Source organism: Anguilla anguilla, chromosome 6 (genome assembly GCF_013347855.1).
Source record: "Anguilla anguilla isolate fAngAng1 chromosome 6, fAngAng1.pri, whole genome shotgun sequence".
NCBI classification, from domain to species: Eukaryota; Metazoa; Chordata; class Actinopteri; order Anguilliformes; family Anguillidae; genus Anguilla; species Anguilla anguilla.
Window position 1 is genome coordinate 4,278,770 of NC_049206.1, and position 70,282 is coordinate 4,349,051.

Genomic DNA, 70,282 nt, shown 5'->3' on the forward strand with positions numbered 1-70,282 from the left:
GCCTGCGGCGGGAGTGAGGGACGCTGACTTGAACGGCTGCTTCATGACCCAAAAAACTGTCAGTCTTTCCCTGGAATAAATTGTGGAATGTTCCATTTTTAGAAGAGAGGTACACGCGCCGCACCAAACGTCGCCAGTGGGCGAGGGACGACGTTAAGCACGCGCTGTTTCACCAGGTAAAACGTAAGCTCCCTAAAATACAATTAACCGGTGTTCTTTCTGTGCCATTCTCGCAGATTTATAGAACGCGTGTACAGGATCCCCCAATATTAATCCCCCGCGTCTCCAAGCTCCCGTTCGAGCGGGTCCATAGTAGAATCAATTCACAGAAGGGGTAGCTTGAAACCGTCAACTCATGCTCGCGAGCTGAGTTAGGAGAGTGGCGTGTTGGGCAGTTTGGATGTTAATAGTGTGGGATCTGTCTGATGTGGCCCTTCTCTCACATAATATGTATCTCATTATATTTTTAACATTAAGAATACGTATTCAAAGTTTCAAGAACCCTTTCCCCTTGCAGGAACCTTTGTTTCACGACTCCTAACAGCCACGAATATATACAACTGAGGGTATGTTTAGACATGTAACGTTATTGGTATTGCAGGAGCACGCAACATACGTCGACATGGACAATGAAATAACTAAAAAGATGTGACGGGTGGACGGTGAACAAGCTCATGGAAACACGCGTAAGGGGGCAGCAAAACGTGCACGCAAAATATCCGCCACGGTTCCATCTCGTACGCCCTGCGTTCACATATCCCGAACCCGGACGGTAGCTTGGCTGTGCTCGCGCTCCAGTCGGTCGCTGATAACGGCTATAAACGTAGCACAGCCACCAGGTCTCCGGCAACACTTGATCGAAGTTTCAAACGAGACAGCTTCAGTGAATCCGTGCACCAAAGGATACGCGGCCGTTGTGGAGGTATTATGCTAATGGTCATTACAACTGACGCTTTCCCGAATCCCAACTAACACCCCCGGAAAAAGAGCATTCATCCCATTTTGATTTCTTTAACGGCGAGCGGGTTCGTGCATAAACTGCACCCACGCCCTCGAGACAATGTGGCAGTTATGAAAGCAGGACACGAGAAAAGTTAACCTCCCGTTGTGTGACTTTAAAACATTTTTGACCGTAAGAAATAGTGGTGACATGTCGTCGACATTCCGAGAAATCATCCCTTTGTTCTTCAGAAAGGGATTTCAGTTAAATCACTGCAACAGTTTGGGAAATCCGCGGTTTAACATTTAGCAAGGCATTTAATACTCGGAAGAGTTTTAAAACAAGCAGCTCCTGGCAGTTGCTGCGCCGAACAGGTTCAGGCTTGCTCCCAAAGTTTAAGCATTTTAAGTATCCCCGATTGGCCAATGGGGAGTGTGTCGGCTTTATGGCATAAATTTAATATCTTTGCTTCTTATGGCAGAGCAGAATCTAATGGTTTTACTTCCTGTACAGATGGCACATTCTGCAGTATTTCATGGAGATAGCCTACTGGATAAAATTTGGTAGTCCTGAACTACAATGAAATGTATTATTATTATTATTAGTAGTAGTGTAGTTTTTGGTTGATATATGATCTAACCTATGGAAGTTAAACCGTTTTTAGTAGTTTTTTTTCTTCTTTTTTTTGTAATCCAACTTTCAGAGTTCTTTGTGTGTGACTTGTGGTTGAAAACATTCACGTTCTCACGCTTTCACTAGTTCTCTTTCCACATTTAATCAAAATCATCTGCTGGGCCCGTTTTCTGGGCCCCCATTGGGCAGCGGAGAAGGGGGGGGGGGGTTACAGTGAGGGCTCAGGTCAAAAGAATGCATCCACAGGGGCTGTCCCATTTTACCTGAAAAGGGTCGGTGTGGGTGCAGGGCTTTAAAAAAAAAAAAATGTTTTAAATCAGTGGTCTCCAACTCTGGTCCTGGAGAGCTACAGGGTCTGCTGGTTTTCACAGTGGCTCTGCACTTCATGAATCAATTGGAGCTCTCCAGGACCAGGGTTGGGGACCCGCTGTTTCAAATGGTTTAAGCCGAGCACCAATTCACCTGATTCTACTCACGAAGGTCTTAATTGAAGTCCATGATTAGTGAACTAGTTGCATCAGGTATCTGTAATGTCTAACTGGGTTGTCCAGTCTACTGGGCCGAAACAAAATCCTGCATCCACATTGGCCCTTTTCGGATAGGACGCCCCTTGTCAAGTACAGGGGTTTCGCAACCCTGGTCTCAGAAGGTCACGGGGTCTGTTGGTTTTTCTCCGTTACTTGGCCTACAGCTGTACAGATAAGTTAATTGATCAAATTAAGCAGATGAGTCAACTCCCCCCTCCCCCCTCCCCCCTCCTCTCCCCTCCCCTCCAACTTACCTGGTTACCTGTGTCTGAACTGGCTGCCAATTTTAGGATCAGAACAACGAGGCAGCAGACATCCTTGAGTCTCCGGGACCAGGTGGTAGAGCCTTGTTCTAGAACAGGGGGCTACAGTGTCTTCTGTGTCAACCGGTGTTTTGGGACTTGAGTGATTAATTAAAGTCATTGATTGGCAGAGAGTCCAAACACCTGGTTAACAAAGCCAAAACTGGCTGTGAATTGAAAGGAAACCACAAAAACCTACAGCCAAGGAGGCTGATAAACTCCATTTTGGACCCCAACTGTGCATGTGAATGATGACCATGGTCCCGTCAAGATTTTGTCTTGGAATTTGGAAAAATCAATACATTTAAATGGAAATTTCACTGCTTTTTTAAAAAACTCGCAGCGCCAACACCACCCCGAGCCAATGAGTTTACCGAGAAGAGAAGTTTAAGACGGACAACCAAAGCTATACGCAATCATGCTATCCCACGCGTACAATCATAGCCGCGTGAATGTTGTCCGCTCCCCCCACCTCCCCTTCATTATTCTTCCCATTGGAAGACGAGCTGTTCCATGCAGCGGGCTGCACGCGGAGCCAGCTCGCGACTCTGGCGGTTTAACACTCCCCCCAGGTTCACTTCGACAGCGGCAGGTTGCGCCAGATAATAAAAGTGGCGCGGTGGCGTCGTCGCGCGGAAGAACCACAACAGCCGAGGCGCTGCTTTCTGCCCAAGGGAAGAGTTCGCTCGAGCGATCGCGGCGGCGCTGAAATTTAGAGCCAGAGCTCCCCCTGCGTGCCGCCTACGGTACTGCACCTGCTCTCCCGTCTTCTGAAAATCGGCTCCGTATCCACTGCAAAGTATCCAGTCTGTGATTTCCACACTCTCCGAGGGTTGTGCGACGTAAACGCTGATAAATGCAGGTGAACTAAACGACTTTCATGTCTTTGCCCTTGCACGCCCTTGCACACACCTGCACCTTTGAGAAAATCACCTATAGAAAACTACCCAGAACCAGTAGCGAGGGTAAAATTTCGCATGACGGTGCTGGGTGCCTGTCCTGGTTGTAGCTAGAATAGTCCGGAAGCTGACAAAAAAATACACAATAAATTAAGTGATGCGAGAGCATTAAGGACGATGTCGCAACTGATTTAGATAGAGGCCTTGTATGTTGCTCTGGACAAGAGCATCAGGCAAATAAACATGATGCCAAAAGCATCATCAACAACAACAACAACAATAACGACTTCTCCCCACGAGACCAGACACTCCGCGGCATTTTCAGCGGTTGAAGTGGGCGCGAGGCATTAATGACGAACAGCTCTTCGCGGCCGACTGACTCATCTAGGCACGGTCGTTATCAATGGGCGCTCTTGCCGCAGGCGGCCCCCCATTCATCCCGGTGTTGTTCACGTGTCATGGCGCGACAACAACGGAGGGAGGTGTTTTTTTTTTTTTTTTTCAAGCGGTCGGCCGGGAGATAATCGGCAGCAACGAGGATATGTACACATGATCTGATACGCACGAGAGCATTTTGCTAAAGCAGTACAAGGAATAAGCGTCGTTGGACAGGTCGTGGCCCGGAGCTGAAGCTTCCAAGACAGCGAGCCAAGATCTACCAGTGGGTGGCGGGTTAAGTGGAAAAACATGCATTTCTCAAAGACGTTCAGACTAATCCGGGGGTGTCAGATTCCATTCCTGAAGGCACAGGCAACGTCTGCCGTCTTTCTCGCGTGTGTGTTTAAACGTGTTTAAGTCATTAATGAAAGTCATCGGTGGCCTAATGAGCTCACGCGTATTATATCTGCGGCCTACATCAGCATCTCGTGGAAGGGAAACCTGCCGACTCTGCGGCCCTCCAGGACTTGAAATGGAAAACTTCTGCCTAGGCCAGGCGCGTCAAACCCCAGTCCTGGAGGGCCACAGTGTCTGTCTGGCGGTATTTGTGGGGCTCCTTTCAGTCAGCAGCCAATCGAGGGCTTGAGAACTGTGGACTCTTTAGCCAATCAATGACTCACTTGTGCTGAAACACACCAAAAAGCAACGGCTAGTATACTCAACAGACCTGAGTCAAGTACGTATTTGTTTTGGATTCAAATACTTTTCTGTGCTCTGTTGTTCTTGCCTGGTGTAATTGAGCCTGCCAATTTTGCACTTTTTGAGAGTATTTCATTGGTTCCAATACACCAGACAAGATCAGCAGCGTGTATAAAAGTATTTGAATCCAAAACAAATATGTATTTGACCCAGGTCTGATACTTATTTTTACATGCTTAAAATAATATGGGCAGCAATTAGATTACTCTTAGTCACCACAGCAGAGCACCACGATTGGTTCACAATACTGAGTAGCTCTACCTACTTTTGGATTAATGAAGCCTTCCAATCCCATCACTGCATTATACTGCATCGCTGCCCTAGACCGCCCTGGCAGGGACGGATCTCACTCACGTGTGGTTGAGAGCGCGATTCCGTTGGGGGTTAGGGTTAGGGTCAGTTAGACTTCCTATCCAGCACACACACACATATGTATCCAGTGTTGCCAGATTGGGCGGAATCCCGCCCAGTTGGGCTACTTGTTTATGTTACCGTGTCAGGAAAAAATGGCTTTGGGAAGGTTCACCGTTTAAAAAAAAAAATTTTTTTTAAATCTGGCAAGGCTGCACGCGTCTCACTCTTCTTGCGTCAGTGTCTGCGAGGAAATGGCAACCTCCTCCTGGGAAGCCCGGTGACCTCAATTATGGGAATACGGCAAAACGGTTCAGGGAAGTAGGCCTTGCGAGCAGGTGGTTGCAGGTTTCATTCCCGGGGCGAGGCATAGCCCTCGCGCCCCGGGATAATGTGGCACAGAAACCGCTTCAGCAAACATCCAAATGTATGAATGTATGGATGCGTTTTGTTCTGGAGCAAGCAAACCAAGGCTCATGGGAGAAAGACAGCGTGCCCCCCCCCCGCCCCGTGTGTGTGTGTGAATAAAAATGAAGAAGAAGAAGAAGAAAAAAGCAGATAAGTGAGCATTGCTGAAGCCTGTGGGGATGGACCTGTAAACAAGCTGCTGACGTTTGTACGCCGATGACTAATTTCACCGTGACGTCTTCAAGTGCGGTAGCGCCATCACTGAGCATAATGACACACCGACCAATTAGAGTCTCGAAAGCCTTCAGAGAGGGGGTTAGGGGGGTGTTGGGGGGCTGTGGGGGGTGTGGGGGGGGGGGCAGCAGGGGCCAGAAACACGCACGTGATTCATTATGCAAAGCTTGGAGGCCGGAGGTGGGTAGACCCCGCAATAAGACACTGCGGCTTAAAATTCCGTTTCCAGCGGCAGAGATGGGTGAAAAAGGGCAGCGTCCATTTCCGGGTTTCACGCCGACCACTTCTTCTCTTAATTATTATTAATATACATGTTAATATAACGACCTCGGCCATATTCACGGTCCGGCATTTCAGCTAAATGTACTGATGACCTCATGAATAACAGCTGATAACTGATTAAATTTAAAAAAATTTTATTTTTTTATTTTTTAGAATGGGTCAGTCAGAATGAACTGGCTTGGTGTAGTAATTGAGCTAATTTGTTAATTGGTTAATGAGGTAATTGGTGGAAACACAAGCCTGCGCACGCTGACCCTACTGGGATGGAACTGTGCAGCCCTTTTTTTTCTCTATCTGAACGGAGAAAGAAACGGAGACAAATTGGCATCGACACCTGCGACACCTGGGTAAGGTGAGACCCTGAGGACACCTGGCGGAAGCGGCGTGTTGCTCTCGCGCAGGCCTGTCGCTTCTATTAAAAAGTTCTCACTCCTTTTTCCTCCCCAATTTGGAACGCCCAAAGGCATATATATTGGTAATTTTTCCAAAAAAAAAATTTAATAAATAATTTATATATAAACTGGATGGCCTGGATTCGAGCTGAGACAGGAAGTGCTCGTCCGTGCGCCACAGCGTGGCGCCTTAACTGAACAGAGCCTCGCCAGCAGCTCAGAGGCCTTTACCGCCACCTCCGCCATCGGTCTGGAAGAGCACGGACGAGCGTGCGACTTTAGCCGCCATTTCCCATCACTTCAGACCCGATTCACTTCAGACCTTTAGCGCACGCTAAACCAACAACAGGATCAACGATTGGTCACGGTGTTTGTTTCGCGCCAGACATTGGTTGCGTCATTGGTTTTGTGTGCACTGAAAAGTTTTGAATCAGACTCTTTTGTGTGCAGAACAACATATCTGCCGCTGGGCCAGTAGGGGTCACTATTGAGCCATGAAACGCTGCCCTCCCGGCTGACTGGATAATGTGGGACTGTTGGCAACATAGACGTGCATATTAAACTAGACAGGCCGGCACGCCTTCAGCTAACCTAAGCTTGTGAATTCCTGGAAGTAAGCCTGTAATGCACATACTGAGGGTGACATTGCAGCTCCCATTAAAGTGAATGGGGTACATCAGACTTTTGAAGGCAAAATAAAACTTCCTCAATGGTATTCTGAAACTTGATTAATGACTGTGTAAGGTTCATATGAAAATCAGATTGTAAAAAATATGTAATACGTAATAAAATATGTACATTTTAATAAATATTTTCCCCCAAGACTTCTGGACCAAAACAACCACAGTGGTTATTTTGGTCCAGAAGTCTTGGGGGAAAATATTTATATTCACATAACTGCTGCACATAATGAAATTTATGATCACAAAAAATGGACCGCTGAGGTTTTCTTTGGTTGCTAAATCACCTCAGGTTTCTACATTCAATCTGCAGCAAGCACTTTCGCCCTCAACAAGCACATTTCCTGTTTCCTGTTACTTCCTGGGCTTCACCGCCTGGCCCCTCCTACTCCGTCCAGTTCCTAAGTACCCTCCATGGCTGGCAGTGGGCACTGCCACAGTTTGAACTGAGTACGGAGTGTAGCACAGTGGGTAAGGAACTGGGCTTGCAACTGAAAGGTCGCAGGTTCGATTCCCGGGTAAGGACACTGCCATTGTACCCTTGAGCAAGGTACTTAACCGGAATTGCTTCAGTACATATCCAGCTGTATAAATGGATACAATGTAAAAATGCTATGTAAAAGTTGTGTAAGTCGCTAAATGCCTGTAATGTAATGTAATGAGTACCAGGGCTTTGCCCTGATGAGCCACCCAGCAGCCGCTAGGCCACTCATTGTATTTATAGTGTAAAGCCGGGGCTCCCATTTCCCAGACCTCATTCCTCGAAAGCCACCGGTTCTGCTGGTATTTTGTTTTCACACTGCAGGCCAGAAGGGAAAAAAAAAAAAAAAAACTGGTTTAACAGTTCAAGTGAGTCAGCAGTTCACAAATTAGGTGGGGGAAGGGGGGAGGGGCATGGCCACACAGAGAAACAGCAGGGGGGGAGGGGCTTGTTGACAAGTTGAGGAAAACACAACCACAGCCCAGGATGTGTGCGCGCGCGTGTGTGTGTGTGTGTCTGACCTCCCTATTCACAAGAGGACACGCCCGCAGCACTCAAAATATGTGTCACAAGGAAACGATCTGGATGTTTCGGTATTACAAAAACTAAAAAAAAAAAAAAAAAAAAACTCATCATGACAGGAGAAAACAATTGGGGCGTGGCAACGGAGAAATGATGACTCATTCCTGGCGTGCGATAAAAAAGAGAAACGCACACAAGGCTTAATCTGCGGTAAAACATTTCAGTCTCACACTTCCCTGTTGGGAGGGTGGGGCAGGGGTGGGGGGGGTGGTGCCATGGCGTGCACCAAAAGAGCTGGGGAATCTGACAAGACTGAAAAGAGGCTTTGCAGCAAAGAGTGAAAATCAGACAAATCTCCTGAAACTGTTCCTTGATTTCAGCGAGGGGCTCATCCATTGCGTTTTAAGCCGTCTTGCGCCATCTAGTGGCAATAAGTTTTAAAAAAAGTAAATAAAATCTGTGGTGGTGGTGGTGGTATTTGGAAACACAAATGCAACTGATAGTCACATGTTTTTTGCAGATAGGTGCTCTGGGGCAGTGGTGCACAACCTGTGGGTCACGGCCCAGAAGATAAGTGTCTATCGGGTCGCGAAATCATTATGAGTTACCCCGCATTTACACCAATCATGCCATTGCTGTGGTAACTCGAGCTGGAAGTCCCTGAGGGCGACCCACGTACTTCCTGCTTCACAGTGTAGTACAACGGGTAAAGGAGCTGGTCTTGTAAGCCAGAGTTCAACATCCGGGCAGGACTCTGCCGTTGTACCCTTGAGCAAGATACTTAAACCACGCATTGCTTCAGTAAACAACCAGCTGTGTAAATGGATGCAATGCAAGTGCTATACAAAAATGTTATGTGAGTCGCTCTGGATAAGGGCATCTGCTAAGTGCCTGTAATGTAATGTAAGGTCATAGGTCATAGGTCATAGGTCATTTACATGGTGTACTCCATCAGTTTTCTGTGTATGACGACACAAAAAGAGCGGGAACAGAGCTAAGAGCAGTACGTACAAGAAGGCATTTATTTCTGATTGCACGGATGGAAAAATCAAAAGGAAAAAAAATCATGTAAATTACACATCTGAATCGGCGAACCTCGTTTAAATTATACCTGTCCGACTTGTGCTTCAGTTCTTCAGTTCTGTCAGCAGTTCTGTCGTCTTATTTGCACACAGTCCAAAAAGGGGCATATTTCAAATGTCCCATCGTGTGAATTTCCTCAAAATGTTCTTCGTAGTTTTCTTAGCATTTGTGTCACACGCCACTGCAAACTGGGGCCACTGCTCGTGCCCCTCCCCCGTTTGGGAGAGCACAAACTGGCTCCTCCCCCCGACGAGCGAAGGTCCGTTCTGCTATTGGCTACTCTCGTCTCCGCTCGGAAACCGGTAACGCTCGGTAACGTGCGATCGAAAGCTCACGAACGAACCGATACCATCGTTTCATATTTATAAACGCGTACAAATGATCCAACCAGCCCCTCGGAAAAACCAACAGGCGTCACGGCGCAGGTCATCTCCGTAGCGACGGCGAGGTCTGTAACAACGCGCCTGCCTTCCGAAGGCGTGGGTTTGTCCCTCACGGGCCACCGTCCTCCTGCTCCTCGGGCTCCTCCTCCTCCTCGGGGGGCAGGCTGCCCGGGCAGGGCTCCATGGTGACGGCCACGCCCATGCCGCTGCGGCCCACGGGCATGGCGGTGCTGAAGGTCCACTCGTCCGCACGCGGGCAGTAGCACTCCACGCTGTCCAGGAAACCGTCCTGGTTAAAGCCCCCTGGAACAGAGAGGAGGAGTCAGGATCAGCCCCTCCCTCTCTGTTACACCCCTCCATCCCCACACCCCCACACCCCCACACAGCCCCCTGGAACAGAGAGGAGGAGTCAGGATCAGCCCCTCCCTCTCTGTTACACCCCTCCATCCCCACACCCCCCCACACCTCCACACCCCTCCACCCCCCCCTCACACCCCCATACCCCACACCCCACACAGCCCCCTGGAACAGAGAAGAGGAGTTAGGATCAGCCCCCTCCCTCTGTTACACCCCTCCACCCCCCCCCCACACACCCCTCACACCCCCACACCCCCCCCCACACACCCCCACACCTCACACAGCCCACACAGCCCCCTGGAACAGAGAGGAGGAGTCAGGATCAGCCCCCTCCCTCTCTGTTACACCCCTCCACCCCCCCCCCCCACACTCCCCACACCCCCACACCCCCCCCCACACACCCCCACACCCCCACACCCCACACCCCCACACAGCCCCCTGGAACAGAGAGGAGGAGTCAGGATCAGCCCCCTCCCTCTCTGTTACACCCCCACACCCCCCCCCCCCACACTCCCCACACCCCCACACAGCCCCCTGGAACAGAGAAGTCGGGATCAGCCCCCCCCCCCCATTAACCCCCCCCATCCCATTTTCCATCTCGAAGAATATACGATTTATATATAGTACATTAGTACATATGGCCAAAATTTCATTTTAAATGAACAAATGAAATGAGCCAGATAAATAAAGAAATACAGAGGACCGAAACCAGGGAATGTGACTGAATGGCCGTAATCAAACGTGCACTACGTGCTTGCCCTTTTATAACCTCTGTAGTTGCTCCATCCTTCCTCCAGGAAGTACACTTGTGAAATCCATTACTCATACCCCGCAGCGAAGTGCACTGATAAGACAGGAAGCTAAATTAGGATTTGCTTGTTTGTCTGGTTTCCGTTTCAATTTCAATTAATTGTGCTCGTCTCGTCGATGTCCACCTTCGTGCCACGTGAGGAGCGTGTCTAGGCAGGTACTGCACACGTTCAAAATTGCACACAGATGAATGTGACTGCATTAATGCGAACCAACAGCTGTTAAAGCCACGCCCCCAGCTTCCAGAGAACAGCCAGTCAGTGTTCCCCTGAATAAAGGGCACACTAGAAAGAACAAGGTAACTAAATAAAGAACTACTGAAACAAAAACCAAATGAAAAATATTCTTCATATTCTTCATTTAAACCAAGGCTACTGTATTGAACAACTAAACACAATCAGATTTTTTTTTAAAAAAAGTAAAATTCCAATTGGAATTCACAGCTTGTAGTTTGTGCACTGACAATGAACTGGACTACAAATATCAGGAAAAAAACTACAACTCCCAGAGTCACTCACCCAGTGCATAGATCTTGCCCTGATAGACCGTGACACCGTGGGCGCTCCTGCAGTGCTTCATGGAGGCCACGGGCTCCCAGACGTCCCGGGCGATGCTGTAGCGCTCCACCGTGCAGAGCTGCGCCTGGCCGTCGTACCCGCCCACCGCGTACAGATGGCCGTCCAGGCATACCAAACCTGGGGGGGGGGGGGGGGGGGGGGGAGGGGAGAGAGGGGGAGAAGGGGGAGAGGGAGAGGGGAGAGAGAGAGAGAGGGAGGGGGAGAGAGAGTGGGGGGAGGGAGAGAGAAAGAGAGAGAGATGGGGACACAAATGAGGTCGGCCATACCTTCGACAATTATGTTAGGGAATGCATGTGTGTGTGTCTGCGTGCGCCCGGATACACAAGCGTGTCTGCAGCATGCGCTTGCGTGCGTATGTGTGTGGGTTGCACGCGCGCGCGTGTGTGTGTGCGTGTGCGTGTGTATGTGTGTGTGTGTGCACGTGCGTGTGTGCGGCCCTCACCCAGCCCGCTGCGGACCGAGCCCATGGGGGCGATGGGCTGCCAGCTGTTGGTTTCGGGGTGGTACCGCTCGGCTGTCCTCCAGCGGGTCGCCCCGTCGTACCCGCCGGCCACGTAGAGCGCGCCGCCGCAGGACGCCACGCCCGCCCCCAGCCTCGCCACCGACATGGGCGACACGAATGCCCACTGGTTGGTCTCCGGGTCGTACCTGAACGGGAGAGCGGCGGAAAGCGCGATCTTCGTCACCTTCGTCACCACTTGCACTGCCACTGTCGTCATCAACATCATCCTCATCATCACTACCGTCATCATCATCATCACATTCGCCATTGTCTGGGTACAGATGCTGGGACTAGATGAGAGATCTGGAGCTCCAGTCTGGGAGGGTCCTAACGTCCGCTGTTTCTTTTTGGAGCGTTTCAGTAGTTAAGTGCTTATTTTAAGTCACTGATTGGCTAAATAGTTCACACACACACGCACGGACACGCACGCACACATACGCACGCACGCACACACACACACACACATGCACGCACGCACACACACACACACACAAAAGGCCTAAACCGATGGCCGATGTTTGACTGAAAATACACAAAAACATTCAGGCAGAGTCCTCATCTCTCTGCAAGTGGAATTAGACATTACTGGCACAGATGTACAGGAGGAAGGTCCTCCAGGCTATTTCCCAGAATCCTGTGCAGCTGCAAAGCCATACTCAGATCTGCTGTCTCACCCAGCCCAAACCTCATCTCTGTAGTGTAAAACCAGCAGGTTCTCACAACAGTTAAACCACCATTCATTCACAAAAATATGCAAAAAGGTTTCCCAGTATTGATAAAGTGGAATATATATATATATTGCTGTGAAATATAATTCATGTAGTTTCCAAAAATTCTGCATAATTACAGTATATTGCAGAATATTCCTGCAAGGGGTGGGTCAGCAAAAATGTTTTCAGTTCATTTTCATTTGTCGTTTGTCACGTGACTTATGTGTACAACAGCCGTGTCACAATGATAAGCAAAACCCAGACGGAAATATGCAGCCGGGTCAGCCCCAAAAGACTCCCACGCCAGGTATGCAGGTTATGAAGCCGTACCTGCCCTGGGGGGGGGGGGGGGGGGGGGGGGGGGTTGGCAAGTTAGGCCTCAGCTGCCTGAGATCTACAACAAACTGACAACACTGACGAGTGAGTCGAGCCAAAGCACTTGTGGTTCCGATGACAGATCTCATGTGCTTTTGTCAGCAAGATATCCACCCACCCACACACCCACACACACACACACACACACACACAGGCACACACACAGGCACACACACACACAACTTGCTGCTGAGGCGTCCGTTGCTAACGCCGCGCACGTCTCCACCCTGCAGCTACGCGGAGGTGAAACCGGTACTGCGGGGCCTCGAGAACGCCTGCGTTTCGTTTCTGCGTACGGCAACCCCTGCAGCCGAACGCGTGGGAGAGAGCGGGCGGAGCCCAACTGACGGAGAGTTTTACTCGCGATGTACCGGCTGCCACAACGAGAAAAAAAAAAAAAAAGTTTTGCTGCTGTTGTGACGACAGGCTAACATGAACGATGTAGCCTTAGCTAAAACATGTGTGAGCATCCAGCACTGTTCAGAATGAATCTATGAATGAAATGCATAACCAAGTGCTGGTACTGTACCCCCACCCCCTCCCCCCCCACCCCTCCCACCCCCCACGCTCAGCTACACAGACTCGCCTGCTTGGCACATTTCGCTCATTCACACGAGGAGACCTTGGCCTAATTCCACTGAACAGCCACGGAACTTTACCCCCACACAGCCTGTGAGGCGTGAAAGCCCTCTGTGATGTCACAAAGCCATTAGCGACAACGATATCACAGAGATTACAGCAAATTGACCCGGAGAGTGCACATAATGGCTTCCCGTTTCATTGTTTCTTAACCCTTTAAGGTGTAAGATCACAAATATGTGATTGGAGTGTTCTTAACTGAACATTCTGTAGTGCTGATGTAACAATGACTACTGGTAACTGAAAGCAGTGCAGTTCCACAACACTGACTTACAATTTTTGAAAAGAAACATTCCAAAAATACATACTTTTCTAAGGGTTAAGGACTTTGATTAGTTACAGGAGTTTCCGGTCCTGAATTTACTTAATATGACAAGCGCAAAATTTGGAATGTTTCGACTTTAAGAGAAAGGGGCTGGTTTCTTCCTGCATCAAGAATACACAGTCGACCACCTGGTTGGTCCAACAAAGTACTGTCTGTACCTTCTACCTTCCTTCAGAAGCAAGAGAGGAATACTAACAGAATGAAGAGTTATGCCCCTGACAGGTCAAGATATTTATTAATTCATTTAGTCGGGAACAACGCAAATTAACATCGCTGCACGTTTAAAAACAAGAAACAGACGAGCCGCATCCAAGGCTTACGGCCAAGGCCAAAATCCCCTGTCCCCAGTCAGGCTCTGGTTCGAAAAACAAATCCATATTTGCACAGAATATAAAAAAAAAAATAAAAAAAAACTGTAGTTGTGAGACGGCGGGATTTTTCCCGCTACGACGTCGCGCGCGCGCGCGGAACTCACCGCTCCACGGTGCTGTGGTGGGCGGAGCCGTGGGCGCCCCCCGCGGCGTAGATGCTGCCGTCGACGGCGGCCACGCCCACGCGGTTGCGCGGCACCCCGAGCGGCGCCAGCCGCGCCCACCGGTTGGTCATGGGGTTGTAGCAGCACAGGGCGCCCGACTCGCAGTTGTCGCGCGTGGACAGGTTGCGGCCGCCCACCGTGTAGAAGAGGCTGAACAGGACGCAGGCGCCCAGGCCGCTGCAGGGCGCCGCCATGTCGGCCAGCCGCAGCCACGCCCCCTTCCGCGGGTCGAAGGCCTCCATGGACGGCACCGACCGCTCCTTGTACCCGCCCGCCACGTAGATCAGCTGGTTCCCGCGCTGAGGCGCCATTGGAAGGGGCTTCCGGAGAGACATGTCCTGGAAGATCTTGGACAGGAAGTCCCTGCGGGAGGATTTGGAAAAATATTTTGTGCTTCACACACACACAAAACATTTTTTTACAATTGTTTTAGGTCCGTGCACCATTTCTCAATTAAACTACAACTCCCAGAGTGCCCTGGGGCCACGGCCTCCACCTCCCCAGGCCTCTTCGCTTCGCCTGCAAGCGAGCGTCGGACGGACTGGCTAACGGGACTGATGGACCGACAGCCGATTTCTTTCACCGCTGGAACTATCCAGACACAGTTTGGGTTTTGGCTTCTCGGTTCTGTTTCAATGCCCAGGAACCCACACTCACAGTAACTAGGCCTCAGCTTACATCACGTGTGAGTCTACAACGTGATCAATTAAAAACGGTACCCACTTCATTAAAGGATGATTTGCTAAACAGCACATTACAGAAAATGAAAGCGTTTGTGTAGCTGCCTGAAAACACAGATCCTGGGATGAGAATATGGGATGTGTATATTCTTCATGCTCAGTGATTTGTGACATAATCCAGTTCATTAGGGTAAATCATCCATAAATAATAATGTTATTGTTATTAATTATGAGCAATTAGCTGCTCATTACATTTCAGGGGTTGCAGTTGTTGTTGAATGAAAAGCAGCAGGCGGGGTTGGGGGGTCATCCTGCTTTACTGCTGTACTTCAGGTGAGCGTACCAGCAGGAGTCTCAGGTGAGCCTCAGGTGAGCGTACCAGCAGGAGTCTCAGGTGAGCCTCAGGTAAGCATACCTGCAGGAGTCTCAGGTGAGTCTCAGGTGAGCGTACCAGCAGGAGTCTCAGGTGAGCCTCAGGTGAGCATACCTGCAGGAGTCTCAGGTGAGCGTACCTGCAGGAGTCTCAGGTGAGTCTCAGGTGAGCATACCTGCAGGAGTCTCAGGTGAGCGTACCAGCAGGAGTCTCAGGTGAGCCTCAGGTAAGCATACCTGCAGGAGTCTCAGGTGAGTCTCAGGTGAGCGTACCAGCAGGAGTCTCAGGTGAGCGTACCTGCAGGAGTCTCAGGTGAGTCTCAGGTGAGCGTACCTGCAGGAGTCTCAGGTGAGCGTACCAGCAGGAGTCTCAGGTGAGCGTACCAGCAGGAGTCTCAGGTGAGCATACCTGCAGGAGTCTCAGGTGAGTCTCAGGTGAGCGTACCTGCAGGAGTCTCAGGTGAGCGTACCTGCAGGAGTTGGCCTTGCTGAGGATGGGACAGGACTGCAGCTGCCTCTTGAGGAACTTGGCGGGCAGGGCGTAGATGTGCACGGCGTTGAGCAGGGCGTGGAAGTACTGGGCGCGGCCCTCCACGTCCCAGCCCACCCACTCGCTGCAGGCCTTGTACACCTCCGACTCGCACAGCACCTTCAGGCTGTCCTGGCTGATCAGCTCCAGCAGCTGGCAGTGAGACAGGCAGAAGAACTCCTCCTGCTTCGTCACCTGGACGGGGGGGGAAGGGGGAAGGAGGGAGGGAGGGGGGGGGGAGAGGTGGATCACGAGAGCAAGGAAAAAACACACACACAAAATTTTTTTTTACAATTGTTTTAGGTCCGTGCACCATTTCTCAATTGAACTACAACTCCCAGAGTGCCCTGGGGCACAGCCTCCACCTCCCCAGGCCTCTCACCTCGCTGAAGTGCGTGTTGATGTACTCGCGGCCGCGCAGGTGCAGCTCGCTGCAGCCCACGTCCTCGGCGAATCGGGTGATGCCGATGACGTTGGCCGGCTCCAGGCTCTTGGACAGGAAGTCGCAGCAGGCCTTGGCCACGCCCTCCACCTGGTAGCGCATGGCGGCCAGCAGCACGTGCAGGACGCACTTCTCGCCCACCGTCACGCGCGAGGTGTAGGCGAAGTCGATCAGGCGCCCCACCACCTGCGGGCACACGTCCCGCAGGGTCACCTCCGTGGCGTGGCACTCCCGGAAGTTGTGGGTGAACATGGCTTTGAAGTACGGGCTGCAGGCCGCCAGCACCACCTTATGCACCTGGAGAGACACGGGGCACAGCGGGACCTTCAGACGACCTTTAACCCCTGACACAGGAGCACCAAGCTCTTACCATAAAAACAGGGCTCCCCTATCTTATCCAGAAAGGGGCCGGTGCAGGTTTCTGTTTTAGCCCAGCACCAAGACACCTGATTCCACTAATTAACTAAACCATGGTGTTCAATCAAGACCTTGATTAGTAGAATCAGGTGTCTTAGAGTTGGGCTAAAACAAAAACCTGCATCCTGCACAACGAACCTTTGGACACCCCTAAGTTAACCAGATGCACAGGCATCCGCTGCAGTGACTGCACAGCACAGATGGTAGCGGCTGGTTGCATGGTTGCTGGTTCCATGGTTGCAGGCAGCACAGTTGCAGATTGCATGATTGCAGGTTGCATGGTTGCAGGCAGCACAGCTGCAGATTGCATGATTACAGGTTGCATGGTTGCTGGTTCCACGGTTGCAGATTGCATGATTGCTGGTTGCATGGTTGCTGGATACGCATGTGCAAATATGCAGGACTGCGTTCTGGTGAATTGGAACAGCTCATAAATGCCATTGCTCCTCTCAAATGACAGAATAAGGAAGTTTTTAAAATTTTGACAAATGCAACAAACGACCAAACAAGAACCAGAGAAAGCGTTTGTTTGGATGTGTTAATCCTTTAGGAGTCTTATTTGGAATCTCGGGAGGAGAACGGACTGCTCGTTCTCAGTACGTTGAACTAAAACCTCTTGTTCTTGGGTACCTTTCAAAAACACTTACCGATTTGTTCCGCAGGATCAGACATGCATGGTAAATGATTCATTCTGAATTAAACTGCTTATATATTTATTTTTATTTTTTTTCCCACTAAGAATTGCCCGAGGACCTTTCTAAGTCACGCAAAGAATAGTCCGTTCTTTGCAGATCTTCTCCTAAGTTTTCACGAATCCCATCATTTGCCCTTATTATCCTTTTTTTATTCCTAATTATTTTTAATTTAAAAGTTTAATTTTAAATTTGGCCTCTCTGAATACTGCTATCTCAGCCGTTCCGCTGGCTGTGGTCGAGGTCCTGGACTCTTCTGACAGACTCCTCCATGAGCCAGTGACCATTTCACAGCTAGCGTCTATTGGAAGGCCACCGTACTGGTAAGTGGCTGCATCCATATAAGCGCGTCTTCCAAGCAACTACTGCGCGAAGCGCTTTGCAGTGAATGCCAGCCTGCCAGCCATGCAAGGCGCCAACCGGCTTGGGCGTCCCGTTCAGGGACGCTCTGACACGCCCAAAAAATGTCCTGGGACGCACACAACAAACCAACAACACTCTGGTTGCCAGGCAACCGCTCCTTCCTCCACCTGAGCGAACGCCGTCGCTGTACCTGGCATTAAGGACAACTGGTCACCCGTGTGGCTCAAGGAGGATGGTGGGGGCAAGGAGGACAAAATGTGTTCAATCTCGGGGGGGGGGGTACAAGGGGTACTTGGGGTCCCCATTTCGTGGTCATATTTGGCCAAAGACACAGTCGGATACCTGTCCTGTCCCGCGAACGCCTTTTCACGAACCAACGAGCCCAACGAGCCCTCCCCGGGGTGCGGGGTGCGGGGTGTGTGTGTGGGGAGGAGGGGGGGGGTTCCTCACCTTGAAGTCGACGGAGGCGTCCTTGTAGGTGACGTGCAGCACCAGGTCGCACAGCGTCTCGCTCTGCCGCAGCTCGTCCATCACCTGCAGCGCCCTGGAGGGGTGGCCCTCGATGGTGTAGTCCAGGTACCCCAGCCCTTTCGACGACGGGACGGCGATGGCGGGGAAGTCCTCGTCCTTCACGGGCCTCCTCTTCTTTGGACATAGCATTCTCTCCGACATGCGCGGGCCTATTTATTTATTTATTTTTCTTTTTAGTGAATGGTTCGGGTGGAGATTAGGAAGTCTGGAGACCTGGGGGAGGTTCCAGAGGGCCGAGCCAGTGATTTGGTTTGGAGACCTTGGGGGGTTTCGGGGGGGGGGGAGACAGTGGATCTTATACCCAGCCTCGGGTCATGAAGAGAAACAGGCAGAACTGAGTGTTCAGCAGACCAATACGGCACGAGTCCGACTTGCACCCAGGAGACATCGTTCACAAAAAAAAAAAAAACATTTAAATAAAAAAAAATAAAAAAAACAATTGTTTTTTTTAGGGAGATATAGATTATAGAGAAAACAAAAACAAGCAGTCAAAAATAAAATTAAAAGCAAATACAAATAAATGTATAAATAACTGACGAGTCAGATCTCAGTTTCGGAATCCAGATGAGGGCAGCTGCTCGCTTCTCTCCCACTCCGTTTCCCGGGCCGCGGGCGTGAAGAGGACCTGGAGCTCCACGCGTCCTGGACCTCCTGGATCTCCCGCTTAGACCCACCGGGCGAGACTGGAACCCGCAGCCATCGTCCGAGCTCGCGCTGGTCCAGATCTCGTCAGCTGCGCGTACGAGGCCTGCCGCACGGGGCCTGGGGTCAGTCACTCGAACCCGGGCTCACGGGAAGTGAGTCGCCATGGTAACGCACGGTGACGACCGCGCCAAGGGGACCAGGCCTTAAAACATCTGAAAAAAAATAAAAAATTAAAAACAAAAATACATAAATAAAAACAAGATGTTCAAATAGGCAAAAAAAAAAATAAAAAACTGAACTCAATCTCTTTGCTGTCAGTGTTAACTAGTTTTCATTTCTAACACTGTTTAACGCAACAGCATAATCTACTCGTACGGTAAATACCAAATTTTAAACGCAAATTAAACCCTTCAATCCCCTTTCATTTCTCGAGGGAAAGAAAGCAGATGAACAGGTCATACAGTACACCTGCACCTGCATCTCTTAAAATATATATTTTTAAGATCAATGCCCCACCTGGGAATCAAACCTGCAACCTGTGTCCAAGTAAAGACTATGCTACACCAAATAAGTTCATCAGCTGTGGGCGAGGTTAAAGCATCAGACAGACAGACACACACACACACACACACACACGAGTTACCACGGGGGCTGAGAGCGTAACAGCTTCAAAGCGCTACAGATTACCCATAATCCTCAGAGTCAGAGGGGCAGCTTTGCTCCCAGCTGTGTCAGAGAAATGGCACCGCCAAGCCGCCGCCGCGGCATATCAGCTGCTAGCAGGACTGTAGCCACTCGCGGCTACGAAACCGGCCAACGCACGTCCCCAAAAAAAAAACAAAAAAAAACTTTCTAGAAGGGCCCGTGACGTACGTTTGGCAGTTGCAAGATCAGCAGAGAGAACTGCATGGATCACAAATCTGGTTTCACTTCCCCATTTCTGCCGGAATGCACACAGGAAGTCTACGAGGAGGGGAGGGGGGAGATTTGGGCTGATGGAGGCGGGGCTTAATGGGTGACACATCCTGAATAAGGTGCTGGCTCGGTGCCCTTGTAGCTGTATCCTAACTGGGCCCGTGCGAACAGCAGGAGAGAGTCGGTTGGCAGAATTGTCCCCGTTTCGTCATGAATGAGCACCCCCTCTGGTGGAACGGGTTCCTGCAGTCTGCAAGCTGCACATGAGGAGTCCTCAGAAGCCGACAGCAAAACTACTGCCAAAATCTTCCACGACAGTTTCTCACTTAAAACGGTTCACGGTTGAGCTGCGTCTATCATTACATTCACGCAATACTTTTTTTTTGTTGCTATACTCAAAGTTCCAGCTAGTTATAGACGCGGAGAAAGGCTGAATTCGTTCCACAGCACACGCTGGGGAGAAGGAATCCCACTGCCCCGGCGGGGGAGTGCGTGGTCACAAGACGCTGAGCCACGGCCTCCTGCGACCGGCGCGGGCTGAAGGCTGGCGACAGCATAAAGGCCGATTGTGCAGGGCGAACCCGTAAGCCGCTAATCTGGAATTTAACCCTTTGAAAAGGAAGGTCCTTTTTTTTTTCCTGGAAGGTCTTTTTCAAAGGCAGCGTTCTAGAACTTTCGCTGCTCTCCGTCACCAGCAGCGATTGTTACATCAGCATTAGAATGTTCAGATAGGAACACTCCAATCGCATATTTGTGACCTCACACTTCGACGGGTTAACGGAAGGAGAAGGGGGGGGGGGGGGCGAAGCTGAAGCTCTGCATCGCCCCCTCTTCCTCAAAATCTAAAGGAAAGGGAGAACTGAGGAGAAAGGGGGGGGGCGGACGCTTAAGTATTTGCTTGACTTTTTTTCCTTTCCGTTGCACAGCTGAGCAGGTGTAGCGGTTGTCTCACTGTGCTGAATGACCTTTAACCTTCCACACATGAATGCAATCATGCACATACATACACACACACGCGCGCGCGTGCACGCATGCACACACGCACACACAGGAGCACACGCGCACACACACACACACAGGAGCACACACACACACTACCCACACACACACATATACAGGGTCTACCAGGACCGGACCACACGTCCTCCATCAGTTGGCCGTGAAGAAAGTTCCAGAAACTGCGCCGATAAGACAGGCCAAAACAAGCTTAAGTTTTAAATGCTGTAGGCCACAACAGCAGCATACACTGACAGATCATTCGCCAAAAAGAGTCATCTGTTTACACTCTGACAGCAAGCTGGTTTAACACAGGGGAACTAATTAACCAATCACGGTCTTCAATCAGGTGTCGTAGAGCTGGGCTTAAACAAAAAGCTGCACCCACTTTTTCAGACTGCACACCTGGTTTAGCGCTACAGACTCCACAGGTAAAGCAGCCCTCGACGGCTAAACTTTCTGCCTGAACAAGAACTTCCGAGTCATGAGTCACCAGATGCACCGACGATGACTTCCCAGTACTAGATTCATCCAGTGGCAGTGTCTTCGGAATACTTGTCAGAGCAGCGACAACACACACACCTGGCTGAGGATCATCATTGGATGCGCTGCAGGGAGTTGTAGTTCAAGAATGCGCTGCTGGGAGTTGTAGTTCAAGAGTTGCAAAACTCATAAATAACACAATTTTGTGCCACTGGGAGTGGTAGTTTGGGAGTTGCCAAAAGTCATAATACAATTTTGTGCACCTGTAGCACAGTACACACACACACACACAATGAGGAAATGTTGGCCAGGGACCAGCAAGGATACTTCAACCTTAAACGGAAAGCAGTGACTTCCTGTTGTCCTGCATATTACATTACGACGTTTAGCAGACAGCCCTATCCATTGTAGCTTGCACACAGAGCATAATTTAACACACAATCCATTTATACCCTTTGATATTTTCACAGAAGCGTTTTGAGTTAAGTACCTCGCTCAAGACTACAAACGGCAATTCCCCGTCTGGGAATACAGCCTTCCTACTTGTGAATTACAAGCCCATCTGTGGACCGTTTTGTGACGAACCCACGTGGTTAACGAGGGGGCTGTATTAGATCGGTCGAGAACAGGTCACGACAGTAAACAACCCCCTCGGCTTAAAAAAAAAAAATATATATATATATAAAATATATATATATTTACTACTAAAGCACACAGCAGGTCTTAACATGGACTCCTTTAAGACGGATTCTTGGACACGATACACGTTGATGTTTTGCTCCAAAGGCATGTCTGACTAGAGTGCATTCGGGGTGCGTTTGAATACACAGACATTCAAGGCATAGTCCTGACATTAATAATATTGAGCATCAACAATATTGATACGACGGGAGTGATCCTTCGCGTAGTGTGCCTTGCACTCGGTGACAGAATATTCATTACAGCTTGCAAATAGTCTCTGCAAAAAAAGACTTCGCAAAGTGATCTGATGCAGAACCGCTATGGACAAGTCTATATTTCCCATTCTATCATAAATCACCGAGGCAAAGTACGTATTTTGGGCCCGATGGAAAACAACGTGACAGATTAAAAGTCGCTCTGAATAGGAGCGTCTTGCTGGATGCACAACTGAAGAATGTATTGTTGCACAGCGCGTGCAAGTGAAACTGTTCAAACCCGTACGACTGGTCGCACGCTCCGGCTTTTCTAGGACTAAAACTAACGTCAAATTCTGAGGCAGAACTGTTACCAAAAATGTTAAGTCTCGTTCAAAAGGTGGAACGATTTACTTCTAACCGTAAGAGCGAATTGAACCCGTAACCTATATAGCCTACACGTTAACCGAAACACAATTTTTATTCCATGACCAAACACATTCGCCAACTCCAATTCATTGACATTAAAGACATTAAAAATGATTTAGTTAGTAAAAACGTCAGTTGAAAACGTGTAACGCAGGGTATAATAACTGATTCTGTGTAAAGCTGCACCGTCCAATGCCTTAAATCATATATCTGCGTGATCACAATTTTAACCTGGCTGTGCAAATATTGCCACAGCGCTTCTAGTCCATTTTCCAGATTCATAAGAGCTCACACTTTTCACTTCCTCTCAACGGAAACGCGTTCACGTTTGGCACTGAATGCAGCTAACCCACCGTGACAATGAGCCATAGTGGCAGCTACATTTCCGACGAAAAAAATAAAGTTTTTCAGACGGAGCTCTCAGCTGTTACTCACCTGAAACAGGAACTTAAGGCGCGATAATTCCACCGCGAATTTGACTTCTAAGAACGCGCTAGATCAACAATATGAGAGCTACGAGAAGTGGTAGCGATGCTATCAAGGCTACTTGCGAGCGATCGTTCAAAACGTGCTGTGTGAATAACACAGCTGGCATCGCAGTTTCGTCCCAACCGCACTGTTTCCCGGGAGTTCAAAGTTCTGCGACGAATCACTTTTTTTTTTTCAGGCCTCGGTCTCGTGTCACAGACCCGAGTTCCCTAGCTGCGCGCGCGCACAAAACTCACCGGGCACATTCGGTGCTCGGGGCGAATGGGCATTGCGCCCGAATGCTTAAACTGCACTATGTCAACATCAGCATGACTAGGCAACTTCATATTCTTTCGAAGCGTGTGTACTGAAGGGGGAGGGGGGAGGGGGGGGGGGGGGGGGGGGGGGGGGGGGGGGGGGGGGGTGTAAAAGCCCCAAACTGAACAAATAAACACGGTAAGAACCGAAAGTAAACCCTGGTGTCGCGCGGGTGCTATTACCTTCAGCCCGTAGGCGGGAGACAAATTGTTTCCAAATTAGACGTCAGCGGATTAGCCAATTGTTGACATTCTGTCTGAATGCAATTGACCATTCAGACATACATTCACCTGGTATGGGGAAGGATGAATTGTGCCGACGTAATGGTTATGTGAACGGGACGGCAACATATTTCCGTGGTGTTGTCTGCGTAGGATGAAAATTAATTATCCTTGTATAAAGTATTGCGCCACGTGTGACGAAGAACTACTGAATTCAAATCCGATTTATTTGTATATTATTTGTTTATGTTTTTACACAAAAATATGCGATGTGATATATTTGGCAAGACCGAGTCTGAACCCACCCCCCCCCCCCCCCCCCCCCCCCCCCCAAAAAAATAAAAAATAAAAAATCCATAAAAATTAAATTAAATTAAATTCCAGCAACTTAAATACATAAAATCTTCAATGGGAAGAAAGGACTGTGGACATGGATATTTTGTTAAATTCACGAGACGTCTTCGGGTCATGGGTCGTGTCAGTAACAACATGGGGCCCAGAAATGTGTGGTCCAAAACCTCAATTCGTACTCATCAATTTAGTCGGTATTTGAAAGACAGTGTGTACTTATGAGCTAGAGGTGGATTCTATATGTCTGTTTTTTCTTCTTTTAACATACCCACTGCCATTTTGTCGTTGACATTTCTACCTTGTCGTGGCTCTTTTGCTGCTGAATAAAATAACCCAGGATAAATAGAAATGGCCTGTTGTTATTTAAATCCTGTTTATATGGAGTAATTTACAAAAAAAAACACAAGTTATGTTGTAGCCTAGTTATGCGTCTGAGAAATGGGCAAACTTGTGTCCCGACTGACTTATTCAATAATACACATTTCTGGGCACAATTGGCCCTCTTCATATCTTTCATTTCCAGCAACAAATAAAAAAACAAAAAAAAAAAAAACAAGTGAATAACAATCATTTTGGAGCAGTCATCGCCTATCGCGTTTACTCTGATAAGGCATAGGTGACACTCTGCTCGAGTTTGGGGCGAATACATTTGTTTTCATCGGAGAACCGTGACGCCGCGCGTAAAATTTGGAACGTTCTTTTCCTTGAGCTAAAGTTGCAACGGGGTTGGACATTATGGGCTACAGTGACCGGACTAACGCGGTAATGCACTGACTACTTAAGATTTCCTGCAAATCTCCCCCCACAGAGTCTTGCTTTTGAAGTACTGTAATAAGCTGCCCTTTGTACGCTACGCGTGACGACCTCGCAGGAATAATAATAATGATAAATTATTTTTGCGCGCATGCTTAATCAGTTTATGGGCTTCCCTTTTTACCAAGAATGAATGCATGCCCCCTAAGCCAACCAAAGAGTTTACTTTGCCTATCAGACAAATAAAGTGCGTGTGTTTGCTTGCAACTGGAATGGCTTTTCCAGCGATAGCGCAGATGGGAGGGGCTCAGAGTCGGGTTTTAACCAGATCATTATGACAAAGCATTTAACTGGAAGGATTTATGTTCATATTGAAAGCACAATATTAATGTCGGAGTAGCCTACTAACACGTATTAATACATCTGCACAATTTGCAGGAGGCATCTGAATGTGCAGTAAAATGCTCAGCGTTAAATTAAGTCTGATAATGCATATTTTACTCTGATCGAGTACATGTGATCCCTATAATTGGAGCCCTGTAAATTCTAGTCAGAGTTGCATCAACACGGAACATTTCACTATTTACCGGTCTACATGATAGTGCCAAAGCGGAATCTGTTGCAAGGAGCAAAATTTAAGAAAGATTTTATATGAGCTGACCAGATACATACACCCTGGCGCAGGACGTGGTTAAAGCTATACACCTCCAAGGGGTGGTGTTTGCAAAGAGGCGAAACATTTTAAGAGGTAATAAAGATGGCGAAACATAGATGGCAAATTCTAAAAATAGGCGTCAAAGGTGTTTGCTGCATCTGTTGCATACAAAAACTACCATCTTAGACTTCAAGACCAACATTCCCTGGCCAATGCTTACTGAAACGGACTAGAAACAGCACCTGTCGATGTGTGACTGGTGTGGTGTACGTGCTCATCTCAGAATTTAGTAAAACATTAAGGTCAGGGCTGCCCTCTACTGGTGGTATTTAGAATAACAAACGAATTTACAATGAATGGTACAACTCCTTAAACATCAAATACAATTGTACAAATGATGTTTTACTTTAATAACTTTCATAGTTTCTCATATGAGACACTGGCGATTAATAAATTAATCAAACCATTGAGCCAGTTAGTCAACATGATTAACAACAGTCAGATACATCACAAGAAATTATAGTAATCACACGTGTGTGTGCGTGCGGGCGTGTGTGTGCGTGTGTGTATTAACAATACGTCACAGTATATTCCATTTTCCATGAGGGTGATTAGAAGCTAGTCTTAATTCCGCTACCCTTGGCTTGCTCACTCTCTCTATCTCTCTCTCTCTCTCTTTCTGAAAAGTGTGTGTCTGTGTGTGCGTGTGCGTGAGAGTGTGTGTAAACAGTCTAGGGGGGCTTATAATATAAATACTTCTGTGAAAAGAAAGCCTTCTCCTTCCTTGTTGTCTCGGGACTTTCGCAGCGTCATGTTTCCTGGACATTATCCTGCACTGGATGTCGGTTACCTTCGGCCTCCAGAAACCGAGGCGCAGTTTCTGCGAAAAAAAAAAACGTCAAGACAAAAAAGCTACCGTCCATTTCCAGCGCTTTCTCACCCGACCGCCACGTAGACAATTCTTCATTAAAAGGCCGCAAAAGGCTTCAGTGAAGCACAGACGGAAGGTGGATAAACATAAAATGTTGCAAATCCAGAATGGGCCACCGAAAATGTGGAGGCGGCTGAGGTTCCTGCTCCCGCCCCCTTCGCTGTCAAATGATATCCTGAGATGAAAGGCGCTATATAATTAGAGTCTGTTCTTATTGGTATTACTGGAATGTGCCCCCAGGAACAGTGCTGGAGTGAACTGGGGTCATCCACGATTGAATCCCCAGATCTTTATTGTTCACAAACACAATTGAATATCTATTTATATATGCATATGTGTGCTATATACAGTATATATATATATATGTTGCATATATATTTTGCACACATATGTACACTGCCTGGCCAAAAACATAGTCGCTGTTTGGATTTTTTTGACAGTGCCCACTGTACAAGCCTCTGGAGGCAATGTTATGATCTGGGGTTGCTTCAATTGGTCAGGTCTAGGCTCAGCAACGTTATGCGGCAATAAAATGAAGTCAGCTGAGTACCTGAATGTACTGAATGACCAGGTTATCCCATCAATGGATTTTTTCTTCCCTGACGGCACGCGCATATTCCAGGACGACAATGCCAAGATTCATTGGGCTCAGATTGTGAAAGAGTGGTTCTGGGAGCATGAGGAATCATTTTCACACATGAATTGGCCACCAGAGTCCTGACCTTAACCCCATTGAAAGTCTTTGGGATGTGCTGGAGAAGACTTCACGGAGTGGTTTGACTCTCCCGTTGTCAATACAAGATCTCGGCCAAACATCAATGCAATTCTGGATGGAAACAAATGTTATGACGTTGCATAAGTTTGTCCAAACAATGGCATGACGAATGCGCGCCATAATCAAAGCTAAAGGCGGTCCGACAAAATATTAGAGTGTGCAGCTTTTTTTTCTTTTGGCCAGGCAGTGTACATACAGGCAGGGTGTACCCGGGGGTATGTAAACTGGCCCCAAAACACCATAATCCCACTGTTATGAGGATATATCCTCCTGCGGGCCCTTAAAGCCAGAGTTTTATTTTTCTCTTCTCCTTGTTCATTCAGACGCACTTGAATCCGCATTCTTCCCCTCCCCTGTAATGACATCTGCGTGCCGGGTCACCGGCTTCAGGAAACGGACGGGTTTCCCCCCCGTTCTGTTTACTCAGGAGCTGCAGTCCGGCCCTGCCTCGGACAGCGCTGCCGAAATTTATGACTTCGGTGGGACCGCAGCTGTAAAACGAAGGACAGCCGAACGGTGCGAAGCGCTTGCGCTTTCCTTCGGTTTTTTATTTTGATTTTATTTGACCGTTGGGCGTGAGAGAGGGAGAGAGAGAGAGAGAGAGAGAGAGAGAGAGATACTGGACTACAGTCCGGCAAACTTTGTCTATAAATCCTCCAGTAAAACCTAGCGCAACGCCATGTCCAAAACTTCATTCGCATGTATTTGTGAATATATTGGTCCATGACTGACGTGTCAGCGGTTCCACGTCCTCGCATTCATCAGATTGGTTAGTTTTGCGGTTGTGTCTGCGGCAGTTGGTCGGGCACTCAACCCGATTGCACAACAGTGACCCCTCTGGCCAGCTGGGGAACTGCGGCAGCGCGGACACCGACGTCGTCACTTTCTAGTCGCTCCTCGTTCGAGCCGGGACTCTCTAGTTGACGATGGTTTTCTCTCAACACACATTGAAACCAGATGGAAGTGGAATCGGGGAATCGTGGAGAGGGGAGTGGGGAGTAAGGGGGTCGGTGGGGGGGGGGGGAGCAGGGAGAACCACCGAGGGGTCTGCGGGGAGGTGAAGGTTGGCCCAACAGACAGACAGACAGACGGCGGAAAGCCTCGCCGTCAGTGGCAGCCGCCCGGGGCCGACGTACATCTGTCACGCATTATTGGCAGAAATACCACAGGCGATCCGGGGCCTTCGGAAAGTATGCGTGAGGGGAGAGGAGCAGCCCTTCGCCAAACTACAAACCGTACGGTCCCGTTTCGGCTCTCTCTCTCTCCCTCTCTCTCTCTCTCTCTCTCTCTCTCTCCCTCTCTCTCTCTCTTTCCTTCCTTCCTTCTTTCTTTTTATTTTGGCATACGGAGACTTTGCGCCAAGGGGCAAGAATGCAAAGAAGAAAATCTCGGGGAATCGTTTAACTCGTCGACTCGTACTCTGCAAAAAAAAAGAAAAACGATTTAAAGGATCGGCCGACGCGGGCTCCTTGGATGCGACTTATTTACATTTCGGCATTTGGCCGTTGGCGCGGCGCACATTCTTCGGTAAATTCGATCCGTCCGTACGGCCGGGACATTCACAGAAGTACGTCTCGCTCAGGGGCACAACGGCAATGTGTCCCCCCCACGTATTCCCAACACGGGAATCAAACCAATAATGGGTTACAAACCCAATTCCCTAACCATTATACTGCACTGCAATTACATTTAATACAATATATTTAGTATATATTTAATATAATATATTTAGTATATATTTAATATAATATATTTAGTATATATTTCATATAATATATTTAGTATATATTTACGTTTACATATTTAATATAAATGTGTATTCTTGAAACAGACGAGAAAATGGCGGTCAGTGTGTTGTAACAGCGCGGGGCATCCGCACCGCCTGTGAATGCAGTCATGGCATGTGTGTGCGTGTGGTGTGTGTGTGTGTGCGTGTGTACGCGTGTATGTACAGTGTGTGTGTGTACGTGTGTGCGTACGTGTGTGTGTGAGTGTGGTGTGTGCGTGTGTACGCATGTATGTACAGTGTGTGTGTGTACGTGTGTGCGTACGTGTGTGTGTGAGTGTAGATGCGTATGGTGTGTGTGTGCATGTGTATGTAGAATGTGTGTGTGTGTGCATGTAGAATGTGTGTGTGTGTGTGAGTGTGCATGTGTATGTGTTGCGTGTGTGTGTGTGCGCGTGTATGTAGTGTGTGTGTGTGTGTGTGTGTGTATGTAGTGTGTATGAGTACTAAAGAGTGTTGAGGGAGCTGGGTGCATAGTCCACATCCGTACGTCACACGCGTTAGAGAATCCATCAGAAACGCCCAGACGAGACGTCAGCCTGAGTCTAATGTGCGGTCTAGACCTGGCGCTGCGTCCCAATCAGACACGATTACACCATCAGGGCCTGAGTGAGTGTGTCTTTCCCCGCTGATTGAAACATGGCCGCCAACCAAGATTACACCTGAGGGACGTGATCAGCGAGTCCGGCACGGCACTGCAGCGTTTCGAGTGCTTCAAAGTGTTACATGAGTTCATCACACATGCAGAGCACATAACCTCCTGAGGCCCAGCAGAACACGTTTTTTTTTTTCTTTTTCTCTCTCTTCATTTTTTGACATAACAGACGTGTCTTGCTGTCCTGGATGACAAAGTACACGTCGTAGTGAAAACAGTTTCAAAAATATTATTCATTTAGTTTTATTTTCATTGAATGCCCCAATCTTGTGGCACAAGATTCCGCTCAGTAGAATTATATGGTTCTTGAGATAACGACCAGAGAAAAAAATGAATGGTTGGATCTTAAGGATATAGGATATAAGACACCTAGTCTAGTTCTGTGACAAAAAATAAATAAATTCTAATAAAAGTGATTGAACCTATTAAGCTTGTTCTTTTAAATTTGTCCTTTAAGAATCATTTGGCATGCATCTCGCCTGTCAACATTTGGTCATTCAGCAGATGTGAAAATCTACCCTTTCCCTGGAACTGATTTCCAAAATACAAACATAAATACAAAATATCTAGGGTACATTACAAAGGTCTAAATAAAGTATGTACTTACTCAACCGCTTTGATTTGCAGATTAAATTACCACTGTGAGGCAGACAACCAGGGCATTTTCTTAGTACCCTTATAAAAAGATCCAAATGTAGAGGATCGAGGTACTGGGACAGATCAGAAACTAGACTGAACAAGGCCTTGGAATTCTAAGGCTCAGGCCTCACTGTGATGTCATAATAGCAACGACAAGCGCGCACAGGAGTTCCAAAAGCTACCGTTCTTGACATGGGAGTCGAACCCTATCCCCTTACCCAGGAAGACTCCCCCCTCTCTGTCTGTCTGTCTGTCTGTCTCTCTCTGACGCTCCCTCTCTCTCTCTGCAACAATCAATGCTCGTGGTAATGTGTTCCACATGCCAACTCTCACCCACTGACGCGCCGTAATCAAGTGTAATCAATGCATCTCCATCTCCTCCCCACCACTTTGTGGTCTGTGGGTGTTGTCATGTGTGGGATACACTGGGATAAGCTGACTCATGTAAATGTCCTGTTTCATTTGCATCCCTGGCCACACACCAGCACCCATTTTCCAGTTCTATTTTACCCAAAATGGCAACAAGTTTTCATCCCGGAAATTATCTACTTGCATTTTTTCCCCCCTCTTTTACAAGAGGCCTTCAACTTAATCATTATGATGCTCTGGCCTTAAATTTGAGTGACATATTTAACATGCTTTAAAGAAAAAAAGAAAAAACTTGTTTAAATATTTAAATAGCAATGCTGCTCTACAAGCTGCGTTAGAGTTAGGCCTACCTGAAGTGTATTTACTTGTTTGAGACCACAAACCCCTTAACACAAAACAGTTTACTTCGCACAGTGGTAGAGCTGATGTGTTTTCCTGTGTTAGTGAAGACACTCAAACAAACTCCGCTCTTTTAAAACGGCCTTAAAATTAAGCATGCAACGCGTCCAACTGCTTCTGAAGATAACAACAAAGAGACAAACAAAACAAATGCACAGCTAGGACTTACAGGGGAAGTTTCCACAAAGCTCAATACGTTTCGCACGGACAGGGAACACGGTAAGGGGTCGGCATCCCGCTGCAACACAGTCGAAATTCACCTAAAAATTTAATAAAACCGCGCCCCCCCCTTGAGACACATTTCCCCGTCAAGACCGATGGGTATCAAAGGTAAGCCTTGGTTGCTTCATCATTTGTGTATTAGTTAATTCAAATTCATTTTTTTTTTTTTTTGGATTTCTCAGTGATTCGCTGTTATTTTACTTATTTCCCCCAAAAAACCCAGGCAATTATTACCACATGCACAGTATAAACAGTGACCATCTGTTCAGACACCGCTCTACGGAGCTAATCTAACAGTTCCGTCAAAACAGTGCTTCTCAATTGCACCCATTTTAGCTGATTGTTTCCCGATGGTTTTTACGTATACTTTGCAAAACAGATCTAAAAATGTAGCCTACTTTCATTCACAGAGAATCCAGCTTTCTGATTCGATTAGCCAATATTCTAACCTACACGTGGACAACACATTGGGTTAAAACGGTTTACGATTGTTGCGGAAATTATATTCGATAGTTAGCGTTTCTAATGCACGAGGAGTTCTACCGCTGCTTCGGCATAAAACGTCATAAGCGAGGAACGAAAGCAATGATGCTCCCCATGATGTGCTACAGTGAGTGACGGCATGTACTAATTTAGCCTAAAAATGCCCCTCCTGTCCACTTTCAAAGGGGAGGCCACAGATCAGGAAAAAAACGGACATAGGTGTAAAGATAATATGACTAAAGAACTCACTCTATAATATGACTCTATAACATTTCCCCACCTGAAAATTACGAATAACTTGATAGCAGGTATAGCTACAAAACGACAGAAACGCGCACGCGTAACCTCACCTCCACAAATGGGTGTCCTTCGAAGAAGAAACATGTTATGAATTTCTGCTGGTAGGCCTACATCAATTCCAGATGAATAACTGTAGTAAATTCCTTAAACGCCTTCGCGAGATCAAAAACCGACCGTTAGAGTCTGCAATGAGCAAGACTTGGGAAAAACAATTATCATCATCAGTTAAACCAGGACTAACCGAAAATCAGATTGGAAACATACCAAGTGATTTTTTTTCATGTTTTAAAAAAATAATTCGTTGTATTATTATTATTATTATTTAAATAACCCACCCGTTTTACAAGCAGCAAATTCGAGGCACGCCCAATGCAAATTAATTCGTAACCGATCTGCGCAGCGCAACCAACATGTACACAGTACGGAGGCTAATTAAGAAAGCCAGAACGTCTCGCCAGTTTTGGCTCGATCGGCTGGTTAAAATCGCTGGCTTATTTTTAAAACTATAATTACGCTAATTGACCATGTTCGCACATCTGTAGTTGAATAAACGCGTTACGTCGATGCCTTTCACATTCGAAGTTATTGTGAACTTTTATTATTGTGCCAATTATTTTTTCGCGCATTTTTGCGCAAAGAACGCGCGCATTTGGGTCTGCCGCCAGTGCTCTCAAACGGTGCGTAACTACGTGAAAATCTTTTGCGAATCCCTTCATCTATAATTATTTCCTCTAAAGACGCCGTTGGGTAATTAGGATAACATTGCGAACAGTGGAGGATTGAACTCTGAATTATGCTTCAATTAAAACCGTGCATTTTTTTGAGAAGACACATTAAAATGCCACGTCATATTCCACACGTACTTGTAAGAGCCCCTTCCTCAAAGTTAATTATATTTCCATTGTTCAGATATTCGAGGGATAGCACTCCGACAAACAGAGTACTACCATATAATATATAGATACTCAGTGGCCAGTTTATTAGGTGCACCTGCTCGTGAATGTAAATAGCCCGCTCCTCCGAACAGCGAATCACGTGGCTGCAACTCAGTATACAAAAGTGGTATCTACCCTCCCGGGATTTTCACACACGCTACAGCCTCGAGAGTTTACTCTGAATGGTGTGAGCAGCAGTTCCGTGAGTAAAAGTGCTTTAATCAGATTAGAGGTGTCAGAGAAAAGTGGACAGACTCATTCAAGCTAACAGACAGGCCTCAAGTGCGCAAATGACAGCTGTTTACAACAGTGGTTGGGGTTGCCCTACGCAACAATGTAGTCCTCATATAGCCAGAAACAGCCTCCTGTCTCACTGCAATCTCAGTAGCACATTGACTCACCCAAAGGGGTCATTGCTGAGCGATGAGACACAGTCATTCCATCTGAATGAATCCCTCCCTACCTCCCTGGGTGATGTTACAGCCAATTACGTGCCACCCTGCAGGGCTGCTGGCCAGCCAGCACTGGGGCACGGTCCAGCTCCAGTTAGAGTAACCCAATCAAACTCTGTTTCCCCTCTAATGGTGCTTAGCAGCCCGGAGGAAGTATACCCAAAATGAGAGAAATAGGTTTAGTAATCAAATAAAGAAAAAAAATCAGACAAACTAATGCGAACATAAACTAAAACTAACATAGCTAATCAAGTCATTTTGTGCCCTGTGCTCTGTTCCGGCACATTTATGGAAGAGCTCGTTTGACGAGCTATAGGATGAGCTTCGCTTGTTTTGCTCCCCTGGACTGCTGGACTGAGAGATCGACAGACCTTGTTAGCGTCTTTAGAAGTTAAGCTGTCGACTTCTGGTCACTGAACCTGCACACCTGCCTATGAAGGGGGGGGGGGTTATCGGAGAGAGCGAAACGGTTCTAAAGCAAAGAGAAAACGACGCTGAGTCGAAACCTGCAGTCTGTTAAAAATCGGTTCTGAAAGGAGAAATCATGGAAGCACTCAAAAGCATGTTTCCAATTACCTTAATTCATCAAGAGATTTGTTGGAACTGAAGCGGTGGCGTTCAGGAGGGGTGAACAGGGGTGGGGGGGAGTGGGAGGGGGGGGGGGGTACTGAATTGGGGTACAGGCGGATCCCCTCGGTTTCAGCCAGAGCTGTGTGCTGCTGTGATGTAGTAGTATAACTGGGCCCATTCTTAAAAATCTGCTTCTTGTGTCGCATTTCGTGTCAGGACCGCTCACGGGTGTCGGTTGTTAATTGCCTCCACCTGTTTAATTCCTGTGCGTAACTCTTCTGGTTTTTGTTTCTGGGGTGGTCATCATCATGTCTCCCTCCCTTTCTCTCTCTCTCCCTCGCTCTCTCTCTCCCTCCCTTTCTCTCTCTCTCTCTGTCCCTCTCTCTCTCTCTCTCTCTCTCCAGGGGTTGTCAGGTTTGGCTTCTCTCTCTTTTTGGCCTCTTGGGAGAGCTCCATTTTTGGGAACGTTTTAAAACGAAAAAACAAAAAAAGCTTCAGCGTCACGCTGTTGGTTTCTTTGGAGTGAGGATCTCGTTACGTTGGCAGGAGATTTTGGATTCAGCCAGACAGCCAAGCGGATGGTGGGGGGGGTGGGGGGGTGGGGGGGGGGTGGGGGGGCTGCATCTCATGTCTGTTCTGCATAGACTGATCTGTACTTTGGCAAGAAATGCTTTTATACTGATATGGGACAGTGAAGCTTTTTGATGTGCTTAGCTTACAATATGGACAGGAAAGCTTCATATGCGTGTTCAAACAGTATATGAAGGAGCAATGCTTTCTGCATGCTTGGAGTCTGACAGGTTTTTAGCAGACTGCAGACAGTCCTGTTCCTTACGCATATAATGAGATGAAAACTGAACAACATCCAATCCCCACGACTAGGACTGTTCCTCGTATATATCTGACCATTGGTAAATATCGTGCTTTGACTTCTAATGATCACAGACATGTGGTGTTGTGTTGTGATGTAAGTGATATTTCTACAGAGTACAGCTTATGCAATTCAATTTTTGAAAGTGCAAAACTGAATTGCTCAACAATCCCTTCACTGATTCGGCATCCAAAAATATATGACAGCTCCAGTAATCCCCATTTTTAAAAAAAAAAACCCCACTAGCGGCATCAGCTGATCTATTTTTAAATTGGGGCTTTTGCATCAAAACCATTAGAAATGACACCAGAAGCTTCTAGAACAGCCAAATGCTGGTTTATACAATGAAGACACAGACTGGGCCCATGAGAAACAGCAGTTATCTGGAAGGTGATAGGCTCACCACAAGGCTCTCTGTCACAGTGACACGCAGGGCCTTCTCGCCACCGTACGACCTCTGACCTCTGGTAACGGGACCACAGAACCCCGCCCGGTGGGACAGAAGGGACCCTTTGTGCCCTGAGCCGAAACAGCAGACCCGTCCGGGAACTTCACGGGGTCATAAACGCAAATATAGACACCCATCCATCTCTTACTCAGAGGAAATCAGCCGTGGCCCACTCGTCTAATAGTCCAAAGTCTGTACTGCTTATCTTAGCCTCTCGTGATGCTTAGTCAAAAATTAGTCACGGTGTTCTCTTAGATTTTACTCTTTTTTTAAAAATGTACTATTAGATTTTTTTAACTTCATGTAAAAAAAAAAGATGCAAGCATTCCTAGACAAATGGAAACTTTGAAAACTTACTTTGTGTTTTACAAACAATTCATTTACGTGCCCTTTGGGTGATTTCGGGTAAAGCTCCTTGTTTATCTGTGGAATTGAACCTGCAACCTCCCAGCCATAAGTCCAGGTCCCTTAGAGTAGACTACACTGCTGCTTTGGGAGATTTGGAAGCTTAGCTGTCTTAGCTGTCCCCTTGCTCTTGAAATAAAGTTTATTTTTCTGGCCGGCAGTATGTGGGTTAAACAACAAAGAGGTTGCCGTATTTGTGTGCCTGTTTCTTCTTTGAGTGGATTTGTTTATGCACTGTAAGACCCAGAGTAGTGCAGGATTACATGTGTTGCTCAACGGCCTGCGTTTTGGTTTCCATTCCAGAGCTCATCATGGGGGGAAAAAGTGGATGTGGAAGTTTAAAAAAAATTGAATTTGAAAAAAAAAAAACTGTTGGTTTGATCCAATGTACTTCCCTATCTCAGTGAAGACTGACAGCTTTTGACTGAATCGCTGAATCAAAAAATGCTGTCAGCCCCACGTCTTTTGGAAGCACCGAAATCCATTGGAGAGAAAACGATTACTTTTCGAATAATGACAGGAGACAAGATCTTTGTACCTCGGCCTAAAGTTGCACCCCGCTGCCTGGCTGCTCTTCAGATGAACGCTCTGCCCCCGTTTTTGATGGAAAGCGGCGAGTCGGCGAGTTTATGTGTGAACCTGATTTATGCCGTACCGCGCCCAGATATGACATCACCCGAAAGAGAACCCAGCAACATCCCAAAAATCAAGAACCGCTCGGTTTTGGGAGTGGAGGAGGAGGAAGTTTTTTTTTTTTTTTTTTAAGTAGCTGCAGGTAGGGATATGGCTGAGGACGTTTTTTTGGAAGAAGTATCACTTGTGTGGGCGGCGGGACTCAAGCCCTCGTGTCACGCGCTGTAAATGCTGTAAATCGTAGTAAGAATTTCCCCTTGAGGGCTCCCAGGATCAGCACCTGCACGGCACGGTTGAGAAACGTCATTTATTTATTTATTTTGAGCGGCGGCCATCGTCATGGCAACCCCCTCCTCTGGTTTGAAGCGAGGCCGAGTGAACCCCCGCCGGAAGGCAGGGTCACGCCCGATGAACGCATTCTCGTGATGAAATTAATTTGCTGTCACGCGCTCAGGATACATAAAAACGCTTTAAAAAAAAACGGTTTCGCTCGCTCTTTCTCTCTCCGCTAATTTCCCTTCGTGCGATGGGGAGATGCCACCTTTGTCACGTATCTTCTAGGCAGGCTAAACACTGCGCTGACTACCTTACGAACTACGTCAACGTGAAAAGGGTCGACGTGGGACAGTGGGCATGTAGGATCGCAGCCCTCCGAGGGCAAACGTTGGGAAGCCACCGGGGATTTCACATTGGGCCCCACCACCCCCAAAAACCTCATGTTCAAATATTTATCGAGGGCCCCTGTCAGTCAGGGCGTCGGAAGCGTCCATCATTCGTCATCATTCTACATAATCTGTGAGGGGCCGTTAAAATTCTCACCGGCTTTGGTAATGGACGTGGACACATTACCGCAATGGACTGACAGGCACATTCACGCAAAATATGGGTAACTTTCAGAGTGCTTTAACGACGACGAATCTGTCCCAAGAATGAGCCGCTGTATCCTAATTCGAAGCACTTCCAGAAAAAAAAATGCTATTTTAATTATTTAAATATGGAGAGCGCTCAGCAACTGCTTCCAGTTAAGCGGCCAGTTAAGTGATTCTAGTTTTCATAGCTTGATCGGTCTCGTCTCTGCTCAACATTTGTTCCGCCTGCGCTAGATCGCTTGGCGCGGTGACATTTTGTTATCCTGGGGGATCTTAACCTCGGCAAAAGAAGGTGAGGTCATCTGGCCTCCAGCTTCAGTAAAATTAAAAGAAATAAAATAACAGATTACTACTGTTTTGTGTATGCATGTATCCAGAAATGGCATTTTGGCTTTTGGCAAGCGTAGTTAACTTGCGTTGGTGCTTTAGTGACGTTGCACCCGAACTGGTTATTTAAAGCGACTGCTAAAGTAATTAATGTAATATTAGTTGAAGTTGGGGTCAGCCTCCTTTACACGTTACCAGATCCCCCTATAAAATGATTAATATAACAAGATGCCAGTAATGATTGAAATTAGGAGGTTCAGGGGTTGACTCAGATAAATATTTTGTTTCACATATACAGGTTGCAAACAGGATAGAAGAAAGATCCTCACAACTCTGATCATCTTGGAACGCGGGGCTGCGTAATTTTTAAGGTGAACTCGCCCCTGCGAATTTAACGGTATAAACTTCAATTTTTGTCGTCTAGGGAACCAACTGGAACGCGTTTCTTAGGAGGCTAAATGTTCACCCATCACAACGTCAAAATAAATAAACCTTCTTCTTCGGTTACTCAATGAGTGTTCTTGTTGCCTCGGGCAAAGTTTTTTTTCTTCTTCTTCATTAAAGGCAAAAGAAGAAAAGAAGAAGGTTACGCAATTTTTTTCTCCCTTACGAACTTTCACAGCGCCTGACAGCCTTCGTTCGCGCTGCACAGGTTTCGTGAAATAGAATGATTCACGCGCCCACCAAACGGCATTGATGATAGTTACGTTGGATTATGGAAAATGTCGAAGTCTTTGACTTTTAAACGCATACCGGCAGAGGGTAGGAATGAAGAAGTAGACCCCCCCCCCCCCCCAAAAAAAAAAAAAGAAAAGAAAAGAAAGAGGCAAAAATGACTCCTGACTGTGTGGGAAGAAAAGAGAGGGGCGTGGAAAGTATCAACTTGTATATTTTAGCGAGCTGTTGAGGCGTGCACCAAAGCAAACCATTATTAACTGACAGAAAAAACTAAAGATACCGAAAGCTTATACACAGTCTTAGATATGAGGTAGGAGCACAGCCTACGCAGACCAATAAGTGAAGTAATTCCACTCTCAAGTGGCCAGATAAAATTCAGTTACAGTCCCGCACCAAGCCGCGCGTTTAGCAGTTGTTTTTCCCCCTCGAGCGTGCGTAAAACAGAGGACTCAGGGACCGCGAGAGAAAGAATTCCGAGACAACGAACGTTCCCTGAATATGATCACCTTTCTGTGCCTCGTGCTGTGTGTCCCCCGAGTGCTGTCTTCCACACGTAAGTACTGCTGTGTGCATTCGCTGTGCTATTAAACGGCTGCAGTGCCAAGTGCTCACTTGCCATAGCCGTTTCAGTTTGTCAAGTCTTTCTTGTTGGATTTGTAAATAGTTTAGGAGGCGATCACTTTCAATAAGAGAAAAGCTACTGTATTACAACACTATGGCATTTTTTTTACCTTACACCTTACAGAAGTTGTCGGCGATGAAGTTCATATAATCATTCAGACCACGCACCATTACTGTAGTTGCATTGAAAAGGCGAGAAGGTAAATGTGTGAAATCGTCAAATACCAAAATTTGGATGTCTTCTTTCACAATAACCGGTATTTTGTACTTGCTTACAAGTCACAGAAGTTCGCCCTATTTTGTAATATTTTTTTTTTTTTTTTTTTTGGAAAAACATTCATTACCTGAGGGGAAAAACTTTTTGGGAAAACGGCACAGCGATGTACTATTGTTGGAAAATGCTCTAAGGGTAAGAATTTCAGCAAGTTGTTTTTATAACACTTGGATCGTTGATGTAGGTATGGCGTTTGAAATATACAAAGATACATAAACAAACATAGTTGTAATAATATGTGTTTTGGCTAACAGTAAAGTGATATTTCAAAGTACTAACTTGCATTCCAAACATACTTGGTAACGCTATGGAACTTGCAACAGATCTTTGCTTGACAGATATTTAAATAGTGTTTAATTTAATTAAATTAGATTACATTTTCCCACTTCCCATACCTGCTGTTGTGTTTACGTCGACAGAACAAACAGAACGACAGAAAAACTACCGACGTATGAAACTTTAATTACGTCAACCCCTGTGAAGAATTTTAGCACGTGAGGTGAAATTATGGAAATCCGGGCGCGCGAGGTTCCGTCACTACAGTGAATCTAAATCTCAGTTCGTTACGTTACGCTTCCATTGCAAATTTGGAACCACTGTCGTTCATTAATTATTTATAATAAAATACAGGGCTTTTAATAGAAAGCCTCGCAAATGAAAGACACTGACATGCTTTTGGAATATGATACCGACGGTGTGCACTAATGACCACACAAAGTGTATCACATTTGTACTGCATCTTGTTCAACTGTTCTAAAAAGTATACATTTCCAAATAACCTACTGCTCTGAAATAGTTGTTCTTTCAAGTCCTGGTTTATACAAGGGGAATATTTTTTTGAGATTGTTGATGCTCAAGTCAAGCAAGCTGAAACATGCAATATGGAAATTTCACAAAGTTAAAGCACATTTAATTTCACTTATTTTTTCTTACCACCCATTCCAGAAAATTATTTCTCAACAGCTGAAAACTGACACTGGACCTTTTAAAGTGTAATATTGTCATCACTGCCTGCTGAAATTAATGTCCTGACAAACTCAAAAATTGAATAATTAAATATTAAAAAGGTGATTTGAGTTTCTGATATTCCAAACATGCGTCACAGTTTTTATTTAGACTCACTCTTCACCATCAATCCACAAAATTTACAGATAATGCGATAATAGAGTTAATATGGCAAAAAAAGGTAGACAATTTGTGTGATATAAATGTTAACATACGGGGCATGAGAAATTAGCAAACAGGCAAATAAGGGTCAGATGTTTGTACGTGCGTGTGTGTGTTTGTTTGCCTATAGAATTCATGTATTTATGATGGCTCAAAACTGGACTCAAAGTCATGAACCGCGGTTCAGATTACCTTTGTATTTTACGATGGTTTGTTCGGGTTTTTACATGGAGTGGAAAGCCAGTCAGGATTGCACGTAACTCAATGCTTCAAGTCAAGCCAATTTTATTGTTATTGTTTGTTTTTTTTAATAATTTGCCTCTCGGACCCTTTCGTTCAGGAATCTGCTCTTTTTCAAATGTTGCAGCTTTACGGATTTTAACATCAGAACTAAACACCCCTTTTGTCCCATGAAAACTTGAAAGGGAATTTTGTTAAACAAACACAGAGATTAACGGCCTTTATGCTTCCTGGCGCAACTGACAGCGCAAACCCGAGCGCTGAAAGCGGCCGCTGATTTTTCCTTCCTCGCAGTTGCATTGTGGGTAATCCCTCGTTTTTACCGAAGGCTGCTTTCTGTTTGCTCTGGGGTTAAAAGTGCTGCGTTTGTGATTGTGGGCCAGAACGGATGGTTTCATACGTCATGATACCTGTTCCCCTTCTGCCTGGGCACAAACCGCAACAGCACAGAACAGATGAAGGAAACAAAATTAATAACAGTCCTGATTAAAATATTTTAAATAGAGGACTCGCATTTGTGTTCCCATACCCCTTGTCCCTCCGGAACGTCCCCCCCCCGCCCCACCCGTCACGGTCTCTGGTGTACTGAAATGTCTTTTAAATGCAAAGTTCTCTGGCTGTAATTTCATGTGGCTTGGTGATTCCCGCTGGTTACCTGACTGATGCCCCTTGGGATGAAAATATTTGGAAACGCTACTTGATTTGAGTGCATTGTGGTAAACCGACAACTTGAACTGTGGGACATTGTAGGCCTAATATATTTATAGCTTTTACTCCGATTGAGGAACATGAATTTAATGGAATCGTTGCTTGGTTACGAAACTAAGGGCATTGTATTTGAGAGTAACCTAAGTGGGACTTCGAGCAACGAGCAGACGGTCGCACTCGGGTTCGAGAGCAGCTGACATTTTCCAGAACGTCTGTGTCGTACAGGGTGTTCATTATCCGCTGTCCCAGAATGCACGTGACGTCGGCCCAGCCCCAAAACACACGCGGGGGCGCCAACTACGCCAACTGCTCTGGCCCCAGTTTAACCCTTAAAGGTGTAAACATTCTAATCGCAAATACGTGATTAGAATGTTCCTCACTGAACGTTCTAATGCTGATGTAACAGTCACTACAGGCAAGGGAAAGCACTGGAGTTCTAGAACACTGACTTAGAATTCTGAGGGGGAAATAAAACATTCCAGAAAACCTACTTTTCAAGGGGTTAATGCACGCTTTTAACACAAGCATCCATTACCCCTTTAACAAGAGCTATAACACTCATGTGACACTGAAGCACTTTATTAAACTCACGTTTAAGGGCCGAAGGGTTAATGTTCAAACTCTCTGGTCTCCTGCTCTCTGCACATGAGCAGGAGGCCTGTGCGCTGCCATAAAACGGTGTTAATAATTTTAATGGACAAGTCTGCGAGTCGCGTAAAGTAGTAATTACTCAGCCGCTTGAGTTCCAAACCCCATAAATCCACCTCTCCCATCACTGAGGGCAATAAATAACCTCACCTCATCTTTTTTTCTTTTCTTCCTTTCTTCTTTCTTTCTGCCACTCCCTTCATCCCTGCCCCTCCACCCTGAACCCTCCGCCCTGACCCTCGTCTCTCTTCTGCTCACCCCCCCCCACCACCCCCCACCCCCCACCCCACCCCCCCTCTCCCGTCCCCCCTCCCCCCCGGCCTCTCCTGCGAAGTGGCCGCCGTCCTGCCCCAGGACCCCGCCCTGCGCATCGGCTCCAGCCTGACGGCCACCTGCACGGTGAGCCCCGAGCTGGGCCTGCACGCCAGCGCCCTCTACTGGACGCTGAACGGGAAGCGGCTCCCCGGGGGCTCCTACCGCGTGCTGGGCCCCACCGCGCTCGCCCTCACCCTGCCGCGGCTCAACGGCTCCCGCCAACAGTCCGGCGACAACCTGGTGTGCCATGGCAACGGGGGACACGTGCTGGCCGGCTCCTGTCTCTTTGTGGGCAGTAAGTATCCGGGGATCCCAGAATGCACTGGGAGAATGGGGGCTGATGGGAGGTGTAGTCCGGAGCAGGCTAATCTTTTATTGTAGTTTTATCGTCGGAGATGTGCTGAAAATTCTCCAGAAAATGGAGTTGTCACCTCCGGCAAAAAAATTTGTGTCTTTTTCTATTCCTTAGTTACCAAAACTAATTTTTTCGGTTGAGTTATGAAATATAGGAACATAGACTTGGATAAGAACTTTCGATGTGTGTTTTAAAAACCCTAAATGACATAAAAAATGGAGATTGGAGGCTATGTCACGACGCCTGAGATCCTGAGGTGGGTTGCCGAGGAACACGTAGCGATGAGAACGGGCCAGTTGGCACACGGAGCCTCTCATGGTTTTGTTTTGATTGTGGACTTGTGAAGTCATGCAGGCCCCGTTTAACACCTGGGTGCTCATTAACACCCGGCAAGTCATCATCAGCCTGTCAGCAGTCAGAACACGTCACCCGCACGAGTGAAGGCGTGTGCTGCCCGTTGCCGGGAGACCGGGTTATTGTGTCAGTGTTGGGAAACTGGGGGATTGCTCACGTGCGCGGCCACACGTTGGATTGCGCGCACACGCGCACACACGCGCACATGCACACACAAATGAAGTCAGCGTTCTCCTGAACGTCGTACCCGAATCTTCCATCACGCTGACTGTGCAACGGGAGATGATCGGACGAACCTCACGGGCAGCCGTCTTGATCTCTCCTTTTTTCAGCGTTGGCTGAGCACAGACTTGGGAGGGTTCCAGACGTTTAAAAACCAAGGGAAACAGCTTTAATTGAAAAAGGAGTACGCATCGGTAGCTCTGAATAACGGGGCTCAGAGGCGCTCAAATCAGAGTTGACGTTTTTTGGGCGGTTGGCGAGCGTTTCGCGCGCACACTTCCTGTCAGGTCGGCTGACGTGGGTCTTTTGTTCACACCGTTCGTGGGACGGGTGAGGCCTGGCGATTTTTTTTGGGGCGGGGGGGGGGGGGGGGGGGGGGGGGCGGGGTTGCGACTGAAAGACTGAAAGGTGCTGTTCTTCCCCCCCCCCGCTGTCTCCCCCAGTGCCCCCGGAGAAGCCGGTGGACCTCACCTGTAGGTCCCGAAACACCAAAGACCTCACCTGCAGCTGGAGGCCTGGAGGACAGGGAGAGACCTTCATCAGAACCAAGTACACCCTGAAGTACAAGCTGAAGTAAGTCCCCCCCCCCCCCCCCCAAACCCCCCACCCCCCCTCGGGCCGAGCTTAGCCTGTCCCCAAAAGGGGGCTTTATTTTCGGTGGTTGACTCATTGGCCTTTTGTTGCTTCATCTCCTGCCACTGCCGTTTCACCCTTTTTCAGAATTCTAAGTCAGTGTTCTAGAACTTTGTCGCTTTCAACTGCCAGCAGTGATTGTGACATCAGCATTAGAATGTTCAGTCAAGAACATTCTAATCTAATCACATACTTGCGACCTCACGCCTTAAAGGGTTAAGAATCAGGGATTTAACGACCGAGAGACTCTGATCTTTTCGACAAGTCTTCATCTTTACCGTGTGAATTCGTGTTTTTTTGTTTCAGTACAAAAGAACCTGCAGAACAACAGAAAATTACAGGACACTATAATCCGAGTCCACTTGCTCTTCATTGGAAGGCACTGGAATCTGCCTTGGCAGATCCATTAGCATAATCACAGCAATAAGGCCATGATAGTGTCTTGTGTGCGGAGTTAGCGGGCGCTTGGCGGGCTTCCTGCTCGTCCCTGTGGTTTCGGACTGTCGGACTGAGAGGCTTTGATGTTTGACGGCTGGCGCGTTTCGCCCCGCGCAGGTGGTACGGGCGCGAGCAGGAGTGCGAGGACTACGGCGGCGGGCAGCCCTACTCCTGCTACATCCCGCGCGACCTCGCCCTCTTCACGCCCTACGAGATCTGGGTGGAGGCGTCCAATCAGCTGGGGGCCGCCACCTCTGACGTCATCGCCCTGGACATCCTGGACGTGGGTGAGTGGGTGAGGCTTGACCTCCCGCCCCCTGATCCCTCCTCCCACGCCCCCCCCCACCCCCCCCGCCCCCCATGCCCCAGCCCGGCCCTGCCCCCTCCCCTCCCACGCCAGTGGTTTGCGGAGCAGGTAGGGCAGATGAAAGGGCCTGGCCGTTGCCTGGGGGATGGCAGGGTGTGTCTGTGACGAATGCCTTCCATTACCGCATCTGACCCGCCCTTGTCCTTTCATGAACACATCCTGTCCAGACACAGACACACACTCACACACACACATACACACACACTTACTTACACACACACACACACACACACACACTTACACACTCACACACACACATACACACGCACATACGCAGCACACACACACAACACTCACATACACACACACCGCACCTACCCTCACAGGCACACACACACGTACGCAGCACACACACACACACACACACACGTACGCAGCACACACCCCTTTCCTGTGGGAATGGAATTTTACAAGCTCAGTGCTGAGTGCAGAAGCCCCTTAAGCTACAGAGCTGAGATGAGGCTCAGGTGAGAGTCACAGTGACCCCTCCCAACCCCCAGCCACCGTCAGTCAGTTACGTTTCAAATATTTTCAAACGCAACTGAACTATTTTATTAGAAAAAAAACAAACATCAATCAGAATTTACCCAGTAAAATCCAAGCCAATTCAAGAAATTATACATATATCATATATATATTATTTCATCATTTATATCGGCATGTATATTTGTATATATGCATATATTCATATTGTGTATTGGAAGCTCAAGAAATGTCTGAAGAGTCGCACTCACACCGACGCAGTAGCTCAAGGTGCAGAGTCAAAAGAGTTGAAACTGTGAGAGAGGGACTCGTAAAGCTCGACGAAAGGCTCCAAGATTAAGAAGTTCCAGGCACTCGAAACGAGACCACAGAGGCCTTTCACGTGTGAATCCAGCCCCCGCAGACGTGATTAATCTTCATTCTTCCCTCTGACACGTCCAGGACGGCCCAGGGTAGACTACAAATTAAACGGGCGCTGGAACGAATTCAGCGTGCCGGTGAAATCTTATCGCTGCTTTAGCACCTTCAGTGACAGCCCCGAGCTCAAGGCAATTTACTTTACATTACATTACAGGCGTTTAGCAGACGCTCTTATCCAGAGCGGCCTACTTATCACGTAGCACTTCCGTCCATACGGCTGGATATACACTGAAGCAACTCAGGTTAAGGTTGCCTTGTTCGAGGATACAATGGCAGTGTCCAACCTGGGAATCGAACCTGCAACCTTTCGGTTATGTGCGGCCAGCAGGAGGAGGGCCGGAGTTTGGGACTGAGGTGCGAGGAAAGCCCCGCTGTTACAGGACCGTCCCGCCATAGGATAGAGCTACTCAGAGTAACATTATACAGTGTTAAATCAACTCTTTACAGAGTAAATGGGTCCTACTGCACTCTCTGCCTATACCTGTTCTTCATTCCTTATTATTCCTTATCAGTGTTATTAATGGTTAAATATGTTTAAATGAAAAGATAAATCGGGGGGGTGGGGGGGCGGGGTAGGGTTAGGTAATCTTGTAACTTCATCCTCTCCATGTCTAACTCCCAGGTTAGCCTGAACTGATCAAATAAACTATAGCCAGGCATCTGTGCGCATTTAAAAATTAAAAACAGGACAAGAGTGAAACCAATTTAGTCCCCAAAGTCCTGATGCTTTTAGTCCTGATGCTTTTAGTGAGGATCTCATTGTAGCACACCTCAGTTGATTTAAGTCGTTTATATTTAATATATCTTCAGCTTTTTTTATTTGTTTATATTTAATATATCTTCTTTTTTGGGTTGAAATGCACCCTGAAAAAAGCTTCGCCTCAACAGGCTTTCACAGGGGCTGATCTGAGATTTGGTCCTGGGGGGCTTGGATTAACAAACCCCAGTGGGGAACAAAAAACAGGAGGAAAAGAAAAAACCAAAAGGCAGAAAGAGAGAGGCAGAAAAGAGGGAGAAAAGAGGGAGAAAAGGTGTACGCAGATTGACCTTTTCCACCAAAACCTTCTCCTAAGGGTCTGACAGGGTTCATATAAAGCTGTAATTAAATATTATTGTTCAGATTATGGTGTAAGTATCTGCTAATGTAAGCAGTAGAGAGCCAGTGGGGACGTTAGCTCAGCAGAACTCACTGATATCCCAGGAGACATCTGGAGAGAACCGTTTGGAGAATAGAGATTATTTATGGCTGCAATGCGATATTATTAAATTTTAATATTAAATTATTATGTAATATAATATTAACTGTAGAGGCTGAAATACGGACACAAAGATACGTGGGGTGGTTAGAGTTTACATGCGACTGTAATGCAATACGATTATAATTCAATTTAATTCATATCTCAGTGTAATGTAATATCATGATCTGAATCAGAAGCTAAATTGCATGCGAGAGTGATGACAGGAGAAGTAAAACAGAGTGAAGGATAAAAACAAAAAAGCTCAGAAATGAAAGGGTCATGGTGGGCGGGACTTCCTTTAAGCATAGGAAAACAGAAGAGTCACATGCCACCGTAGACCTCCCTGACCCAATCAAAACTATCACAGATTCGGCCACCTGACAATGCGGGCCTTTCCAAGTTCCCGGGTGTCCTCACCTGCTGCTTTTGGGGACAAAACTGAGTCTGTGTGCTGTTGGTCAGAAGCAGTGAATAAGAGTCTCTGCTATTGGTCAGAAGCAGTGAATAAGAGTCCCTGCTATTGGTCAGAAGTAGTGAATAAGAGTCTCTGCTGTTGGTCAGAAGCAGTGAATAAGAGTCCCTGCTGTTGGTCAGAAGCAGTGATTAAGAGTCCCTGCTATTGGTCAGAAGCAGTGAATAAGAGTCTCTGCTGTTGGTCAGAAGCAGTGAATAAGAGTCTCTGCTGTTGGTCAGAAGCAGTGAATAAGAGTCTCTGCTGTTGGTCAGAAGCAGTGAATAAGAGTCTCTGCTGTTGGTCAGAAGCAGTGAATAAGAGTCCCTGCTATTGGTCAGAAGCAGTGAATAAGAGTCTCTGCTGTTGGTCAGAAGCAGTGGTTTCTCTGGGAGAAGAAACAGGAGATAAAAGCGCAGGTTGTGTTGATCAGAGCCAGCTACGCTTCTCTCAGAAGTTTCTCTTTTCTTTTTGTTTGCGAGGCGCTTGCGTTTTTACTTTGCTGATTGCCTAATCACTTCCATTTTCATGTGTAATTGTGAAATGTTTTCATGTCCATGCGAAAGTCTGATTCTGATTTAAAACTCTGACCTCAGGCAGAGACAGGGATAAGTGACCCCTAGTGATTCTGGTAATTGAGACATTTTTGGGTTTGTGGTTTGTGTGTGTGAGTGTGTGTGTATCTGTATAAATGAGTGCGTGTGTGTGCATGCACATGTGTGTGTCTGTATGTGTGTGTGTAAGCATGTGTGCGTGCGTGTGTGTCTGTATGTGTGTATGTGTGTGCGTGTGTGTTTGTGTATGTGTGTGTGTGTGTGTGTGTGCGTATGTGCTTCTGTGTCTGTGTTTGCATGTGTGTGTGTGAATGTGTTTGTGTGTGTGCTTGTATGTGTGTGTATGTGTATACGTGGTTGTGTGTGTGTGTGTGTGTATATATGCAGTTGTGTGTGTAAATGCATGAGCAAGCATGTGTGTGTGTGCCCATGAGTACAGTCCCAAATCATCCCTCTCTATCGCCGTCTCTGTCCCGTGACGCTCCCTGACCTCCTGCGTGTCTGTGTCCCTCTCGCCGCAGTGACCACGGACCCCCCCAGCGACGTGCACGTGAGCCGCGTGGGGGAGCTGGAGGACCAGCTGAGCGTGCGCTGGGGCACGCCCCCCGCCCTCAAAGAGTTCCTCTTCCAGGCCAAGTACCAGATCCGCTACCGGCTGGAGGACAGCACCGAGTGGAAGGTGAGAGAGCGCCTAAACACCCCCCCCCCCCCAAAAAAAAACAGGTGCACAGGTGTGCACTCAAGGACGGGATCTGTCCTCATTAGTCAGATAATGGTAGAGTCAGGGGCCTTGGGTATGTCTCACACACAGACACACACACACACACACGCGAACACACACACACACAGACACACACACACACATACTCATATGAACGCAGACACACTCGTTCACACACACACCCACATACACACACGTCAACAGTATTCACACTGTCTGAATAGCTGTCTAGACAAATGCTGCTGGCCCCAGAGAGGGTCAGGGTCTGAAAAATGGTATTTCCTGACTCATCAGGAAAAATAACATCCCTGACAATATCCCCACACTGAAACACAGCTCAGAAGCACATAAGAAGGGAGCAGCCAAGGGTCTTTTCTTCCCTCCAATAATGCGGCCTGTTGCTCTGCTGTGAGCCGTCCGTGACCAATGAAAATCATTGTTACTGTTTTCTGTCCATTAGGCCAAAACTCTCTATCCACTGGGGAGAGGCAGCCAGAGAATCTCTGGGCCAGAGAGGCACTATACAGTCAACTGATGACAGAATATTGACTCTTACATCTGTGTTAACTCTTTTATCTTTGGTGATTGGATGAGACTGTACCTCATTCTCTTTGCCCATTCATTCCCTTGGGCTGAGAAACCAGCATGAACATAAACATCAGCATAACCACGTGCATGTTTGTTTCAGTTGTTCTATAGACATCAGACGGCTTTATACTGCTTTATATCGAGCTTCATGCGTTCCTTTATAGCCTGTAGGTGTAGTTTACCAGCATTACTAAGCATCAGCTGGTGGTCTAAACCGGTCAGCACCGTGGCTAAGAGGGGACAGGGAACCTCATGTACCTTGGTTGTGAATGCGTATACCCTCTCTGTCTCACTGCATGGCAAACCCCAACAGGCTAAATGTCCAGAATCCTCTGTTCCCCGCCCTTACTGTAGAATTATTATTATTTTTTTTAAATACTGGAATTATTATATATATATATTTTAAGTAATAGCCTCATGACTTGATGGGTGAGGCAGATGAGGCCCTTTTTTATTTCGCGCGGGGGCGAACAGCGTACCCCCCGGCGAGCGCGCCGAATTAGGCGGGATAAAGCCCTCGTCCACCTGACGGGCACGCCGCTAATTTTCGAGAAGACCGCTTCGAACGAACGTCAAATAAAAGACAGGCCTCAAATAAATTACGCTTTCGGGAATCCTGCGGCTTTTCATCTGGAACCGATCCGCGCGCATGTTTCCACTCTTCCCAGGGCTGGGGTTCGGAGTGCATAAAATATAATTCAAAGGGCCCTTTTTAAATAAATAAATAAATAAATAAATAAATAAATGCATTTTTTTAAAAACGCCCGTTGAACGGTATCACAGCTGAACCCCCCGTGTTGTCATCGGCGTATTAAAGCGCACCGTTAATCAGAAACAAAAAAAGAGAAGATGGGGGAACGGGTCTGTGCTTGTCGTAAGAATCATCTCTGTCCTCATCGTGGGCGTTTGGAGGTGTCCTTAAAAGGAGGCGAGATCTCTTCATCAGCCTTTGCAAAGAGGGACACTCGCATTCTGTACTTTTTAGTGAAAAAAATATAAACATTTCTTCCCCTTTTCATTCCTCCCCATTTTGGAGCCCCCAGTTCCCCCCAGCCTGCTGTCTAAGCCAATTACCTTCCCGTTTTAGGGGGAGTAGAGGGAGAGGCGCATCTTTTTCACTGATTGCCGCTGATCTCACTGATTGTAGCGCGGTGATCCTCAGCCCCCCTGGTCCGGGAGAGCCATGGGGAGTCGGTTGTTCTTTGATTTTGACGTGAGATCAGCAACCGATTCAGTTCCAAGAAACCAGGTGACCCGAGTTAGCCGTGTAATCAGATGTTTTAACCCTTCGAAGAGTAGGTTTTGTTCTACTCGGCAGTGTAGCACAGTGGGTAAGGAACTGGGCTTGTAACCGAAAGGTCGCAGGTTCGATTCCCGGGTAAGGACACTGCCGTTGTACCCTTGAGCAAGGTACTTACCCGAATTGCTTCAGTATATATCCAGCTGTGTAAATGGATACAATGTAAAATGCTATGTGAAAGTTGTGTAAGTCGCTCTGGATAAGAGCGTCTGCTAAATGCCTGTAATGTAATGTAATACTCAAAATTCTAAGTCGGTGTTCTAGAACTCTGTTGCGTTCAGTCCCCAGTAGCGATTGTTACATCAGCATTAGAACGTTCAGTTAAGAACACTCCAACTGCATATTTGTGACCTCACACTTTAAAGGGTCAACTGATTGATTGACGTGCTTCTCGATTGCTGACTGACAACTGACAACAAAAGCCAAGCAGACCCTGTAGGCTCTCCAGGACCAGGATTGAGCACCACCATGATAACTGGTCACCTGGAACTAGCGCTGATCTCGCTGATGATTAACTGGTCACCCGTAGGTGACTGACGAGCGGCACGACGGTGCTGATGCCATGGTAACGGGAGCAGTAATTAAGCGTCTTTGAGTTCATGAAAAGCGCTATATAAATTAAATTTATTATTATTATTATTATTATTATTATTATTATTATTATTATGTCCGGCGTTAGCCCCACCTGGGCTAGCCGAAGCCAGGCGTGTCCCTCTTCCACAGTCTCCACGGTCATAGACAGCTAATGACGCGGCCCAGACTCAGCGACCACCTTAGCGACAGCCAGCTACAGACGACAGGCCTCAGCCTGGTGCTCGCGGGGGCTGCTCACCCCAGTGTCTCCCCTCCCTCCCTCCCTCCCTCCCTCCCTGCCTTCACTACCAGATCGCCTTCTTCGCTGGCCCTTCGCCAGGAAAACAGAACCGGTCGCCGCAAGCGCTTCATTTGTGTTTAATTTGCAAAACAAAAAAAAAAACAAAAACAAAACAATAACATTCTTTGAAGCGTAGTAGCGCTCCAAATTCTCGGGGCCTTTTTTTTTCGTTTTTTTTTTGGCGTTGGCGTAACGTCGGGGGTTCGGCTGCGGCGGACCGAACTCCGCTCGGTGACCCCCCCCCCCCGAGCGCTATGGGTCCACAGGCCCGTCCTCGCGCGGGGTTCTGGTCACACGCGATCCCCCCCCCGCCCCTCCGAAATAGCATAAGGGCCGCTCCAAGCGGAGATCAAAAGCACATCGGGTCCATGTGCGCAGTTCTGGAGCGAGCATCTAAAGAGAAGGATTTACAGAAAAATCCATATTTATGAAGGTTTTTTTTTTTTTTTTGTGCCTTGGATGTTTATAAACTGCTCCAGAAATTTGCCGTAAGATTTGAACACAGAGGCATTCTGCTTTTGTTCTTTATTTGAAACAACTTTATTTTCGTTTTTTGGAGAGCCAGTGGGAAATGTATCCCTCGGTGGGGAGGGGGGGGGGGGGGGCATGCAAAGCAGCCGTATAAAGAAAGATAGGACACTGCAAAAACCAAAAAATAAGTCCATCTTAACAAGTATTTTAGTCTTATTTAGATGTATGTTACTTTTTTTGTTACTCTGTATGTGTTACTTTTTTTGCCAAATGAGACAAAAAGATTGCCAATAAGGTGAGACAGTTTGATTCATTTCTAAATTTGTCACTGGGGTAAGGCAATTTCACTCGTCCAGCAAAAAGTAACTCAAAACAAGCTAATATTTTCTACATGAGGGAAACACAAAATGAAGATTTTAAGCCTTATTACAAGACTAAAACTTTAAAAGGTTAAGTTAAACTTTTTTTGCCGTGGATGCAGCGTCACGGGTACAGGAGCACAGGCCCACCGGCTGTACGAAACTCGCGTTATCGTCTGCGTTAGCTGTTACGCGGGACGACGTATCCGCTACCACCCGCATTCCTGCATCGCAAATGGTTTTTTGGCTCTTTCTGTTCGAACATGTAGCGTCGAGGGAGAAATCAGGGACGAGGCGCTGGGTCTGTCAGTCTCTCTTTGTAGTCAGAGCTGTCGCAATTACGGCACCTGTGATAGGTTAACGCGTCGCCCGGTTACCTCTGGAGGGCGGGCCTGGGGCCAGGCAGGGAGACTGAGGAGCGGTGTGAGCAGTGCCAAGAAAGAGCAGTGTGTGTGTGTGTGTGAGAGAGAGTGTGTGTGAGAGAGAGAGTGTGTCAGTGTGAGAGAGTGTGTGTGTGTGTGAGAGAGAGTGTGTGTGTGTGTGTGCGCGTGAGAGTGTGTGTGAGTGTGTGTGAGAGAGTATGCGTGTGTGCGTATATCTGTGTGTGTGTGTGTGTGAGTATGTGTGTGTGAGTGTGTATGTGTGTGTGTTGGTGTGCGTTTGAGAGAGCGTGTGTGTGAGAGCGTGTGTCTGTGTGTAAAACAGATAGAGAGAGAAAAAAGAAGGTTATGGGAACTGTTTGTAGTTGTAATTGTATGTGTGGTATTATAGAGGGTATATGTGCATGTGTATGTGTGTGATTGAGTGTGTGAGCAGTGACTTGCGTGATAAACCCTTAGTTACTATGGACGCACTGGGACATGAGCGTGCTTCTTTGAGCACGTGTGTTACTCACGCGTGTTACCCCCCTGACCCCCCCGGGCTCCGCAGGTGATGAAGGACGTGGGGAACCAGACGTCCTGCAGGCTGGCGGGGCTGAAGGCCGGGACGGTCTACTTCGTCCAGGTGCGCTGCAACCCCGTGGGCATCTACGGCTCCAGGAAGGCCGGGATCTGGAGCGGCTGGAGCAGCCCCACCGCGGCCTCCACCCCCCACAACGGTGAGCTCCGGGGGGGCTCCGTGGGGCCGCCGGGGGGGGGGGGCATGGGGGGGTCATCCCGCGGGACAGACAGAAAGAGGGCACGGGGTGTTCTGGCGGGCTGGTGCGTGTCTCCTCTTAGGCCTGCAGGGATTTCGGGCTGTTCTGGTCCTGACTGTTTTCAAAAAGCTGGGTCCCTGAACGGGGTGGAGGATTCAGGATGCTGTTCAGCTCTGTGTGTGCGTGTGTGTGTGCGTGCGTGTGTGTGCGTGTGTGTGTGTGCGTGTGCGTGTGTGTGTGTGTGTGTGTGTGTATGTGTGTGTGTGTGTGTGTGTGTGTGTGTGTTTGCGTGTGTGTGATTGTGTGTGTGTGCGTGTGTCTGTGTGCTTGTGCGTGTGTGTGTGTGTGTGTGTGTGTGTTTGTGTGTGCGTTTGTGTGTATGTGAGCATGTGTGTGTGTGTATGTGTGGGTGTGTGTGTGTGTTTGTGTGTATGTGTGTGTGTTTGTGTGTGTGTTTGTGTGTATGTGTGAGTGTGTTTGTGTGTATGTGTGTGTGCGTGCGCGTGTGTAAAACAAAATATGACTATAAAGCCCAGTCAAATGCATTCAAGATCAGGCACTCTCCCAGCAGAGACCCGTTTAGAGGGGTAGTGGGGTCACCGGACTGCATGCCATTCATTTGCTGATATTAGGATATTGATATTCATTCATATCTGTCACTGAGTAGTAGGAGAGCTGTAAGTTAATGCAGACCATGGAATGTTCTTATTCAAATTTTTTACTTCGGGGGGAGGGAGGGAAGGGGGGGGGGTAAATATACAATAAGCGCTGCTCTGTCTGTGTTCAATTACCTCCGCACTAAAGCTAGCTTTTGCACACAGCTCAGGGGCATGACAGCCATGTGACGCAATCAGGCTTCAAACCCGTGACCCCCCCAGCACTGTGAAGGCCTGTGATCCACACCGTTGCCGTGCCGTTCTGTTTTTTTTTTTTAACGCTCTCCTGCATCCCCCCTCCACCACCCGACCCCGTCCCCGTCCCGTCCCCCATCCCGTCCCCACAGCTCAGCTGCAGACCGGGTCGTGTGACCCCAAGGCGGGGGAGCAGAACTCCACCCTCCGGCGGGAGCTGAAGCAGTTTTTCGGGTGGGTGCGGAAGCACGCCTTCGGCTGCAGCGGGATGAGCATCAAGCTGTACGACCAGTGGCGGGTCTGGCTGCAGAAGTCCCACAAAACGCGCAACCAGGTAGGTAAGGAAACCATCGCTTCATCCCTCTCCCATCCAGGCCCCCCCCCTGACTCTGCAGGGCTGCAGTCCTGCTCACTATCGCCCCCTGCTGGCCTGCTGCACGTCCCCCTCCTGCCTGAGACTCTGTCCTGCTGTCAACAGCTCTCAAATACCCCCCCCTGAGAATGAAAGAGAGAATAAGTAAAATTAAATTTGTGCGCGGTGTGGACGTGGCGCACGCATCGCACTGTCGGCGGTGAAACTCTCCCTCCAAACTTTCCTCTTTTCGTTTGTCTCGATGCTCCTCTTCTTTGCTTTGGCACGGAAATGCAGTCATTTCATCAGTTCCCTTTACGCTCTCCCTGAGCAGCACAAGTTCATTTGACTTCATTTCAAGAATTTATTTCCCTTTCAAAAAAAAAAAGTGAATTCTCTCTTTCTCTCTCTCTCTCTCTTCTCCCCCCATTTTAGATTCTACCGGGCGATGAGTCCTAGCATACCCTCAAGACAGAAGTAAAAAAAAAATTTTTTTTTTTAAAAGAACTGAAACATGAGGGAATTTTGAGTGGGAAAGTCTGCGTTCTGGAATGCGGTCGGGTTCCACGCATCGAAGGTTCTGCTGCTCGAGGAGAACCCCCACGGGAACCTTCAGAAGAGCGACTGGCGTGGAGGGAAATCTCAGCGGTGGTCTGCTTCACAGAGACGCCCGGAGCAGACTCGCAGACCTGAACTATCTCCTGTTATACAGGCAACGGACCTCCCAACAAACACAGAACAGTTTTCAGACCATGGAGAGAGAGAGAGAGAGAGAGAGAGACAGAGAGAGAGAGAGAGAGAGAGAGAGAGAGAGAAAGAGACAGAGAGAGAGGGAGAGACTGAAGAGACAGACAGAGACAGAGAGAGAGGAAGAGAGACCGAGAGACAGAGACAAAGAGTGAGAGAGAGAGAGTGTGAGAGTGAGAGAGACAGTTTGAGAGAGATAGAGACAAAGAGTGAAAGAAAGAGAGAGAGAGGGAGAGATGGTTAGAGAGAGAGAGAGAGGCAGAGAGAGTGAGAGAGAGAGATCCTCTGGAGTTAAGCTTGTTTGTATTGTCTGAATGCAGTTTAGCTGAAAGAGCTCAGTCTAATGTAACTAGCGCTCTGGAGTGTGGAAACAGGAGCTGGAGGCTGAGTGCAGCGGCGCTGAGTATTTAGCATGGCCTACGCTGCACTCACAGAGCGCAGGCTTTAATGTGGCATTACAATCGGCGTGGCAACCCTCTCTGCCACACCCCCCGGGACACTTCTCCACCACCCCCCCCACCCCCCCAACAGCCGTTTGGGTGGGATAATCCCAGAAAAGACAGACAGCCCGCGAGTGGACAATGGGAGAAATGACTGCTGATAAGCGGGGAATGAGGAACCGGTGATTCCCCCCGTCCCTCCCTCCCTCCCTCCCTCCCTCCTTCCACCTGCTGCACTGTCTGTCAAACCGATCTTCTTCTCCAGGTGCCGCTTGTAGCTGTCTGCCCTTCGCATGGGAAACTGTTGTTAACTGCTGCAGCGAGACCAGCTGTGATGGCAGTTTCGGGAAAAGCCAGGGATCCGTTATCCACACGGTTACATCCCTTCGGCTTCGCTCTTACAGCTGGACACGGGCAAGGTCAGAGGCTTTTCCAGAGAACAGGGTTCTTTTTTTTTTTTTTTTTGTGAGGTCACAAATATGCGATTAGAATGCTCTTAACGGAACGTTCTAACACTGATGTAATAATCGCCACTGGTAACTGAAACCGTTGGGAGTTCTAGAACGCTGAGTTAGAATTCTGAAAAACATTCCATCAAAGCGTTAAGTGTTTCCGCAGTAAATTATATTGGTACGTTCAGTGTTCACAAGGCTACAGATTATGCAGAAGCTCGTGCTATGGCTGCCTCTCATTCGCAACCAAACTAAAATTTTATCACGGACACTCAAGCAGAGAACTAATGCTGCAGTATTAATGTTTTAGTCTACATGGTAGAAGAAAACCAGTATACCTCATGCAGTTTCATCAGTAATTACTGAGTTGTATTTGAAAAGTCAAATCGTGAGCGATAGTTGGTATGAGTCGACTTGTGTGTATTGTGTCGTAAGATTGAATCTTTAGTCGCTTAGTAAAAGTGTGTCTGTAAAACATTTGGATACCAGAAGTGTTATTGTGTCTGTTTTCTTTCCCTTGTCCCTGTTATTACACAAAACCTTGGAGAAAAAAACAGCGATATTTCAAAAGTAAACGACAGCAGTTTGTGGGCTGACTGGGAACAGAATCTAGATTAAGGGCTAACTTCTGGTGTCAGTCACTTGCATTGTGATCTGTGATTGGTTGGCGGTGGTGAGGGGGGAGGTCTTATCCTTGGTGTGGGGTCATTCTGAATCCTGGTCAGCAGTATTCCGAAAACATTAGGCCGACTGTGTAACTGTGTGCTCTGTGTGTCAGTAATTGTGTTTTTGTACAGAATGAAGACATTTTGCCTTTTATTTTTTTAAACTGAATTGTAATGGCATATTTAAAAACCTAAAGTTATATTTCGTTTTCCCTAAGTTATGTTTAGACAACAGCAATAACATTGATTGTGTTAATTATAAGATAATAACTGTTTATTAAATAATAATGTATTGTAAAACAAAACACACAAATGTTGCTGTGGAATGGTTTTTTTTCCTTGCAAAAAATAATCGATTATTGAGTGCTGAAATTTTGATGTTACCTGATGATATGACAGCATCACACACACATGCACACACTCACACACATACACACATGCACACATGCACACACACACACGTGCACACACACACACACATGCACACGCGCACACACACACACACACACATTAAATATATGTTTTATGCCATGTGGGAGCTGGGGGTGGAGGCTGTTGGGTGGTGGTAAACCCCTGGGGAGACAGAAACTGCGGCCTGGACTATCATGGATGCCAAGATTTTTTCTTTTTCGCCCTCTTCATTCGGCACCCCCGTCCCCAGACGGATACCCCCCCCCTCGCGCTGCCTAGAACCAGCTCTGATCGTATGTCATACGCTACCGTGGAGAAGTGCAGCAGCGACAAAGGAACGCATTTCCTCTGGCCGTTTGAAATGGTTTTTTTTTTGGAGGTGGCGATGTGCGCCAACAGCTATCGCGGCTAACCGGCCGCGCCGCGCGCGCGCGAGGGACACCGCGCCGCGTCATGCTGTGAGACGCACGCGCCAAACGCTAAGAGCTACTGCAGCGGCGTTCAGAGGCGTGACTTTGCAAGTGGATGCCAGCTACAGGATGTTACATTACATTACAGGCATTTAGCAGACGCTCTTATCCAGAGCGACTTACAGAACTTTTACATAGCATTTTACATTATATCCATTTATACAGCTGGATATATACTGAAGCAATGCAGGGTAAGTACCTTGCTCAAGGGTACAACGGCAGTGTCCTTACCCGGGAATCGAACCTGCGACCTTTCGGTTACAAGTCTAGTTCCTTACCCGCTGTGCTACACTCCATCCGGATGTGACATCACTCCTGGAGAACGAATGGGAGTGTTGTTAGTTCCCGTAGCTTCCCGGGAATAAAAAAAACAGTTCATTAGCTTATACCTGAGCCTAATCTCCTATGGTGTATATTACTAACTGAAGAGAGTATGCATGGTATACGTGCTCAAGGAAAGTGGCCATGAAGCTGTCCACTGACTGTTCGAACACGACAGCTCGTTTAAAAACAGAGGAACAGAAAAGAGCATCTGTGATTCCACAAAACGAACATTTAGGACTTCACTTACTTTAGCACGTGTAAAAACCGCTTAGCACACGGAAAACCAACAACGTGACCAATGATTGGTGCAAAAACAAATACCACGAGCAGTCATTGGTCGTGTTCTTGGTTTTGCATGTGCTAAAATGTTGTGCACATGGTAAAGGTCTTACCAAATCAGGCCCTTAAATGTACTACAGAGAGGGTTCCCACACACAGATGGAAGAAAAAACTTCCCAGGATGCTAAGAGTGGAATACACAGTTTGGCTCTGCCTACACTCGGATAGGAGACTGCACACTTCGACCAAATGCTACTTGTACGGTGAAACGTGTTTCTCGTTCAACATCTGACTTTTAGATTCTGGTGTGTTGTGTTTTGCTTTCTGCGTCTGAGCCGGTAATTCAGTCTCATGTTACTCTTTCAGGGTTCAGTCGGTTTCTGAGACCTCCTGTATTGTATTAGTGTGTTACTCCACACAACCAAATCCGTTCGTTGTTTAATTTCACTCTGTCCGCACTGAAGACATCTAAAGCCAACAACACAATCATGGCGTGGATAATCAGAGCTGAACTTTAACAAAATGGCGTTTAAATAAATTGACATTTTAAAAAATGGTTCTGTGGATAAACCTAAAATTTTTACTTTAATTTGTTACCCCTAGGTTTTCTTCTTCTTAGATTTTTTTCATTTGAATGAACCTAAAAAAAATATTTAAATTGAGAAAACTTAATAATATACATAAGTGTAAGAAATTGAAGTAGAATTTTAGGTATATCCAGTGAAGCAGTTTCTTCAGTGTAGCAAGTCATCCCAGAGACTTTGGCGAGGCCAGAGGCGGTGGGACGGGAGACAGCAGACTGCAGCTTCCCCCAAATCCGCCCCCCACTCCCCTGCCCAGACGGTATTCTCTGGTGCATCCGTGGACGTCTGGCCCACATTAGCCAAGGCTCCCTGTGTACTCGGTGCGCAATAGGAGAAATGAAATCCCCCTTTCGTTCCTGCCTGATTCCCCCAGGATCTTCTCTAGGCAGAACACACATCGCCGGGGTGGTCCCGCACACCCGGCCTCCCCACCTCCCACCCCAGCCCCCCCATCCCCACCACTGTAAACTAGGACAAACTGCCAAACAGTTGGGAGGCAGAAGACTGAGACCAGTGAAATGGTTTCACCAGACACCATGTCCAATTGACCATGTTCACAACCACGTCACCAGTCATAAGCGTGGGTCATCTGATCCCTAACGTGTGATTCATTATTATTATTATTATTAGGAATAGTAGTAGTTGTTGTTGTAGTAGTCATAGTAGCAGTAAATAGCAGTTGTGTTTATAACCTGTATACATATAGCTGAGGACAATAATTTTAATGTGCTGGTCACACTTCAGATGAAAAGTTTGGCACATGACTTACAGTTATGCCTATCTGGAATTATGATTTCATGACACAGAAACCTGACCTCTGGTGGTTGGTGCTGTACGTACAGAACTTGCATCCTGAAATCCACTAAATTTAGCGGTGGCCAATAGTTCTAATACTTGAATAACACCATTCAAAACGTTTGACCATTAATATTTCAATGAATAATTTTCATCTTTTTTTAAATAATGGAAGCGTATTATATCAGAGGTGGGACGTTGTGTTGATGTTTAATATCACACTGAAATATTGGAGGTTTAGTAATTAACAGGTTACCTACCTGCATCGTTTGTTAAACGGACGATGCGTTTAATGAAATTTACGATGTCATAAACAATCTCTGAAGATACTTTACTCCTGAAATTTCGATTCAGTGGTTAACCTACCTGAACAACCACAATTACGAACTTTCAACATAATATGATGTGCTCGTCCTTATTCCATATGCTGATTTCATTAAGGTCGATGTCTCCTTCAAGAAAATCGTGTCTGTTTTTATGCTACATTTAATCATTCATGCAATGAATATGTGGAAGCAAAATTTGTTGTCTAAATGTAAACCGAAACTAAACAAGAAAACTTACGAGTAAAGACGCAGGGCTGCAGATTTTTAACGCTTTTCAACTGGCATCTTTCTACGGTTGGTGGGCGTGGCCGTGACGTTTCCATGGAGTACCCGGATGTCGCCGATTCTGCGGCGCGGAAATGCTCAGGATTTGTGTTGTGTGAAAGGCGGCTGATTTCGAAACAGGATGGCGTCTAGGAGGGTAACGACAGTCCACAAACTGCAGAAACCCATTCTCGCGGAATCAAATAAGTGAGTTTCTTCGAAGTGACAAGTTATGGTCTTGGCTGCAAAAGAAATTAGAAAACAAATCTACTTGTAGCGAGCATGTTGGCTAGCTGCTAGGAAGGAAGTCGGCCCGTGTCAATAAATCAACCGACAGCACAGTATGACGGCGAGCTGTTGCCAGTTGGATTACCGTTTTAATTGAGACTACGTTATGCTTTTGCAACGCGTGAATATTAGTTGGTGACATAACTCTGCCTTTGTTTTTCGTAGTTCAAAGGATGGAAGTCAGAACAACAGTGGCAGCATTGGTGAAGAAAAAAAGAAGAAAAAACGTTAGTAACGTTAGCCAACTTTGCTATGTTAGCTAGAATTCTGCCTTTTTAAAGTAAGTGTAACGTTAAATAAAATGCAGCATATGACACTGACAGTATTACCCGAATCTAAAATAACGTTATACTATGTAAAGATGACTCACAGTAGTTTGCTAAGCATGGTAGTATTTTAGTTGCCTATCCCAGGTAGACAACGTTATAGCCTATCTGTTCTCTCGCTGATTGACTTTCAGCTGCCGGTAGGATAGTTAAGTCGCGCTATCAGCAACCAGTCGAAAAGAAGACACTCTTAAAGGTAAGCCAACTTATCGAAACAATATGGGGAAAAAAAAAACTGTAACACCGGAACAAAGATTTTTTTTGGTCTATGAACAAGGATGTCCAACTCCAGTCCTAGAGCGCCAATGCCTGCAGGTATTTTTGGGTTCGTTTCAGTCAGCAGCCGGGTAAGGCATTTGGGAACAAGGTGTGTGGACACAATCAATGACGTAAGTGAGTCAGTTTTGCTGAAAACCTGCAGACACTGCGGCCCTCTAGGACTGGAGTTTGACACCCCTGATCTAAACTGATCTGGATAGTAACTTTTGTTCCTTGCCAGTCTGCATTGGTGGCAAGTTTTCTTACATGATAATGATATACTTTGCCATGAACGCTGGTTATCTATGGTGCACATTCATATCTGTACATAGACAGATGGGTTTTCTTTCATGATTTTGCAATAGATTGTATATAACTAAGAACACTGGTTACCTTAAAACTGACACATTTTAACAACCCTCCATGTCTAGTTCACTTTCTTTCAACAGTCTGTGTTAGTCTCCCTTTGTAACGCATACATTGTATATTTGCGACACAAAAGTAGTAGTTCTGACACAAAGCGTGTTGAAGGTAACGCAAAATCCGTAACACAAAAAGCATGTTGGCGCATCCCTTTTGAGACTGTACACGTTCATGTTTGCGCATAGACGTCGGCCACTGAATCGAGTGCATCCGCGAAGCCCGCGTCTCCTAAACCCGACAGCGCGCGGAAACCGTCCGTCAGCACTCCCCCCAGACGCTCTCTCGCGTGTCAGTCACTTCTCAACCCTCTGGGTAAGTGCTTGTACGGCGTGCGTATTTCCTGTTATTGTGACTCCAATAATATATAACGGATACATTGCCTATATATATATCGCCCCTTCCATCATTTTGTAGTGTTGTGTGGTGTTGAAGAACCCTGTAGGCCATAATGTCGTGGTAAAAATGTGTATCTTTCTCTGTCGTGTTGGCAATCAGATTATGGACGATGGGATAATCCAAAAAACAAGCAGAATAAAATGGGTCTTCTGTCGACTATCTGGGAATTTTCTCTGTTTTCAAGACGGAAGTGTCGGAGCAGTAAACTTGAATACCGTGTCCTGTTTTGTCAGCCTCGAACTCCAGTATTTTGGAGCCTTCGATCCTGGGCGGAAATGTCCTGCAGTCGACGGTGTTGGACGGCCACTGTGTCCGACCGGAGTTTGATGTCTCGGTAATAGGCAAAGGTGAATGTCCGTCCTGGCACTAAATTGCATTTGTACGTTTGGCGGCAGAAAAGTTCAAACTTTTTGACGGACTGTATTGCAGAGAAGAGTCAGTCCCAGAACACGCCGGAAGCAGGAAACGAGAAGGAGAACTTCGAGAATCAGACCTTCTTGTTGGCGTACCTCACAGCCAAGGTAAGCCTGGCTAACTGGATAAAATTGCCATATATGCGATTTACTATAAAAATTATAAAAGTTGTAAATGGTCTGTTAAAAGTACTGTTTCATTTGTTAAATTTGCTAAGCCTATTACTTTGTTTAGTCAATTATCAGATGTTCTTAACCAGAAGGACTTGTGCCATTAGGTTACATAAAAAAACTGTGTACCCAGCTAAAGCAGAACATTCTCCCAATGTTGCTGCCATACAGTGGCAATGATATATCATTGACAAGACATTCCAGTAACATTATGTTAGCTGGGTTATTAACTGAAGTGATTAATATTGCATAACTTTGCTCAAGGGAAGAATGGGAGTGTTCTACCTGGGAATCAAACCTGCAACCTCTGAGTTCCAAGCGCAGTGCCCTAACCATTATTCCCCTCTGCCATCTCTCCATGTTGACCCCCCCCAGATGGAGAGTAACACCCGCAAGCTGAGGACGGAGGCGGAGTGGAGCTTGCTGGCGGTGATGGAGGAAGAGGAGAGGCTGAGGAAGAGCGTGCACGAAAAGAGGCGACAGCACCTCCTGCTGGAGAAACACAAGCAGCTCAGCGAGCTGCTGGACTTGCAGGTCAGCTGTGTGCTACGCGTTCCTCCAACGATGCTCCAACTCCAGTCCTGGGGGGCCACGGCGCTCTGTGGTTTCCTTTCAATATGCAGCCGGTTTAGGATTTGGGAACAAGGTGTGTGTGGAGTCTTTTGGGTAATCAGTAACTTACATTCAGCACTTCAGTGATGGGACACGCCAAACACCTGCAGACACTGCTGCCCTCCAGGACTGGAGTTTGAGGTCTTCGCAGTGTCCTTGTTCATTTGGCATCGCCTTCCTATTGATGCAATGAATCATTATTTATCACGGAAACACACAGAGAACATTAAACATTCTGAGTCAGGGCTGCCCAGCCCTGTTCCTGGAGATCCAGACACCAATATGTATCTGTTTAATTTGGGAGCGTCCGGTCAGTCTTGCTGTGGCAAACGCTGCCGTTAGCATTAGTGTTAGCTGATTTACCGTTGGGTTATTGTACGTTTGATCGACCCCCCCTCCCCCCCCCACCCCGCAGAGTGCCGCCCTGGCCCCTGTGTCTGCGGCCGCCAGGCAGTTCACAGAGGAGTACCAGACCTTCGCCACGGCGCTGGACGCCACCCGCCATGAGCTGCCCGTCAAGAACTTCCACATCCCAGGAGACCGGCGTGACTTCCTGGGTCGGTGCCGCCCCGCTGTGATGATGATGATGATGATGAAGACACTGTTGATGATGATGAGGCTGAGGCTGTTTATGATGATGATGCTGATGACACTGTTGATGATGATGATGATGATGAAGATGATGAAGATGATGATGAAGATGATGATGATGATGATGGTGATGATGATGATGATGATGATGATGATGATGAGGCTGTTGATGATGATGATGAGGCTGTTGTTGATGATGATGTTGATGATGATGATTACACTGATGATGATGATGTTGATACCGTTGATGATGATGATGACACTGTTGATGATGATGATGATGAGGCTGTGGCTGTTCATGATGATGATGATGACACTGTTGATGATGATGAGGCAGAGGCTGTTCATGATGATGATGATGAGACTGTTGATAATGATGATGATGATGATGATAGGTCCTGTCTGACCGTGCTCTTCCTCCCCCTGCGGGGCCTTCAGGGCGGGCGGAGGCGTGTCTGCAGGAGAGTGAGGCCCTACTGCTGGGCTGGGGGCTCGGAGCTCAGCCAGAGAGCCAGCAGACCCTGGAGCTGCTGCAGGACGTGGGGAGAGACGCGCAGGAGCTGGGGGAGCAGCTGTCCCAGTGAGCACTGGGGGAGGGTGGGGCGCGCTGGGGGGGCGGGGCATGCTGGGGGAGCAGCTGTCCCAGTGAGCACTGAGGGATGGCGGGGCGTGCTGGGGGGGGGTGGGTGTCCTGGGGGTGCAGCTGTTTGCATATGCCTAGGTGTGCCCGTTCTGCAGTATTTCTATCCATTTTGTTTTATTTGTATTAGGGGTTTATTTTAAGTGAAAGTGCCCCCCTGACTCTCCCCTCTGGCTCCCCCCGCAGGGACTTCTCGGCAGTGCTGGAGTGGGCGTCTCTGGTCAGCAGGCAGGCGGTGCAGATACAGCAGTCCCTGGAGGAGGGCCGAATGGGGACGTCCGTCACACAGACCCTGTACCTCCCCAAGCCTTGATCCAGGCCCGGGTCCAGCCCCCCCCGTACCTCCCCAAGCCTTGATCCAGCCCCCCCTGTACCTCCCCAAGCCTTGATCCAGCCCCCGGTCCAGCCCCCCCCTGTACCTCCCCAAGCCTTGATTCAGCCCCCGATCCAGCCCCCACTGTACCTCCCCAAGCCTTGATCCAGCCCCCGGTCCAGCCCCCCCTGTACCTCCCCAAGCCTTGATCCAGCCCCCGATCCAGCCCCCCCTGTACCTCCCCAAGCCTTGATCCAGCCCCCGCCCTCCTCTCCCACTCCACTAAACTGTACATATTTTGCTTAATTTGCTGAACATGACTATAGCAAATGGATAGAATTTCATAATAAATGTAACTTAGGCATATGGTTGTCTGTTATCATTTTAATCTGTATGTCTTTAGTCTGTTGTCTGTTATTTTTTTATCTGTACTTTCCTTTGTAAATTAAAGGCTAAGTGTTGATAATACTTGAAAATGTCAAATTTGGCAGTATGATGGGTTTTACTGTACAGCAACATCAACGAAGCTGGAAAGGTTGTAGTCACAGAAACATTTTCAATCGTCAAAAATTGTGTAGATGTTACATGATTGCATTTAAAACGGCCTCGCCAGGTTCAGTAATTCCAAGTTTTTTGGGCTTTGTCTGTGTTCTCCTGGCAACCACAGGAGGGTGCCAGAGAGCCCTGATTGCAAAACCGTTTAACCGCCTTGAATGGTTTTACGCTCAGAGGAAAGAGGTGCTTAATAAAACTCAATGATACGTTTTATTTATATTGCACTTTTCATCAGCAGTCTGAAAGTGGCACACACAGGTGAGCAGTAAAAACCAGGAGCGTGCGGATGATTGGCACATGGAGACACGCTTTTGGCGATGGTTAAATAATGCTGACTTACCTTGCAAGAAGCTAATAAAAAAAAACATGTGCAATGTATGTGGTTAAAATTCTCACAAACGTCTTGCGGCACCATTATGGAATGTTCTGGAGTCTCTTGTTGATAGAGGAATGTTGGTCAGCACAAATAATGTATTCTGTTGATACCTTGTGCATTCCAGGAGCAAGATATAGACTAATGTTTGATGTTCTGACATTCTAGAATGTTGGGAGAGCCTCGGTAACCGGCCTCTGTCGCCGGGCTGTCGCGCCCACGCCCACGGCGATGGTTTCGGCTCATGGCTCTGTACCCCCCTGTCGTGTGAGAAGCGTTGAGAGCCGGTTCATTGATCAGAAAGTAAAACGACCGGCAAGTGAGGCGGTGAGTAAAAAGCGGCGTGTGGACGAGACCACAGCGCCGTTAGCACGTTAGCAGTTAGCGGCTACAGGGCTAGCCGCAATCAGCCGGTCGTTGATCAGAAAGTAAAACGACCGGTAAGTGAGGCGGTGAGTAAAAAGCGGCGTGTGGACGAGGCCACACCGCCGTTAGCACGTTAGCAGTTAACGGCTACAGGTCCCGGTGTCGGGTCCCGGACACCGGACACCGGTGGTGTGCGCTGCCCCGGGCCGGAGGTCAGCTGTGGTGTGTTTGGCCTCTTGGTGACACGCAGGGCTCGGTTACCCGGGGCTCCCGCCCGTCGAGGGGTTAGCGCCCGTTAATGTTTAATGGCCGCTCGCGGGGGCGGGACTGTGAGTCGGCGTCTTCGGTTACCTATAAGGGCCGCTCCTGGCGACGCTCGGCGTCTTTCAGCCATTCAACGATAAAAAAAAAAAAAACGGTTTCTTGTGGGAAGGCTGTTTAGCCCTGAAGACTCGTGTGTGTGTGTGTGTGTGTGTGTGTGTGTGTGTGTTTGAGACCGTTTCTGAATATTACTTCAGCTGAAACAGTCAACGGGGTTTAACCCTTTAAGGTAGAAGATCACGAATGTGGTTAGAATGTTCTTGACTGAACATTCTGATGCTGATGTAACAATCACTGCCGGTGACTGAAAGTAACGGAGTTCTAGAACACTGACTTGTTCTAGAATTTTGAAACAAACATTTTTTTAAAATCTACTCTTCAAAGGGTTACGCACACTGCCTATCTGCCCATTACTACATTATTTATTTGGAATGTCCTGCTGAAACAAAATGGTGCCACTAAGCAGAAGACTTACTCACGCCATTAGGAAAATGTAAACTGAATGGAAGGGTGGTTTGGGAAAGGGTACCACTTACAGTGGTAGCTTGTTGAGGACGGAGGGCAGAGGTGGGAGTGATGGTGGTGGGGGGGGTGGGTCAGGGATGCAGTGGGGATCAGTCATGCAGTTCCCTTCACCAGTCACCATAGCGACAGTCCGCCCGGTCAAAGTCTGATGGCGTTTCCAGGCAACGTGGCCGGAGGGAGGGAGAAAGGAGAGAGATCTGGGTCTGGGAGATAGTGTTACAGGCGACCGAATCCCCGCGATGACACCGTCGCTAAGCGCCCACGCCCCCCTCCCTCCCCCGCGCGACGGGTATTTAGCGGAGAGGGCTCCCTTAGGACGGGCCAGTCCAGGGGGGAGAGAGGAGAGCGATGGAGGCTCCACAGGACATACGCCGCCCTTCGCCGACGGTGCGCAAACGATGACATCATTCAGACCGCGTCCCTTCGTTCTTGCGTGTACCTGTATTGCACGGTGAGGCTAATTTTTTTTTTTTCTCGTGTTTTTGGGAGGTGGTGGGGAGGAGGGCGTGTTTCGGGAGCGCCACAGAGGTCAGTTCCGTGTTCTGCCCCGAAAAAGGGAACGGGCCCAAGCAAGCCAGCTTCACTGGTCTTCTTAACTGGGCCGAATGGACGAGTGTGTCACACACACACACACACACACACACATACAGGGGAGAGTCTATTCGACACCAGACCGTTTGATCAGTGACTGACCGCTGCCGCGGCAACCGTTCTGAGCTCCGGCCTTGTGCAGAAGCGCTCTGTCACTGGGAAGAGTAGCCAATCAGGAGCTGTGCAGCACTTCGTTCACATTCCTCTGGCTAGCGGGGGGGATTCACCGGACACAGCCATCCCAGCTTCCTCTGAACCGGCAGTGTCCAGTCTTAACCGAGGAGATTCTGTTCCAGGCCTGGTTGTTCTGTTTGAGCCCAGCACTATGCCACCTGACTCAAATAATTAACCGACAATGGTCTTCAATCAAGGCCGTGATAGGTAGATCAGGTGCCTCAGTGCTGGGCTAAAACAAAAACCTGCACCCACACTGGCCCTTTTCGGATGAGATTGGATACCCCTGCTGTAACCCAACCAAGAGTTTTTCTTCTTTTACTGCTAAATTTTTTTAGCATTTTTTTTTTTCATTGTAAAAAAGGAAATGTCTTTGTCGTTTGTCGTTACGTGCGTATACGGCTTGTAGAACTGGACCGTATCTGGACTGCTGTGTGACTTTTAAGTGTGTGTTGTGTGTTTATGTTTAAATGCGTACTAGGTTGCATTGTGAGGTCTGATATTGACCGACAGGCCAGCAGGATATGTTGTCAGGATAAACTATCAGTACTCTATCCTGACTGCACTCGTTTGCCCTGTTACTGGAGCTGAGAGTGTTAAATAACCTTCTCTGCAGTTACTACTTCTTTTATAAACCTGTCGAAAGCCCATATATACTTAATTCGGTAAGTCGATCTTGATAAGCGGATGGTAATGTAATTTTAATGTAATGATCGCTCGCTGGCCTGGGAATGCTGCTTGCCAGGTCAGGCACTGTCGTTCATATACCTCAGGTGAACGCACTGATCAGACCTGGGTCAAATATCATTAGCATTTGTTCTGGATTCAAATACTTTTCTACACTTTACTGATCTTGTCTGGTGTATTGGAACCATTGTAATACTCTCAAAAAAGTGCCAAACCCCGCATTCTGGTCGTATTGGCAGGCTCGATTACGCCAGGCGAGACCAACAGAGCACAGAAAAGTATTTGAATCCAAAACGAATAGGTATTTGACCCAGGTCTGGCACGGATGTTGTCTTACAGTGTGAGTGACTCTGGATAAGAGTGTCTGCTAAATGAACGGTGATACAAGGTGAAGCGTGTTTAAACTCCCCTGCCATACTCTTCAGGTTCCAGGAGGTGGCGCTCTCACCATGGAGGAGAGCGAGAGAAAGCGTCCCATTATTGCGGCCCGAGAGAGGGGTAAGTCCCCAAAACCTGCCTGCGGCACACACATCCCCCTCCCCCCCCCCCGTGGCAGTGATCAGGAAGGTGGTGCTGAAATCTTACCTGGCGCTCAGTAACCATCAGCAAGGCCGAGGGTGATTATTTTCATTTGGTCGAGCGGCTGTAAAAGGTTTCCAGGAAACCTGTGTCTGCTTTTATTGCGCAAGTTTACCAAATATTATTGGCTTAGGAAAATTATCCACGCAGAGCGTAACACCACAGTCAAAATCCATTACACGCTTTCTCCAACCTGTATTTAATTATATTTACGGTAAAATAATTACCGTTTGACGCGTTTATAGTGCTTACAGTTGAGTGGTTAGTCACACTTACGGTCAGGACGTTTGTCACAGGAGGGGAGTAAGCAGTTAGCCACACTCGCGCTCCAGCCATTGTTCACACTAGCAGGGCTTATTATCAGTAATTTACGGTCAGCTGTCTCTGTGAGGGTCAATGGGCTTCATTTGGGTGCAGTGCTGAGGGTAGCGTGTAGCACACAAAATGAAAATGATTTCCATGATAGTTTCTCAACATGATAGAAAAGCCATATTTAGAGAGAGAGAGAAAAAGGAGGGAGAGAATTAGAGCAAGAGGAAAAGAGAGGGAGAGGGAGACGGAGATGGAGAGTAAGCTTGTCTAAAACTCACCTGGACTTTTTACTTCGACGAACAGGGAAACCTCCCTGGACACAGGGAGTCTCGAGTCTGCTGGAGTTTTATTTTTAACCTTAAAATCAGTGACTGGTTCAGACCCCAGAAACCAGGGGAGTGTAACTGTGTAACTTTTTAACCAGCTTCTCTCACTGATCAGTGATGTGCTGAGTATTAGTGAAAGGCCAGCTGAACCTGTGGTTCTTCTGGACTAAGGTTAGGGAACCCTGTCCGAGGCATTAGATTGATTCATGTCCGATTCTGTGTGTGTGTGTGTGTGTACGTGTGTCTCTGTGTGTGTGCACGTGTGTGTGTGTGTGTGTATGTGTGTCTGTGTGTGTGTGCACGTGTGTGTACGTGTGTCTGTGTGTGTGTGTGTGTGTCCAGGACCTGGACCCGGCCGTTACGCCCTCCCACCCACCATTGGTTACGTCGGCCATGACTACACCAAGCCCAGCAGCCCCGCCTACTCCTTCCACCGTCGGATGAGCAGCAAGTGTGAGTACTAACACACGGGTAACTGTGTTTTTACTGAGTACTCACACACGGGTAACTGTGTTTTTACTTAGTACTCACACACGGGTAACTGTGTTTTTACTTAGTACTCACACACGGCTAACTGTGTTTTTACTTAGTACTCACACACGGGTAACTGTGTTTTTACTGAGTACTCACACACGGGTAACTGTGTTTTTACTTAGTACTCACACACGGGTAACTGTGTTTTTACTTAGTACTCACACACGGGTAACTGTGTTTTTACTTAGTACTCACACACGGGTAACTGTGTTTTTACTTAGTACTCACACACGGGTAAACGTCTGTACCTGCACTTAGTATAAACACAAGGGTAACTGCCATTGCCTGTGCTTAGTACACACATACTCACAGAGGGGCAACAGGCAGCGTCTGCATTTAGTGCTAGCAAAAGAGCAACACGGAGGCTTCTGGTCTCTGCTCACGCAAGGAAAAATAGGACCAAGGCAAGTAAATTATTATATTTTAACTGCCCCCTGAAATGCCTTTCCTGTAATATATTTACTTGGAATGGGAAATGTTTGACAAAGATAGCCAAGCTGATGGTTATACAAGTCCCCCCCTCCCCCCCCTTAACTAAGACTGCATTTTCTCTCTGCTCTATAATCGACATTTAAGCATGTTTAGATGTGTGTAATGTCACAACCAAACCACAGGAGGGAGCCAGCAGACCATGACCTGTTG

General features: G+C 47.6%; 4 protein-coding genes and 1 long non-coding RNA gene across 8 annotated transcripts in view; 3 read left to right on the forward strand and 2 right to left on the reverse strand.

Moving 5' to 3' along the window:
- Nucleotides 1-8,783: 8,783 nt before the first annotated feature.
- Nucleotides 8,784-23,259, reverse strand: keap1a (kelch-like ECH-associated protein 1a). 2 transcript variants are annotated; one of them, XM_035423073.1, is made up of 8 exons: nt 22,890-23,253; nt 18,031-18,968; nt 16,049-16,405; nt 15,608-15,861; nt 14,026-14,448; nt 11,442-11,647; nt 10,940-11,116; nt 8,784-9,557 (listed from the first exon to the last, which is right to left on the reverse strand). In XM_035423073.1, exons 2-8 carry the CDS (start codon nt 18,250-18,252, stop codon nt 9,364-9,366), a joined length of 1,833 nt encoding a protein of 610 aa, XP_035278964.1. In that variant the 5' UTR covers nt 18,253-18,968; nt 22,890-23,253; the 3' UTR covers nt 8,784-9,363. The 2 variants fall into 2 exon arrangements, with proteins under 2 accessions (XP_035278964.1, XP_035278965.1); XM_035423074.1 differs by having other exon boundaries at nt 9,421-9,557; nt 10,940-11,063; nt 22,890-23,259.
- Nucleotides 23,260-38,163: 14,904 nt separating this feature from the next.
- On the forward strand, nt 38,164-54,901 carry crlf1a (cytokine receptor-like factor 1a). 3 transcript variants are annotated; one of them, XM_035423605.1, is made up of 8 exons: nt 38,164-38,520; nt 41,960-42,235; nt 43,315-43,444; nt 44,060-44,229; nt 47,977-48,134; nt 52,699-52,867; nt 53,910-54,095; nt 54,545-54,901. In XM_035423605.1, the coding sequence occupies exons 1-8, from the start codon at nt 38,466-38,468 to the stop codon at nt 54,559-54,561; spliced, it is 1,161 nt and encodes a 386-aa protein (XP_035279496.1). In that variant the 5' UTR covers nt 38,164-38,465; the 3' UTR covers nt 54,562-54,901. The 3 variants fall into 3 exon arrangements, with proteins under 3 accessions (XP_035279496.1, XP_035279495.1, XP_035279497.1); XM_035423604.1 differs by having other exon boundaries at nt 53,910-54,091; XM_035423606.1 differs by lacking the exon at nt 54,545-54,901 and having other exon boundaries at nt 53,915-54,015.
- A 5,022-nt stretch (nt 54,902-59,923) lies between these two features.
- On the forward strand, nt 59,924-64,349 carry haus8 (HAUS augmin like complex subunit 8). Its single transcript, XM_035421180.1, has 10 exons — nt 59,924-60,073; nt 60,320-60,381; nt 60,615-60,676; nt 61,347-61,473; nt 61,791-61,904; nt 61,987-62,078; nt 62,517-62,675; nt 63,169-63,310; nt 63,783-63,924; nt 64,171-64,349. The coding sequence occupies exons 1-10, from the start codon at nt 60,009-60,011 to the stop codon at nt 64,295-64,297; spliced, it is 1,092 nt and encodes a 363-aa protein (XP_035277071.1). The 5' UTR covers nt 59,924-60,008; the 3' UTR covers nt 64,298-64,349.
- On the reverse strand, nt 64,215-64,484 carry LOC118229314. The gene is made up of 3 exons (XR_004765643.1): nt 64,443-64,484; nt 64,327-64,397; nt 64,215-64,282 (listed from the first exon to the last, which is right to left on the reverse strand). It is a non-coding gene; the product is annotated as an uncharacterized LOC118229314 (long non-coding RNA).
- Nucleotides 64,485-66,777: 2,293 nt separating this feature from the next.
- The window catches only part of odf3l2a (outer dense fiber of sperm tails 3-like 2a), a 6,754-nt gene continuing 3,249 nt past the window's right edge, over nt 66,778-70,282 (forward strand). Inside the window, 3 exon segments of the mRNA XM_035421319.1 lie at nt 66,778-66,888; nt 68,315-68,387; nt 69,449-69,559. Coding sequence (XP_035277210.1) covers nt 68,339-68,387; nt 69,449-69,559 — 160 coding nt within the window. The 5' untranslated portion in view covers nt 66,778-66,888; nt 68,315-68,338.

What these genes read in the sequence shown, in the direction of transcription:
- keap1a (XM_035423073.1), bottom strand. Translation starts at nt 18,252, where the DNA reads ATGTCGGAGAGAATGCTATGTCCAAAGAAGAGGAGGCCCGTGAAGGAC. An exon ending in CTCGGTCCGCAGCGGGCTGG is followed by an intron (nt 11,117 to 11,441) that starts GTGAGGGCCGCA and finishes CCCCCCCCCCAG; the next exon opens with GTTTGGTATGCCTGGACGGC. An exon ending in GGGCAAGATCTATGCACTGG is followed by an intron (nt 9,558 to 10,939) that starts GTGAGTGACTCT and finishes TCTCTGTTCCAG; the next exon opens with GGGGCTTTAACCAGGACGGT.
- crlf1a (XM_035423604.1), top strand. Translation starts at nt 38,466, where the DNA reads ATGATCACCTTTCTGTGCCTCGTGCTGTGTGTCCCCCGAGTGCTGTCT. An exon ending in CCTGGACATCCTGGACGTGG is followed by an intron (nt 44,230 to 47,976) that starts GTGAGTGGGTGA and finishes CTCTCGCCGCAG; the next exon opens with TGACCACGGACCCCCCCAGC. An exon ending in AGGACAGCACCGAGTGGAAG is followed by an intron (nt 48,135 to 52,698) that starts GTGAGAGAGCGC and finishes CGGGCTCCGCAG; the next exon opens with GTGATGAAGGACGTGGGGAA.
- haus8 (XM_035421180.1), top strand. Translation starts at nt 60,009, where the DNA reads ATGGCGTCTAGGAGGGTAACGACAGTCCACAAACTGCAGAAACCCATT. An exon ending in TGTCTCGGTAATAGGCAAAG is followed by an intron (nt 61,905 to 61,986) that starts GTGAATGTCCGT and finishes ACTGTATTGCAG; the next exon opens with AGAAGAGTCAGTCCCAGAAC. An exon ending in GCGAGCTGCTGGACTTGCAG is followed by an intron (nt 62,676 to 63,168) that starts GTCAGCTGTGTG and finishes CCCACCCCGCAG; the next exon opens with AGTGCCGCCCTGGCCCCTGT.